General features: G+C 40.0%; 1 protein-coding gene across 6 annotated transcripts; it reads right to left on the bottom strand.

Moving 5' to 3' along the window:
* Positions 1-35,413: 35,413 nt before the first annotated feature.
* On the bottom strand, positions 35,414-70,899 carry BTBD3 (BTB domain containing 3). Of its 6 annotated transcripts, none has more exons than XM_053926772.1 (5): positions 70,758-70,899; positions 42,249-42,543; positions 41,667-41,757; positions 40,986-41,104; positions 35,414-37,428 (listed from the first exon to the last, which is right to left on the bottom strand). In XM_053926772.1, the coding sequence occupies exons 2-5, from the start codon at positions 42,389-42,391 to the stop codon at positions 36,396-36,398; spliced, it is 1,386 nt and encodes a 461-aa protein (XP_053782747.1). In that variant the 5' UTR covers positions 42,392-42,543; positions 70,758-70,899; the 3' UTR covers positions 35,414-36,395. The 6 variants fall into 6 exon arrangements, with proteins under 6 accessions (XP_053782747.1, XP_045050722.1, XP_045050725.1 ...); XM_045194787.3 differs by lacking the exon at positions 70,758-70,899 and adding an exon at positions 70,466-70,597; XM_045194790.3 differs by lacking the exon at positions 70,758-70,899 and adding an exon at positions 45,314-45,332.
* Between the last annotated feature and the right edge of the window lie 1,190 nt (positions 70,900-72,089).

Genomic DNA, 72,089 nt, shown 5'->3' with positions numbered 1-72,089 from the left:
AGGTGATACTCCAGAAACTGTAGTCAGCTATAGATGATGGCACCTTTCAAAGAATTGAGAAAAGAGAAATGGAAGGAGGAAATGGAGCCTTACATAAGCAGAAACCTAGCAAATGTTTTGCATCTTTGAACACACCTCTATCAACCCAGGTTCATTGTATAAAACACCCTGGTTTTATAAAGGCTTTTCCTTCCCAAGAGGGCATACATAGCCTTTTCTCATCTCTACATTGTTACATGTCGACTTTTTGGAAAACCAGGCTAACCCCCATATGGAGACATGGCAGGTGAAGGCCCACAATTCTCTGCAGAAGCTGACCACTGTAGCCTGAGATTTCTACCATTAGTATCACACCTCTGAATTAAGGCATCATAACCTGAAAGCCCTTATAAAAATGTGCATATTTTGCCTGTAAATGTTAGTACCATGCAAACTTAAATTAGAGTACACAAACTAAGGGGAAAACAAAAACCAAGATATTTAAAAAAGAATGGAAATGGGCTTGATGTAGTATGAGATGAGGTGGTGGGGACTGTGGCAAATTGAAGAGTATATTTCCCCCTTAAATGGGGATTCTGGTACTAATGTCAAGGCAATTGATGCCATTGACAATGACAGATGTTTTTATTTTACAAAAGAACACAAAACATCTAGATATTTGGGGGTAATTTTCCCTTTAAAACATTACCAGGAAAAAATAAAACTGACCTGTGGGCTAGAATTGATGTGTAAGAGGCCAGCCTGAAACCCTGTGCTTAGATCAATGTATCACTTCCTTAAAGCAGAGCTACTCCAAGTGAGGCCACTGCACCATGGCATCAACATCACCTGGGAGCTGGTTAGAAATGCAAGACCTTGGGCCCCACCACAGATGTCCTGAATCGAAATATCTTGGGAGTATGACCCCAGTTTCTGCATTTAACAAGCCTTTCAGGTAATTCTTTTACACAACAAGATATGAGTGGTCCAGAAGCAACAAGAATCAGATATGCATCTGGTACCTGCAAGGAGTCAAGGACAGGATGTGGGGCTGACAGGACAGAAAATCTCCAGTCCTTGGGGTCAGGAAGAGGAAAAAGAAGGGTGCTGAGGAGATTTGGGAAAGCATTCTGGGAACTCTGCAAATAGGACTGTCGCATGTGGAGCCCAAAGGGGCCTTGCACAGACTCTCTGTTGTTCCTATTCTGAAGCCAAGATACCAGACTTCTGAGCCTGGTAGCTCCGCCCCTCCAACTCCCAGGAAAGTGACACTGTGTTCTCATATTTACAGAGCATTGTCAGCACTAAATCTGTTCCTAAGCATGTTGCCAAAGTTGTCACTGTTCTCAACTAAGTAATCAAAGTCTTCTGCCTAGAGGCTCAGCACACTTTTCACGTTAATTTTTTTAATGCAAATGTGGTGATTCTGGGGAGCAGTGAAATCAAGAAGAGTGTTAGGTACCTCACTTCAGCCAAATTAGGATTCATCTTTAATGCACACACAATCTACAAAATCTCCACAAAGGTCATGCTGAACTAAACTTTTGTATTTGAACTCTTCTGGAGCTTAAAAATAACTTTAATTAAAGTCATTGGAGATATGCAAGATTATATATATATAATCTTTTATATATATATATATATAAACTATTGTTATATATATTGTCAATAGTTATTGTCAATAGTTTATATGTGTATATAAACTATTGACCTAACCTCACTACTGAATCTTAACTGCATAAGGAAGCTGGTCACCAAGCCAATCATCAAAGCACAGTTCAATTAATTTCTTCTTCCTTCTTCTTTTACTCCCTTTAATTTTTGGCTTAGCCATGTAATTTTATTTTCTTTAATTCTTTATATTATTTTATGCCCTCTTTTTAAAGAAGCTGAGTTATCTTTCAAGAACAAATTCCATTGTAGCAGTGACCTCAAGGATGATAAGACAGCAGATTAAAAGCCAGTAGTACCACGAAATGCCAAGGATGATTTGAAAGAAAGGGTCAGTTGTCTAGTATTAATTCAGTAATAACTAGAGAAACACTATTCTTGCCATCTTCTTCCAGACAGATCTCTCTGGTGTCTCATGAAGTTCAGTGCCACTACAAGGAAAAGTAAAATAAAAATTGGATAAAAATCAGTTCTGATTCCAATACTCACACCACATTCATATTCTACCTACAGGCGCTTGTTGGATAGCAATTAGCTGAGGATTTAGATAATTTCCTTCCCCCTACATTAGATAGCTTTTGCTATATACAAACTATGCCAACACTCAGTGGTTTAAAACAACAACCATTTACTTAGCTAACTATTCCGTGGGCCTATCCCTTGGTTCAGCTGATTTGGGCTGGGTTTCATCATGTGACTCCATGCTGTGGCCCTCTGGTGGGTTGTCTAGGGACTCATGGGCCTAGTATGGCCTCATTTTCTGAGGACCATAGCTGCCTATACAGACCCTAGCTTGTGGGGAGACTCATACAGATTGTATAGAGACATCATTGGTGCCCTAACTAAATTCCAAGGCCCCCTTCTGCTGGTTGCTTGTGCCAGTCCCCCAGGTGAGCAGTACTTTGCTGCTAAGGAGTGGCCCCTGTGACTCTTTCCAGGAGGTTGCCCTAAGGCACCTGAAGCTTCCTCACCAGCAAGGAGAGATGGAAGGTGATGAGCATTATGTCCTCCTCAGTGGCCTCTAGCCAAGAATATAAAAACCAATCTCATTTACTTCAGTGGAGATAAGCTCTGGGACATCATTAACGTTCTAGAACATTCACAGGATCAGGCTGAAGCTAGGAATTTGCCTGAAAATGCACCTTTGCACCTTTGCTTGGCCTCTCCCCAATGCAGTTCTGCTTTCCTAACACCTTCCTGGGAGCACTTTCTGAAGAGATCATTGGCCCATGACCCTCCTCTCAGTGTCTGTTTCCAGATATCCAAACCTAAGCAGCCTTGTGCCTCTGTTGGGTAGGTTTCTTCATAAAAGTTCACATGAAGATAGAATTTCCTGGCCCAAATGAGTTAAAAAAAAATTACCACCTTCTATAGCCCAGCCTTTTCCTATAGGTAAAAAGACAAATACACAAAAAGATAAAGCAACTCACCAGAAATCACATAGTCCCAGAGGACAGAACAAAGTCAGGGCCCCTTCCATCTGGGTCACATTCAATTCTGGCCCTTCCTTCTCTTCCACCTTTCCTCCTCCTCCCTCCCCCCTCCTCTCTCCCTCTTCATCTTCCTTCTCTTTCTTTTGCACTCCTCTCTTTCACTCAGCCCCCCTCCTCCTCCCCATCCTCCTCTTCCTTCCCCTTCTCTCCAGACCATCATCTTCATTGTCATCATTGTGATTATCACTATCTTCTCCAAGGTCCCTTCCTGCTGAAGAATTTCCCTTCTACTAATTTCTGTTTAATTTTCTTGTAAAGACTTGTGAGTCATCGATATGGCCCAACACACAAATCTGCACTGACAGTTGTGGGGTAGCTGCTCCAAGGCATTGCCATCAGCAGGGATGCCATCTCATAGATTCACAGGAACTGGAAATGCCGAAGCGGCAGCCTTTCTCCACCAGAGGATTTTTATTAATGTTGCAGTTCACAGATCTGCAAGGCCTGATTTATCAAATGGGAGATCAATGGGAAAATACTGTCAAGCCTCGGGAACTAGGAAGATATTTAGATCACTCCACTCACGTACATCATATTTATGAAAGGAAAAGGAAGTGGGTGGATTATAAATTAGAAAATCCTGTAATAAAAAACTCCATCCTTTCCAAAATTGACCTTTTATAAATTTCTTTCCAAAAGGCTGAGCTCAACTGTAAATACCTTTGTTGAGTATGCCTTAATTGCTGGCTTCTAAACAGCCCTTTGTCAAAGGGGCAGCTTTCTGGAATTCCACATGCTTCTCCAGATCTGCTCTCACCCATGTTTCTGCCCCTTCCCGGGACCCCACCTAAGGGCAACCATGAAGTTCAACACTTACATGAAGTGAGAGCTGGAAGATATCAGAGAAATCATTGTGTCTCTCCATCTTTTTGTAGATAAAAATGAGAGGTAACGAGGGTTATACAGAGAACTCAAGAAATATACTAAGGGCCACCCCCTGATCTGAGAGTTGTTTACTAAAATTTGCTTTTGTGACCTCAGGCCATCACTGTACCCTTTGGGCATCAGTGTGGTTGATTATAAAAATGGTCACAATTGCCCTGGCTGGTGTGGCTCATTGGATTGAGCTCTGGTCTACGTACTGAAGGGTCACCAGTTCGATTCCTGGTCAGGGAATATGCCTCGGTTGCAGGCCAGGTCCCTGGTTGGGGGTGTGGGAGAGGCAACCACACACTGATGTTTCTCTCCCACTCCTTCTCCCTCCCTACCCCTCTCTCTAAAAATAAATAAATAAAATCTTTTTTAAAAGATTATTTCCCAAAAAAAGGTCACGATTATTCTTGCTTCCCCATATTTACATTCTTTGCATGTGACTCTGCTGCAGCTCCCACCAAGACCAGGAGTCTATTTCCAGGCTCCCTAATCTGGGCTGGCCTGGGATTTGCTTTGGCCAATAGAGTGCAGCAGAAGTGACAGTGAGCCAGTTCTGAGATTGAACCTCAGGAGCCTTGCACACTATAGCTCTCTTTCTTGGAACCCTGTCCAGCCACCATGTGCAAAAAGCTCAGGGGAGGATTTGAGAGAATGAAGGGCCACATAGAGCTGAGATGAGCCCTCCCAGCTGACAGCATCCTAGACCAGCCAGTTCCCAGATGAGGGGAAGCTGCCCGCAAAAGCACAAATTTAGCACAAGAGACAATAAAAACTGTCCAGCTATGCCCATGCCAAATTTGTGATGCATGGGATCATGAGCTAAATAAATGATGTTATTTCAAGCCACTATCTGGGGGTGGCTTGTTATGCTGCAAAATCTAACTGACTCACTTGGTTTTTTCATCAGCACAAAAAGGGTTGGGACATAAAGATCTCATTTTTATATGCTTTTTGAAATACCAAGTCCACAAAAGTTTGAGGCCTAATCTGTCCAATCCAATAGCCACAATTTCAACTTTATGAATTGAAATTAAGTAAGAGTAAAACTTCAGCTCCTTAGTTACACTAACCATATTTCAAGTGCTTAACAGTCATATGTGGCTGTTGGCCACTGTAGAGGAGAGCACAAATACAGAACATTTCTGTAGTCACAGTGGATGGGGAAAGTCAAAGCTGAACCTGCAAGGACAGCCAGACCTCCTGATTCACCACGTCTGCTCCACAGTGACTACCCTCAATCCCCTTGAAATTTTCAAATCTACATTTTAATACTTTTGCTTTCCCTAAAATATTTAAATCATCAAGGAGTCTTTGAATTGACTGCAAACAAGCTCAGCATTTCAGTAAGATAGTGGGCAGGGGGGCTCTTAACAAGGTAGGAGAAAGTCTTCAGATAGATGGAAGCTTTCCCTCCTTCTGGGGACTGCCCCAGTTTTCATTTTAAGTATCTTTTTTCCATGTTGATAAGGTTGATAGCTGACTTTATCTGCATTCAACTCTTAAAGAGGATTGACGATTGATTTTTTTCCTCCCATATATGTACGTAAGAGGCTTCCTCCTAATTCTTTTCCCACTTTCTTCCCCTCTCCGATGCCCAGGGCTTTCACTGACTTCAAAGAACTAGAAAAGACTCAGAGGAAAATAGATATCTGACCTAATTAAGCATATAGATTGAGATTTTTCTCTGTTGGTTGATAAAAAATTCCCTTTTCTTCACAAGCCTCATTTTGATTTCCTAGATAAAGGAGACTTAGAAAACCACCCTCTTACTGCCCTTGAAGAAGAATTGCCCCTGCAAGGACACCAAGGCAGGGGGATCACGAGGATCCCAAAGGACAGCTGAGGCAAGAAGTGACCATTGCAGTGAAATCTGGAGACTGTACTGCCTGGGATTGAATCCCAGTTTAGCCACCTCCTGACTCTGGTGGATCCTTGGTCTAATTACTTAATCTTCCTATGCCTCAAGTATCACATTCATAAAGTTAGGGTGCCAACTGTCCTTACCTTGTATTTATTTGATGAATAAATACAAAGGAAGCCCTGAGAATAGTACCTGTGTTTGGCATGGAACAAGAGCTCATGGTAAGCAAAGGGACTTTTCAGTGCCCTGTCTCTGTCCTCTGAGACTCAGGGTACTATTTGTGGCCACCCAACCACCAGGTCCTGTGTGCTTTGCTGCTAACAGCTTGCGCCTGTAACCTTCTCCAGGGGCCTGTCCCTGGACTACTGAAGCCACTTTACCTGCACAGGCAGGGAGCTCACCTCCCAGATGTCATCCCAAGCAGACAGTTTTGGGTCAGCAGTCATAAAGCCGGCTCCCTTGCCTTCGGGCTGATGACACTGAGTGTAACTCACACTCCAGAGCTGCCCTCGGGATCAGGCTGAGGCTGGGGCTTTGCCTGTAATCGCAGCCTTGCTTAGCTTCTTCTCTTCTGTCCTGCTTCCTCTGATCCCATGTTCCTCCTGAGAACACATCCTCAATAAACCTCTCTCACTCAAATCCTTATCTCAGGCTCTGCTTCTACAGAACCAGACCCAAGATAGTAACTATTATAACTACAATAATTATTATTATCATAACTACTTGTATTATTGCAGTCATGCCACAAAAAATAATTTTGATTCCTAAATGAGATGATGATCATATTTCCCAAGTTTATAGAACTCAGCACTTTTCAAAGCATTTTCCCTTTACCAGCTCATTGTTATGACTAGATACTACTCCTGGAAATGAGATTAAATACAAAATCCAGTCCAACTTCTCTTGCCTCCCCTGGCTCCTTCCTTTTGGCACAGCCAGGGCCTCCTATACAATTGTAAAGACACATCAGTCCATACAACTAAGCTTGATCCTCCCCTAACACTCTTCCAATAAGCCATCTTCCAGGTTCCAGGCTGTATACATTGGCATGTATGGTCTACCCTTAGCAGGAGAACCCCTGGAAAAGGACCCTATAGACCCTGGGAAGCAGTGGTCCTCAATCTGAAGCCTACTTCAGAATCGTTGAAAGGCTTGTTAAAACACTGATACCTGGGCCTCATTCCCAGGGGTTCTGAGTCAGTAGATCTAGGGTGGGACTCATGACTTGGCACACCTAACAAACACCTAGGTGGTGCTACCACTAGAGCAGTGTGCACTTGGAAGACCCCTGGCTCTATGAGGAGGAGCATGGCTGGAGGCAGGCCAGAGAATGACTGTTCCTGAGGTGCAGGTGGTTGCCTAGCTCTTGGGTGGTAATGGTCTTGGCCACGCAAGAACATCCACAGTATCTCAGGGACTTAGGAAAGGCAGAGTTTGCAATGTAGCAAGAACGTGGTATATCAGTTTACTATTGCTGCTATTACAAATTACCACAAACTTTGTTTGCAGCTTAAAGCAACACAAATTTATGTTATACCTGAAGGTTCCAAGTCTGAAATGGGTCTTATGGAGCTAACATCAAAGGCTGTGCTCCTTCTAGAGGCTCAAGGGGAGAATCCACTCCTTGCCTTTTCCAGATTCTAGAGGCTGCCTATAGTCCTTGGTTTCTGAGCACGTCAGCCCAGTCTCTGCTTGCATCATCACATCTCCTTCTCTGACTCTGACCTTCCTACCTCCTTCCTGCCTCTAAGTATAGGCTTCAGACTTCGTGCAGCAACCATGTAAATAAGCCTGGGCTAGCCTGCTGGAGGATGAGACACCATGTGGAGCAGAGATGAGCCATCCAGCTGAGGTCATCCTAGACCACTTGGCCCCCAGATGACCTTCCCGATGTTTACAAAGGAACTTGTGTGAGCCTAGCCAGACTTATGGGAAATAATAAATACCTGTTGTATTAGGCCACTACATTTTTTTTTTTTTTTGGTGGCTTGTTAGATACAAGAGGTGACAGACACTGACCCTGAGTGGAGGGACTTTCAGGCAGCTTGTTCACCTTACACCAGGCCTAGCCTATAAGTGTTTCTGATATGGCTACCACACAATACCTTAAAAATCAGGAAAAAATTACTTTAAATTTCAGAATTCTAGCTTATTTTGAAATAAGAGAAGATATGATTAGAAGGGAGCATTAAGAAGCCTTCTGGGATACTGAGATGGTCTCTTTCTTTCCTGGGTGCTGCTTGTATCACATGTGTATAATTTGTAAAAATTCATCAAACCGTGCACTTACAATTTTACTCTGTTGCCTAGATATGTTATACTCTAATTGAGAGTCGAAACAAGACGAAAAGTTAAAATGGGGCTCATTCAGTCTGGACCTATGACATGAATGAAGGAGTTTGATGAATTGAACTAACTCTCTGCTCCAGAGCCTGTGATAGAGAGTTAAGCACTCACCACTTGGCCACAGTTCCCCCTTTACCCCTCTGCCTGCATTTGACTCATTATGCTAGCTGCCTATTTCCTATAGGCAACTGAGTTTGCTAATTGTTAAGTGAGGCCTCTTGTTAAAGAACATTATAGAAGTAACTACTCTTCAAATTGTCATCTCTTCACCTATCTCTAATTTTCTGCCTCCTTTTTTAAAAAAACTATTTTTGCAGTAACAATTAGCTCCCTCTTTCCTAGTGTATAGTTGAAAAGCAGATGCCTAATAAGGGATATTATCTCCCAGCCTTCCTGGCCATCTAACCAGGTGTCTCCAGTGGCATGTGAGCAGAAATGTTGAGTGTCCCTACTATTGCAGGCCTGGGGTTAAGAAGCAGTTGGGTCTGATCTACAGACACCAAGTCCCAAGTTATATCAGCTGGGTAGAGCCTGGATCCATAAATCAACATGTGGTGGAAAGCCATCTGATGATTGGAACACCAATTGATCTCTTTGGTGAGTAAGCAATAACATTCAATTCTGATAACCCACTGAAATATATTTGTTTCTGCCACTCAAGTTACCCTGATTAATATGCTATTAGATCCCATGGCTGTTCATGCATTCACTCATTCAATAAATATTCATAAAATCTTCTCATATGCAAGGCTCTGTGCCAGCTTTCTGTCTTCAAGGATCTTATACGCTAGCTTAAAAATAAGGACAGACTACTAATGTTTGTTTGCTTTGCTCTGTGGCAGACCATGTATAAGTTCCTTTATAGACATTGTAACATGTGTTCTACTTATTGTGTTATTCCACAATAAGTAGATAGTCACTAGCTTATAAATAAGGAACCTGGGGCTTACAAAGGCTGGGAAACAGAACTTTCGGACTTAAACACCCGTGTTTTCCTCAGAACATTATACTGCTTGACAGGAGGGAGAAAAGAGGCACACATGAGAACTGTTAGGCATGTTCTTGAGGATTAAATGGCACAAGAGAGAATGCTGAAATGCTGGGGATATTCAGAGATCACTATCTTGATAGTCACACTTGCCCCAAAAGATGCTGCCCACTGATTCATCTTCTGTCTGTGCTCTGGCTGGGCACCATCTTTAACTCCTCTGATAGCAATACTTCTGGGGCCAGAAAGGTCCAGAAAGGTCCATATAGTCACCAAAGTGCAATATGGCAAAAAAGCACCATGAGTAAGGACTCAGTAATTTGGCAACTGCTGTGTCTCTGCGGTGCTGAGTAACGTGTTGTCTCTGCTGTTCTCATGTTGCTTTTATAAACTCCCTTTCTGCCTCTACGAAATTGTCATGGTAAAGCCTGGATGGATGAGACTGTCTTTGAAATCCATAAAACCATAGAAAGCATAAAGCAACCTTATGAGTTATTCGCATTCATTCTTTGATCAAATAATAATTCAACATGTCCTCTGGTCCTGGTGATAGGCACCTATTTTCTCCATATCATAATTAATTTGAGGCACATCCTGCTCAAGAACATTCTCGGCATTCTAACTTGGCCGTAAAATCAGAGGATTTGCATTGCCTTAGATGTAAATACCAGGGGGACAAAACTGCGTGCAGTTAACAGCCCACAAAAGTATTCAGATCTGACACCTTCCTCGTGATTGGACTGGGATCTATGGAAGTGGACAAACCATAGACTTCAAGGCTTCCCTGTTTTCATTTAAAGAGATACATACAAATTGCTTCCCCAGTGCATCTTCTCAGGGGGGCAGCCCAGATAAAATGCTGAGATTGCACAAATGTATCTCCAAGCAGAAACCTGAGGCTGATGCCATTATTTTTTCATGTCATTTTAATGGGCTTGCTTTTAAAAAAATAGCAGCATGTTTGTGCCAAGCTCCTTGGTATTTTAAATTGGTTTCTGTAATGACTTTTCATGAGGGCAGAGTAAGCCAAGTGAGGACAAAATGTTACTTAGACATTTAACAAGACTTCCCTTTTGCATAGTCACCCTTATCTTCTGATGCACGTCTTTGCTTTTTGCCCCGTTCAGGATGATCTCTGTTTCCTCCATTCAAGAGTCAACAAATATTTCCTGAGCACCTGTTTTGTGCCAGGCTCTGAGTGGAGCTCTGGGGATATGGTGGTGTGCAGACAGCTGCCACTGCCCTGCCTTTGAAGGGAAGGTGCCTCTGAGACCATGTTCTGCTAATGATGCTTCCCCATCCTCTAATTTGTGCATGCCCCCTCCCAGACAATGAATCCTTGAGGACTGCCTGAGTCTTCTCTACCTCAGTGTCCGGAGTAAGAAGTACAGTGCCTGGCTTATGGGGTGAGCACAGCCCATATCACCGAATAAATAATTGAATGTTTGACAGGATAGTTTGCCTGGATATTAGAAAAGGAACAGTCTACTTTATATTTCACACGAACAGCCTCGGTTTTATTGCCAAGGGCCTGGAGATGAAGAATAAGAATATTGAAATACTCTCTCAGAAACTCTTATTTCTATTCTACAAGGGAAAAGACATTTGTTCATTCCTTCATTCAACAAGCATTTATTGACTGCCTGCTATGTGCCAACACTGTTCTAGGTCTAAGACAGACAAGTCCATGCACTAGCAGAGCTAACCTACATTTGAGTAGGGATGATAGGCTATCAATAAATCAATCAATAAGTAAACAATGTGGTTTGTGACAGTGATGAGTAGTACTACGAAAAACATTATAAACAAGGCGTTCCAATTGCTATCACATCATAATAAACTAACCCAAAAGCTAATGGAATTAAACAAACCATTTAACGATGCTCATGGACTCAGTAGTTTGGGAATTTGACAGGGCACAGTGGAGACAGATTGCCTCTGTGATGATTTCTAGAGCCTCATCTGGGAAGATTATAAGACTGGAGCACTTGATGGCCATGGGTTAAAATCACCAGGAAGTGTCCCATATGATGATTTCTAGAGCCTCATCTGGGAAGATTATAAGACTGGGGCACTTGATGGCCATGGGTTAAAATCACCAGGAAGTGTCCCATGTGCACGTCTGGTGTCTGATGGGCTGTGAATACTGACTGGAACACCTGCATGTGGCCCTTCTATGTGGCTTGGGCTCCCTCCCAGCTTGGCACCCTCAGGGTAGCTGGCTTTCATACTCACTGGCTCAGGATTCCGAAAGCAAGTTCCCAGCAAGCAATGTGGAAACTATCACTTTTAATAACTTTACCTCAAACATTATATGACTTAGGCAGTCACTTCTGGTGTGTTTTGTTAGTTTTAACAGTGTTCAAGTTTGGCCCAGATTCAAGGAGTGGGAACTTAGGCCCTATGTCAGGATGAAAGGAGTGCCAAAGAGTTTGTAGACATGTTTTAAAACTGCCACACAGGGTAAGATGATAATGACCAAAAAGTTGGAGAAGACCACTCTCAGAAGGTCAAGTGTGAGCTAAGATGTACAGGACAAAAAAGCCATCCATAAAACAATGTGAAGGAAATGCTCTCCAGAAACAGGAAGTGCTCATTAAGAGCAGCAAGTCTCTTGTTCAGTCCTCTGAGTAGGTAGCCTACCCAGTGCATCCCACCATGCCCATGTGATTAAGTCTGCCCAAGTTTGAGGCTCAGTATTCAGGACCCCACTTTCTCACAGATATATGCCACATTGTCCCATATCAACTCTATTTTTAAAACTCCACCTTCATTAACAATTTTTAAAATCTCAGTTGGTTCAAAACTTGGGGTGGGGAGGAGGGATATACTTTGTTGCCCCCACCCCCAGAAGAACTGTAGTAATTGGTCCAGGAACCTACAGGAATGTCAAGGGAGTGTGACTGGTGGGTCACAGTAACAAATGGAGAAGCTTGGGATGGGTCTGTGACATAGGCATGGGCTTGTGAACACAGCAAGTTACACATATCTAAGTTGGCCATGGGCCTTGGTTTTATCATTTGGCAGTTGAGTTCTTAAGTGCTATGATCCAGACCGGTGGCTTTAAGGCTATGGTGTCAGCTTCACAAGGCTTTCCCCTTGGTTGAGGATTTGTCTGCAGGTAAACAGATGTATTCATGGAGGCAAGGTTGTGTGCAAAAGTGAATACCTCAGCAAAGATTTTGAAATTTGCTCTGAGGCAAAACCTTAATGTAGGCTGGGTGGACAGTATCACCCAATGGTTAGGGGCTGGAGAAGCAAATGCTATCCTGGAATAAGCAAAGGGAAGCCTCAGTGAAGGTATGGGCTGTATGGGTGGCCTCAGGTGAATGTTGAAGGCACAGCTTGTTTCCATAAAATATCTGCGTACAATGGCTACTTGGGGAAGATACTTCAATACAGATAGTCCCTTTCAACCCATGATAACTGCATCAGTTATCTGTTGCTAGATAACCTACCTGAAAAACCTGTGGATTAAAATAGATATTTATTACTTTTCATGAGTTTATGGGTGGTTCTGTCAATTAGGGCTCAGCTGATCTCAGCATAGCTTCCTCATGTGCCCACAGTCTTCTGGGAGGCTCTATGGTGGCCTCAGCTATGATGACTTGCCTCTGTCCCATGTGTTTCTCAGATGTCTTCAGCAGGGTATCCTGGGTTTGTTCTCTGAGCAATAGTACGGATTGAACAGAGGAGTAGAAATTTACACATGCTTTTCAAGTCTCTGCTGGGATCCCATTTGCTATAGTTCCATTGGCTAAAGCAGATTGCATGGCCGAGTGCAGAGGCAGTGTGAGTATTTACTGGAATCAAATCTATCTCTGTCACCAACCTGCCCTCCAAGGTTGGACCTATGGGCGGCAAGTTGGGACTTACAGTGAGTAATTTAACACAACTCAAGAGAGACTGAGAACTTTCACCAATAGCCCCTCACTCTACCCTTTTTCTTACAACAGACTCTCTTTTAAATCAATACTGACCCAATATTTAAAGAATATCATGTTGAAGGAAAGACATTATGATGTTGCCCTTGCTGCCCATGGGTCTTGGTTGAGTTGGTTCTCCTCTCTTCCCAGGCCAAGACAGAGTCATGAAATCCCCAGTGAAAAGACTGAGAGCAAAGGCTTTGGAGACAACAATTCCTGGATCCTGTGCCAGTTATGACCTAACCAAATTAGTGTCTTCAACTATAATTCTGTCATAATTGGGAGCACTGCATAAGTGCTCAGTAAATTAAAGCATTTTCCATTATTGTTGTTATTATTATCTGGGAGGACAACCTAAGTGTTCTTAAGAGTGGGTAGAATGAAAAGAGTGGGGCAAAGAAACTATACAGCAGTGACAGGTATTAGTGGAATTAATCAATTGATAGTGGGGAAGGCTATATAAATATTTAAACAGTCTTTACTGAAATGAAGAAACATTGATCTCAGGAAGAAGAGGAGTTGCATGCATTTGGCTTATGACAACCCAAGAAAAGAATGGCTGATTGGTTGATTTGAGATGCATGCAGACCCTCCTCTTTTCAAGCTCTCTATTGTTGTGCCTCCTGGGAAAGACTTGATAAAAAAGATCTTAGGTATTTGTCCTTACATTTGGAGCAACTAAGGGTAATGATGTTTCAGGTCCACTTTTCCCTTAATATGGAAAAGCTTTTGCTGGAAGACTGAACAGCCAAGGTAAGTAGAAGCACTTCTGAAACTGGATGGGACTTGTGTCAACCCAATTAACAAATGACAGAAGGGACTTGAGAGGAAGGATGCTGCACATAGGTATATTGTGCATCTATAAGGTATAATAAGGGAGCCATTCACATTACAGACTGTATACACAGTACTCTGTGTGATGTGGAGTGTACAAACTGTACAGCTGTACATGGCTGCCCTTCTCAGGTGGACATTTCTTAATTATTACACTAAAGTGAAAAGTCTCTGACTTCCCTTGCGTTAGTTTTTTGTATTTGAAACATTGACAACATTCTCTAGAATAGGTCTAACACATTTGATGGAAAATTTGGGGTGGTTTTTCTATCACACTAATTTCTCCTCCTGAAAATTAGGGTAGGCCTGAGGCTGTGTATGATATCCCATGCTCTTTTAAGTGTTTCCGTCCATGTTTGATTTCCCATCACAACAGAGTGAAAATGGCACCCAGTGTCTTCAGAGTTGTATCACACAACTTTACTGCTGCTGTTGATGTTAATGTTGTACTGTAAACTCCTTGAATCTTGAATTCAAATCAATCGAAGTGCTTCTTCTGACTTTTTACTTGAAATTGCTGAGGTCTGTGAATAAATTAAGGTGATAAGTGATTCTGATATTTAACAAGAAAACTGTCCCAGGGAGCCCTTATGTGACTTGCTTAATGCTTCACAGCCATTCAGTAGCACAACTAGTTTTAGAAGCTATGTATCTGGGCTTCTTCCCAGGGTTGTTTCCACTGAAACCTCAAACTATTAATACAGTACTTGGCCCAAAGTGATTACATTAAGTTTTATATATCCATTTATTGAATAAATGAGTGGTGAATACAGTAGACACTCCACATATGGGGAAGACATGTTCCAAGGTCTGTTATGAGTCCACTGATTTTAAAATATTATTAAAGCTATAATCTTCACATTGGATGAGAAGGGTATGAGTTCAGTGTCCCCTTGAAATTTTTGTTGGAATCATGAAGGATTATATATAATTTAAGTAAAGCATATTCAACATACCAGTAGTATTTTTAATATAAACCATAGAACACGAAGGTCAACAGAATCTTCACTAGTGGGAATAAAGAAAAACTAAATTGAGAATTTCAAAAGACATAATTTAAAAAAAATATAGCTTGAGGAACTGTCTACTGAAACATGTAATTTTTTTCTGTGAGAGACAGTAAATTATAACTGAAAATTTTAAGTGACCCTTTCAGACTCTTGAATATTCCATAAATATAGGATTAGAGTCACAGATGTGAATTTCTGTTGAATAAGATATTTCACTCTTTAATTTGTATGAAAATCTGACTTTCTTCTAAGAAAGGCTGTAACCAACCTTTGCGTTATTTTCACTTCCATAGAATTTCTTAGGGGAGAGGCAATTTTAAAGGAGAAGAAAAGGATATTTTTTTGTTGAATTGCAATATCATTTAGGTGTCTTTTTTGTTTCAAAGAGAAAACTCCAATCACACAGGCTGGAATGATATCAGAATTTACTGGCATAAGTATTTATAAGTCCAGGGGAAGTCCTGGCATGATCCAGATGTCCACATGATCAGGAGGGCTGTGTCACTTTTCTTCTCTGATTCTTGTGATTCTGTTTTCCCCTGTAGGTAGTCCTTGTCCTCAGGCTGGCTTCCCTCATTAAGGCTGCCAGCAGCTCTGAGGATTTCCATCTACTTCCTTGCTCATATCCAGAAGTGAGACAGATGGAGTCAATCTTGATCTTGACATCTCACTCTGACTCTGGTAGATGGATTGTAAAATTGGCCCTGATTATCCACCTGTCCCCGAAACCATGCCCTTTGCAATGTGAACTTGTAGTTCCTCTCATCATGCAGTGGAGTATGTATCTCCACCCCTTGGATTTGGGCTTGCATCATGACTTAAGTTTGCCAATAGAGTACAGGGGAAGTGACAAAGTGCTAGTTCTGAACCAAGGCCTCAAGAGGATCATACATTTTACTCTCACTTGAAATCCTATCTCCACAGTAAGAACAAACTTTGACTCCCCTAATAGGCAATGAGAAATCACAGAGAGAAAGACAAGCCATCCCAGTGGAGCCCAACCTAGAACCTTGGTTCTGCCCAAGCTGCAGCCAACCAACCAGCATAAACATGAGAGAATCTAACCTGGAGCAGCAGAACCACTTCCTGGCCTGCAGCTAAGCATAGACACATAGGTGAGCCCAGCTGAGATCAGAAGAACCACACAGCTGACTTGTAGAGTTAAAACAAATGCTTATTGTTTAAAGAACTGAATTTTGGGTGGTTCATTATATAACAATAGCTAAGTAATATACAGATCTTCTAAGGTTGCCTTGATTAAATTGTTTAAAATCATTGGGCACCCATAAACTAATCACTATGGTTGGATCTAATTCAATCCACCTTGAGCTGTAGTGGGGAAGTAGAAGTGGAAATCTAAAACAACATCAAGGATTATTAGGGAGGGGAATAGGAGAAAGTTGGGTAGTGGGGCTGGATGCAACCATTGTGGGCAAACAACCTACCTACTACCATGATGGCAAAAGAGGTCCCAGATGAGTGATGATGGAATGAGATGAGGATGATGAGGTGACCCCACTGGGTTGAGTGACTCTTACCAAGAAGTCAGCTCCACGGTACATTCAGATTCAATTTCCTCTCAACAAAATTACAAATTCCTAATAGTTCTGAAGTTTCAGGTTGCTTGAAGATTCTTAAAACTACAAAGTCAAATCCACCAGTGTCAATGTTTTAAATACTAACGGATTTTCACACTCTACATAAAAATTATTGAGACCAAATCCCAAGCCTTCAAGCTGGGAAAGCCTTCAAAGAAGAGAGCCGACTGCACTAAGTAGGGCACATTTTCCATAAGCATCCAATGTAGACTTTCAAGGCCTGTAGCTCACAGTGTTTTCTCCAGGTGGTTCTGTAACAAGGGTTTCCTCCCGAATACTATCAGTGTGATGAAACCATGTTGTAACTGTGGTCGCAGTTAAAACACCATCAAGTTTTGATTAAATACACTTTTTAAATTTTGTGTTCTAAGTTTTTTTAAGTGCAACTGTAAAGGAATAAAAATCATCCATAAAATAAAAGAAAGGAAAAGAAATCATATGTAACATAAAGCATGATAACCCAACAGATATTAGTGCTGCAAAGGAATTCAGTGCAGAAATTGGTGACGGCAGTTGGACTTCAAAGGACAAAGGGTTATTTACCATTAACGGAAGGGAAGAGTAGAGTATTTCTTTCCCATTGGGGGAAGAGATAATCTTGGGGTTTCTGATAGCAAATATTCTGCATTTTCATTTTTGAATCTTTCTTCTGCTTTTAGAAGAACATGAGCTAAGGAACGTGTGTGCTGGGAGAAGTAATCTGAAGTCCTAAGAAAATAACCTAATGCTATTTTTAAAATAGTATTTTTAAGCAGTCAAGCTTTTATTAGCAGACAGCATATCAAAGCTTAGGAGCCTCTGGCAACTGATGAAAGAAGGTAACTCTAAGGGAATTTAGTGAGAAAACTGCCTAAATAGATTTCAGAGGATTTAACATGAAAAATTCTGTGTACACTTAAGGAATCACTCATTAAAACTTAAGGAAAATTGCATTAGATTAAACAGTGGTGGAAAACGGGGACATGTGAATATGAGATTTGTCATCCTGAACATTTTTCTATAACTTGATATATTTAAAACAACCTCAGTAGGTTGTTGTGGTACATTAACTGTATTAATAACCCTGATTTATCACAACCACCCATCTCCATGATGCTCAGTATTAACCATCCAGATGATTCTGTGCTTGGACATGTGATTCTCTCTCACCAACGGGGCAGTAGCATAGTTGACAAAAGTGGAGGCTTAAAAGGTGCTTGTGTGTTTTATCTCCCTCTCTCTTGGGTTTCTGTCACCCTCATGTTTACAAGCCCAAGCTACCCTGCTGGAGTCTCTTAGAGCACCATGAGTCCTCTCTCGGGCTAGGGGAGTTTGAACCCCTGAAAATTCTGAATCTATAGAATCCGTGAGAAGACATATTTTGAAAATCTTTAAAGGATATTTTGCCTGACCTTATTTCTGGTGCCAAAATCTGTATGAGTTTTCTCTTGGTACATAAAAATTACCCTAAAATTCTGCTTAATAAACAATTATTATTATAACATTTATTATTCCATGCATTTTTTGTGGGTCAGAAACTGGGTGCAGCTTCACAGGGTGGTTCTGGTTTAGAGTCTCTCTAGTGAGGTTGAAGTTAAGACATGAGGCTGCAGTTAGTGGAAGGCTTGAATGGAGCTGGAAGACTGGCTTCCAATAAGGATCACTCACATAGCTGGTACTGGATGCCTCACTCCTCACCACTTGGACCTGTCCATGGGATGGCTTGCCTGTCCTCACCTTATGGCTACTGGCTTCCCCTGGAGTGAGTGGCCCCAAAAAGCAGCTCAGAAGCTATGATGTCTTGTATGACCTAGCTGCTAAAATCAGACCTTTATTTGTGTGATATCCTACTGGTTTCACAGATGAGCTCATTCTACATTTGTGGAACCCCAGACATGGGGATCATTGGAGGCTATTTTGAAGGTTGATTGCTACACATGATTTTATAGATTTAGATTTCCAAGTTAGTGCTCAGAAAACTGTGTGTTTTATTCCAGGTCAGTCTGTTGTGTTACCTGAGTATCTTCTTGGCCTTACCAGCTTGCCACTCTGAGGTGATACTACAAAATTTGTCATTAAGTACACAAAATCGTTATCTACCATAGCCAACTGGCAGGATCGCAGCCCACCTCTTCCTCCTATCTCTCTAGCTGTACCAGACTTGGCAGAGGCTAGTTCTTTCTAATCTCTGCTTCTGTCACTTGCAGTTTCCCCTCTTACCTCACTGGTCCATGCAGCTGTTTCTGCACAGACCTGTCCTGGGCATCTGCTCTCTCTGATGTTACTGCTGTTGCTGTCACTGCCACCTGTACCTCTACCCAGCCATGCCTGGTGTTGAACAGGCTTCTAGTGGTTCATGTTCTCAGAGAACCAGCCACTTTTTGAACTCTGGTACTCACCTCTCTGGTTGAATGAAAGGAACTCCCTTTCTGTTGATGTGCATGCGTGCATGACTGCATGTGTGTAGAAGATGTTGCATGGTCCCTTAGTGAAATGTATTTACCCACTTTAGCCTACACCTCCCTCCTAAATGTGGTGCAGAGGATCCCCACCAGTTGGAGCTTTCACACTAAACCTAACATTTCTGCTCCCCTCTCTCAGCCCAGTTACTGAAAATGACCAGTAACACTTTTTTTTAACTATGATCATTTTACTTTCCCTTCTTGACCCCAGAGACAATTTTTGCAATCTGACTTCAACGTTCCCACCCTTCAAGTCTGTCTATTATATCTCTACCCATCCGAGACTTGATTGTGATTCATAAATTCTTGCTTGCTTTCCAGTGCAAATAACATAAATCTGTTTGACTGATAGATTCTAATAATACTGAAAGTCTTTGTTGGAATATTTTATAAACCTAATTGCTTAAAACAACTGTGTTTGGGTGTGATTTGTTACATAGCAATAGCTAACTGATACATAGATCTTCTAAGAGTGAATTTACATTCTGATTTTTTATTATCTTTTTTAGCATTAAATTATTTCATGTATATGGGACTTTCAGTTTGCAGGCTTATTTTAAAGGAGAGATCCTTTCCGAATGCACACCAGCTTACTTTTGTGTGTGCCTTTCCTTATCTAATACTTTTACAGTTGCCTTCACCTGGACCTCCTTTCCCCAAATTCAGAAATAGATCTCAGATGGCTGTACAAACTGATTTGGGGCTTGGTTCAGCTCTTGGTCTCAGGCTGTATGTGTTCCATCCATTTCCCCATGCCTGCAAATTCCAGGAGCTATAATGAAAGCAGTAGCAGCATTGTTTTTTTCTACCTCCTTTGTGAGTTTTGGAAACCACTCCCAGCCTATGACTTCAAGCAGAAGGCTCTGCAGAAGAACTCTCTCATGGAGCACTTATATCTTTCCAAGACCTACTGCTTGTTTCGAGACGTGAAGGCAGCAACGTTGGAACTGCTGTTGCACTCACCATGTATGTGTGTGTGTGGTGTTTCATTCAATTTCCTTTTCTTGGACATGATTATTCTATAGTTAATCCTAAATTTGTCTTTTCAGTTTTTCACTTCTAATATATAACCTTCATTGCTATTTGTTTAGAGAATTGGAGGAGTGGGGTGAAGCACTGAAGTGATCACACATGGCACCATCCTGACCTGAAATCCTGATTTATGTTTTTGCAAAATTTCCCTGGCTGCTGTTTAAAAAACAGACTAGAATAGCGAGGTTCAATGCAAAGAATGTGTTGGAGGCTGTTTCAGGTAAGAGACAATGGTGGTTAGGACTAACATTCAGGTAGTGGAGTTGAGGAGAAATGGAAATATTAGAGAATACTTTCAAAGTCAAAAGAGTAGGATTTGCTAATGGATTAGGTATGGAAATGATGGAAAAAGAAGCCAGGATGACACTGTCTTACATTGGAAGGTGTGACTTTGACTAAGATTAGGAAGATGAACAAGTTGGTTGTTTTTTTGTTTTGTTGTTGCTGTTGTTGTTGTTGGGGAGTGTGTTGGTAATCAAGATCTTCATTTTGGAAGTGGGTGTTTGAGATGTCCACTTAGACATCCAAATGGAATTGTGAAAAGTCAGTTGAATTTACAAACCTGGAGCTCAGGTCTGTGCTGGAGACATAAATATAGTAGTCAGTATACCTCTTTCCTGAAAACATAGTGAACAATAATCATTTTACTCTGTTCACAGATTTTGTGGATCACTATTGGAAAAGGCACAGTGAGCACCAACTGTCTCTGTTCCCTGATGTCTGGGGCTTTGGCTGGGAATGATGTAAACTACTGGGGCTGGGGCAGCAATTTCCAAGATGGCTTCTCACTCTCAGCCTGGGTGAAAGGACTCAGCTGGGAATGTCGACCAGACTGCCAACATGTGGCCTCTACAACATGGTGTCTTGGGACAGTCTATTTCTTACAGGAGTATGTAGGGCTCTAGGAGAGAGCATTTCCAGTGACCAAGTTCATGGCTTTTGATGACCTAGCCTTAGGAAGTCATACAGCATCACTTCCACTGGGCTCTGTGGACCACCCAAGTTCAAGGGAGTAGACGTCCAAACCCTACCTTGGCTTGGAAGGAGTATCAAAGAATTTAGGATCATGCTTAAAACTGACACATTTTGTCATCAGTCTTCCCACTTGAAAGTACACTCTCTAACATAGGAATTTTGTCTTCTGTTTTGTCCACTCCTGCATCACTAGTACCTAGAAATATGATTATTTGTTTAATGAATGAATGAGGCATATAAACCATTGAACCAGATGAGATCACTGAGGAAAATAGTACTAAAGGAATGAATTCAGGGCTCAATTCCTAGACCTGGATGATACTCCAACATTTAGGGCCTAATAGAGAAGGTGATAAAGTTCTTTCCCATGGGTCCCCTTCAGCCCTTTCACATCAGTCAAGGAGATGTGCCTACCTAGAATTCATGCTTCAATCTCCACATCATGTAGTACCTGGGATGCTGGAATTCTCTGTCCCCATGGCCTCAAGCCCACTTCCTCCTGAGGACAGGCTATATCACTAGTGTGTGCACCCTTAGGTCCCAGGGGTGGTCAGGACAAGAGGTAGATCTTTGGTGTGGCATTGGGATGGAGAGAGTTGAATGCATGGGCTAAGGAGCCATAAAATCATGGATTATAAGAGAAAGGGTATGAGCTATGGGAAGGGGCCCAGTGGCCAGGCACTACCTCTCCTCTACCCCCACAGTACCTGGTACAGAATCCTGAGGGGCTGAGAATTTGAAATTTGAACCAGGCCTTCCAGGTTGCTATGAAGTCATGTTTATCAAGGTAGAATGCTAGAACATATTTCATTTAGCAGTTTATTAGCTTGATTTATAACTTTTAATGCATATACATATATTATGTAGGTAGCCATTAGTATGATTGCTCTGGGCCCTGTAGCTGTTAGGGTAGGGCATGGCTAAATGGAGGGTCTGAGGTGGAGTGGATGGTGGTGCTACTTCCAGAAGCCAGAATATCTCAGATTCATCTCCAGTCCCCACAAACCACCACTACACTTGCAATTAAAATTTGCTAAAATTAGATTATGTTGCCACCAGGGGAACTGTAAGAATGCCCTAATGAAATCATGATCTAAACATCCAGGCTTCTCCCAGATATAATTAACAAAGATCAAGAATTTAGAGTGCTTTTCCCATTTAATTAGGAATTTTATGAAGTAGGAGTCTTCATTTAAGCAGCTGAGCATAAATGGCAATCCCTGCTTTTAGGAGGATGCATAATGTAAGGTTTAAAACGCCAAAGTCTAGCATTTGTGAACACCTTAGTTCTACTATGATGCCAGAGGTGGCCTGTCTCAGAGAACCCTTTGTCCACATGTGCATCTAAAACAGGCCAGTTTCACTTTCACACACGCTTTCTGCTGTAAATTATTAGAATAGGCCCGGCTTGTACTGCAAATTAAATTTAGGGGAAAATTGGTCTCTGCCTAGGAACTACATGACATGTATAAGCTCTGATTAAGTTCCTACCACAATTTAAAATAATATTTTATTATGGAAATTTTCAAACATACACAAACATAGTTTGTACAATGAGACTTGCATATCCCTCACCCAATCCAACAATTATCAATATTCCCTTCAATTGTGTGTTTGCTGGTAATTCTACAAGAGTCTCACATCAAAACCACTTCCTGACTGAAGGCAGTGGTTTTCTCCTTGATTTGGGCTTGCTCTTATTTTCTTTATTTGTCTTGCTACCTGAATGAGATTCATTCTTCTTCTCTGTGTCATCCTGAAGGATGAGGACCTGCTGACAAATGAATGCCTTCATCCCAGTTATGAGCTTTCACAGCATTCATGTTTGGCCACTCTTTTCCCCCGATTATTGTGCAAATGTCTCCATTGTTACCTAGAAAGGAAAATGCTTCTGGGATGAAATTGGAAAGATGACATCAATTTAACTCTGCCTTTTCGGGTTAGCACAAAATGACAGGACAGCGGGGAGCAGTTACAAAGCTTCCCCTGACAAGAGAAACTAAATGATTCTGAGAGCTGCTCCCAATCAGGCATGGTATTGACAAGAGACTCACTCTGATAACGACCTAGGAAAGATTGCATTCTGGCCACACATGGTAATTTGTTTTTCTAACCAGAATGTCTTAGTGGGAGTTTGGGAAGCCTGCACGATTCCTGTGTAAATGGCAGTCACATGGCGCAGCCTGACTGCTGGCTTATGTTATTTATTTAGGCTTAGGAAGCCACTTGCCTTCTCTTTCCTTGTCTATGCATCAGAGGTGAGGTTTCTGTCCACATTCACCAATTTGTTCCCACCCATCTGCATCACTGTGACAAGGAAGTGTTCACCAGCTCTTCCCCTTGCTTTGTCCCTCCCTATTCACCCACCTGTTGTGAAGTGGTCTTTTAGTTGTAAGGTGGATGCAACTCTGCAAGAGAAACGCTTCTTCACTTTTAAGATCTTTGCTAATGAATGTTGTGATGGGGGTGGTGTGAGAAATGAATGGACTGCCCCAGTTCAAGGGCTATAGCTGGAGGCCACTGAGCAGCAGTAGGATGACCTCATTAAGATAAGCAGGGTAGAAAAGGAATAAGGGATGTGTGCAAGCCAGGAGGACCTCTGGCTCTCCATGTGAGATTGACTTCACCTAATCTGAGGGGTGGGCAGAGCAGAACAGTAATGAAACTTAGACATAATCCTCTGGATTCCAGGTATGTCTGAGGATGCCAAGAACAAGACTTGGTTCTTTCCAGCAAAGGGCAAAGAACTGTTCATCTTTTCAGCTGCTATAAGGCCTAAGGGCAAAACTACATGCAGAGAAGTCTAGGATGGCCTGGTTTCCTACCGCATTCTCAAGCGTGAATGCCTGGTGGGTCTGGCCTGCACTCTGGGGTCTACTGGGAGGCTCAGAACCTGAAAAGCTCCCAAGGAACAGACTTGAGAAGGCCATTCATTGGACTCTAGTAAAAGGCTAAACAAACCTTTGTAGGCTCCTTTCAGGGTACAGGTGGCAGATCAGGGAGGTCTAACAGACCCACCTTCCCCACCCCGGTAGCTTGTTACCACTGAACATCACTTTCTCACCCAAAGGAAGTTCCACTCCTTTCCTTCACCCTTCTTCCAAAGGCTTTGCATCTCAGATCAAATGGTGAGGGAGGCTCTCTCTCTCTCCCTTTTCCATTCCTTTCCTTTCCTGATTTATTCTGCCTGCACTATCCTATTGCTAGTTACCTCCATGGTCATTTCTGAAGCTTTCTTGAGTTAGAGTTGGAAGTCAAGGTGACTTGCATATTTGGAAATTTGGTTTTATCAATCTGTTATGGGAGAAACTCCCAGAAACTTGGTTCTTCTTGCCAACACAGTGAAGAATTATAGAACAGCAAATCTATTAGTATGCAAGCAGGTTTTATTGGTGATCCATTCTCATGGAAGAGAATGGGCCTAGCTAGGGTTGGGGGATGGGGGTGGCAGCGATGAAAGGCATAGGCAAAGCAGGGTAAGGGCAGCCAAAGCTGGGGTGGCAAGTACCCCAGTTCCTTTGTTCTGAGGGCTTACATAGTTGGTGGGATGGGGTTGAAGAAATTACAAATTGATTGATGGGTAAAGGTGGTGCCAGCTTTCCCAGAGGGATGTGACTACCATAACTTAGGTGTATGTGGGGGTCTGTTAGCCCGAATGCTAATCTTGCTCCAGACCTCATTTGTTCATCTTGTTGTAAAATAGATGTGTGACAGGAGAAAGTTAATTAAAGTTGAGGCATTTACCCAAAGTTACTCATGGGCTCTTCCTATAAGCATTAGGGTTCCCCTTGTAAAACAGATAGTGACCAGAGGTAGGTATTTAACCAAAGTTGTTTTATGGGCACTGTGGACCCTCTCTCACCTTTCAGGACTTCGGATGAAAGCACAGTTTCAAGGCTTTCTTTCCCAGATAGTGGAGACCATACATAGAATTTCAAGGCCTGTCCTCCTCCCGTGTTAGCGTGGTGTTTCCCGTGATGTTGGAACACCTGGTATATTATTGGACCAGGCTCAGGACTGCTGAGTTAGTGGGTGGGACACGTCTCCCTCCTCCTCCCTGCCTTGGTTTGTTATCTATCCTAACAAATCTAGTAAATGAACACGAAAACCTGGGTGTTTCTTTGCTATTATAAGGAATAACCCAGTTCATTTCCTTCCTGACTTCTAAACTCTGAAGAAATGTAATATTAAAGAATGGCAATAAAACCTACCACAAATATCTACAAACACCCTCAAATAGAGTTTTCTCACACATACATTCAGTCCGTACACTGGATTATAAATGGATGCTGTTCACTCTGCTTGCTTATGGTGTCCCGGGGAGCTGCCCATATAGGGCCAGGCCTTCCTCCTCCTGCAGTGGGAGGTGGGAAGGAAGGAGGGTGAGAAACTTTAACATTCTGTGCCTGGGAGAAGGACTGGCCTGGGAGATGCTCTCATTCAGCCCCAGTTTCCTGATTTGGATGGATGACAGAGCCAATATCTGGGAAGCCACCATGTCACATGGTTCCCATTCACACTGAATGTTACCTCCAACCCAAACTATATTCACAATCATGGAATTTTTTTAAGGATACTAATTGGTGAACAAGAAAATGTTTAAAGTATATCACAACTGTTCTATTTTTGGCATTTTTTCTTTATTTGAGGAAAATAAGTGTTGGAAGCTGAAAGAAATGAAACGGCTTGAGCTGCTTTTCTCTTGATTTCTGATAAAAAACATGTGGCAAATGAGTCAGAGATTTGGGGGAGTGGAGTGATTAAGCAGCAGTTTCAGCAGTCGGGATTCCGATTGGTTACCAACAGTAAGCAAGTTGTGATTCCTCAGTAAGGAGTTCAGGACCTGGGACACGCTGGCAGTAAAACTTTCTGTACTGTGGGAGAAAAGGAGGATCAAGGGCACCGCCATATTACTCCCATGACAGAGCTGACGCATGATGCACATATGAGGTAACAAGGCAGTGTTGGAAAGGTCTCATAGGAAACCTGATCTGTTGATGAGGCCTTGGGGGTACAGTTGCAAAATACAGTCCTCATCAAACAGACCTTAGGAGTTGAGCTGACGTGTTCAAGCCACCAGCTGGTAGACTCACCCTACACTTGTCCATCTGCTGAGCTTCCTTAGGTCAGACACTGTGGGTCCATGCCAGGTCAGGGATTCCTGGAGAGATGAGGAATTGGGACAGAAGCTCCCAGCATGAGGCCTTCTCCTTACCCAAGACCCCATCATTTCTCCCCGCTTCAGCCAACCCTCTTTCTTCAGTTTCCCTGGGCCCCGAGGGTTGGCTGAGCTCTTACACCAAAGTCCACCTCCCTCTTCCTTTCCAAACCTATTGAAAGCCAACACAGTCTCTTCCTACCTTCCTGTACCTGGAAGAAGCTTGTGGACCATCTAAGGTTTCCTAGGGGTATTGCCCTTAATAATGATGAAGAAACACAGGGTGGGGAGGTCCCTTTCTACCCGGTTCCACCATCTTCTCCTGCTTTACTAGGGCCTGCTTTTCTAAGTAAAAGTGTATAAGCATGCTAACAGACATGTATGTGACAGAGCAGTGATGTAAATGACAAGACAAAAGTATCACACTCACGATATTTACAACCTGCAGGTTGAGGGCTCCAGTTTGAGGAGCTGGAGCTAAGGGGTGAAATGTGTTCTGATGAGAAGATACAGCTGTGCCTGTGGGTTTGGGGCCAAGAAGAAATGCCTGTCAGCAGAACAAACTAGTTACATGGCAACGGGACCTGCTTAAAGGATATTTGGGGAGTTTATGCTACATGATTCTTCCTTCTCTCCCCTATAAACTCTTCAGTGAAGTTCTCATGTTCCCTAATACTTTGGGGCAAGTAGATCCTCTGTGAGTCACTTTAAGTGGCACTGACTGTGGTGTCCAGGTTCATAAGCAGCACAGTATCTACATGTAGGTGCTTCCAACACTCAGGCGAAATCCTGTTGAATACGACACCCCTCTTTATCCTCAGCCCTTGACACATGGCTTTGCTGTGCTTCTCAGTAAAGACGTCCAGTCTCATTCCCCAGCCCTTGCATCCAGGAGGCCTGTGACTTGTTTTGGCCAACAGAAAACAGCATAGGTGATGGCATGCAAGTTCTGAGCCTTTCAGGTTTCTTGCTGTTGCAGGTGATTTTCTTGTGCCTTGGCCATCGCCATGAGACCATGCCTAGTCTGAGAGACAATAAGAGCAAAGTCACCCCAACCAGCCGGCCAACTCCCACACCTGAGTGAGCCCAGTCAAGTCTGCAGGGAGGTCAAGACAATTTACAGCTGTTCCTACATGTGGGTGCTTAAACATATTGCTGTGTGCTACTGAGGTTTTATGTGTTTGTTACAAGTCATTTGGGCAACAGAGAGCTGTCATCAATGTATTTTGAGCATGCCATTTTGGGGTGAGGTTGGAGGTAAGAACAGGGGATGGGGGTTACAGAACAGGCTGGGCAAGGGGGCTCCATCAAGACCAAGGGGCAAAAATATCAGCCTGGATTTGGAGGCCAAAAGAAGAGACCCCGAAGGCCTGTTGGACATGGTCAGCACACATCTGAAGGAAGTAGAGTGGTTAGGGATAGGGCTCAGAACCAGAGTCCTAAACATGGGCAGGCCCTGAGACGAGCTTGAACGTGGTCAACTGGACTAGAGATGGGAAGAGAACACTGCTCTGTAAGGACTGGATTTATTGGCTTCTGAGATGCAGATGGAAGGCGGGGGTACAGGGAGAATGACAAAACCAAGATCAACAAGCACATGTCAGGGTCAAGATGTTAGGGAGTGTCAGAGGCTGGGTCTTTCAGATACCCATGGTTTATTTCATCCACCAAAGCAGACTGTGATTTTGCCTGGGGTTCACTCCAGGCATCATGGATTCAGGACATAAGCGCCAGACTGATGTGTACGGGTGTGTGTTGCGAGGGTCCCCATCAGGGAACAAGGAGCTGAAGCTAGGTGTCCCTGTGGGTGTGAGTAAAGGTTCCAGGTTTGCCTACACCACGGTTTCTCAGCCTTTTATGTGCCTCAGAATCCCCACATACGCACTCTGAGCTTCATATAAAAGCTACTGTCTCCTGAATGAGAATCTCTGGGGGGTGAGGCTCCTGAAAGCTTATTTTGCAAAGTAGAGCATCCAGAACAAGGGACTAGGACATTAATTTCCAGGAAATCAGGACCTTTGTCAAATGAGGCCCCAGTGCTGGCTCAGGACAAGGTGAGCCTGGAGATGAAGGACACTTGTGAGGAGGGCAGCAGAAGGAAGGTAAAGTGCCAACTGTGGGGGCACAGGAACTCAGAGCTGCCAGTACTTCCAGCACAGTTGTGTCTACTTGAATAAAACAACTAGCCATTAAATATTCACAACACTCATAACAAAGTTCAAACCTGCTTTTCATCCCCAAACTGATTTTATTACCAACATAGTTCGAGAAGGGGTTATATACAAAATTGTACAGGACCATAGGCCAAGAAAAAAGAGCCTATTCTGAGTCTAGCAGAACTAGAACTAGTAAAGGGGCTATTCTACTTGCAGTATAGTCTCTTCTTGAAAAATGTCTTCAAAGGTCTCTCAAACCCTTGTTATGCGCTTTCATGGTCAGCTTTTACAGAAAATATTCTGAGAAAATTTCACTAACATCCTAGCACAGAAGGCATCTGATATGTTAGAATCCACCTATATCATATGTCTATTAACATGGCAGCATTGAAATACTTCCTAGGAATTCAGTTAAAATATGAGAATTCCCCCAACAGAGCTCTTTGTAGCTTTATATGTTTCCTATTGACTATACTGATTTAAACAACAGCAACAAAATTATTTTTTGTCTACATTGACAATTTGTTGTGTGTGCAAACTAAGAGTATACTGGTTTTCTTTTTCTAATTTTATTTTTTCCATTATTATTTATCCCCGCTACCTTTCTCCATCTCCACCCACCCTCCTCCCCACTGTAGAGGAGTCTGTCGTCTGTGTCTATGAGTTCTCTCTTTTTTTTTTTTTGCCCAATACCTTCACCCTCTCCAAACCTCCCCCACCCCCCGAGCTGTCAGCCTGCTCTCTGAATCTATTTTGCTTGTTAGTTCAGTTTGTTCATTAGATTCCACATGAATGAAATCATATTGTAATTGTTTCACTGACTGGTTTATTTCATGTAACTTAATGTTCTCAGGTCCATCCATGCTGTTGTAACAGGTAAAATTTTCTTCTTTTTTACAGCTGAGTAGTACCCCATTGTGTAAAAGTACCACAGCTGTTTTATCCACTCATCTACTGACAGACACTTGAGGTGTTTCCAAATCTTAGCTGTTCTAAATATTGCTGCATGAACATAGGGGTGCTTATATTCTTTCAAATTAGTGTTTTGGGTTTCTTCAGATATATCCCCAGAAGTGAAACTGCTGAGTCAAAAGGACAAGTAAACTGGTCTTCACTAGGACATACATGAGGAAAGTGCATGGGTTTATTTTGTGGCCTTTTGTACTGTTTCACTTAACACTTACCTGACACTTCCTGTCTGCCAGGTATTGTTACAAGCACTTTAGATACATTTATTTAACTGTCATAATAATCCTGCGAGAAAGGCACTACTTATGACTGTTGCCTTTCTTGAGAGAACCAAGGTCCAGAGAGATTAAGTAACTTGCTAAACTTCAAGTCCAGGTAGTCTTGTTCATCTGCTATTAACCAGTACACTATGCCAACTTGCTTGTTTTTCCTTCTTCCTAAAAGAATCTTAAATCAAGGTTGGGTACCTATAAGCCAATTACCTACAGATAATGGAAGAGTAAAAACAGATCCTTTCCCTTTCATAAATGTAAGGCAAGAGGTTTCACTCCAGCTTTAGCAAGCCCCCTTGCAACTGGATGTTACAGCTGCTGCACCCTGGGTATTTTCCCCCCTCATTTCTAGAATCTTCATTCTTCTCTCCTCTCCATTCCCTGGTCCCTTTGGACTTTGTGTCACTCACAGCCCTAACCTTTCCTCCTGCTTCCAGACTCATCCAGTCTGTTCTCAGAGTTCAAGAAAAATACTTCTAAAACATGAAACTCTTTTCACATCTACCTCAAATCTCTTCAATGTCACTGCTTTATTTTGTGGATGAAAAGCCAGATAATTCAGCCTAAGAGATGAAGCACTTCATGTTTCTGCCCAGTTCATTATCTTGCTCCATACTTGCACACAGTAGGTGGCCGTCTTCTACCACATGTACCCTTTATTTGAGCCATATTGAGCTGAGCTGTTTGCCATTCTAACCCACCTGCCATTTCCCTTTGGCAACTCCCTTCCCCCCACCTCCTCCCTTGAACTGGCATCACCAGTCTTCACTAGATAATTCTAACGCAGCCTTCAAAACCCAGCTCAAGCATCACTTTTTCTTTGACCCAAGACTGATCCAAAGGCCCCTTTTCCGTGCTTGTGTAGTAGCAAAGGCATTTCTGTACTAAGCCCTTAGCAATACAGATTTCTGTACAGGCTCCATCCCCACATAGCACCCAGACAGCAGGGCTCCTCACTGTGGTGTGCAGATGGCGGCATCAGCATCATGTGGATGCTCCTTCATTATGCAATTTCTCAGGCCCCACCCAAAGCAGCATTTCTGAGAGTGGAGGCCAGCAATCCGTGATCCTGTGTACTATGAGCAGAGCAGCACTGTACTCGGCCATAAGCTTCTAAAAGCACACACTACATCTTTCTTGCTGGTCTCTGGCTCCCTAGCATAGTCTTACTGCCTGGAGTGAAGCAAAGGGTCAATACAACATTGGGTTAACCTTCTGAATGATTCAGATCATATGCCCCTCCCCTCCCAGTCCTGTCCCCTAGAGCTAAATTATCCAGGAAACGCTAAATATTCTTCAGTTCATTAAAGACTCCAAATATTCTCAGAATTGGAATTTTCCTTTAATTTAGAATTGGCTAAGACTCAAGCATACCGTTTGTTTCATCACTATAATAAGCAGTACTGCAATAACTTAGAATTTAGCGGTGGTTAAGACAAGCACAAAATGAAAATTTCGTAAGATGCATAGAATGTCTCTCAAAAGTACATTTTTATGTATTCTGCTACATAGTAGAAACTGATGTCCTCTGCTTCAGGCTTTGAAAGATTATTTGCAGTTTCTTTAAATAGTAATTTTCTTTGAATGTATTTTGAACATAGTAGTTTAGGGAGGAAAATGCAAATTGCACAGCCACAGTAAAGACTGCTATATATCAAAATATTATCTCATAGACTTTTCGGGTTTTCACAAAAAAAATCTTTATGCTATATGCTGCTCATAAATATTGTTTGCAACACTTCAAGTTAGAATTAACAAGACCACTAGTATGACTTATTTTAGAAATATTTCAGGTTAACTTAATGACTTAATTTAGAAAAAAATTCACTCTTCTCAAACAAATTGATATAAGAGATAGACTATTAAGTATAAACTATTCACCGGTCTTAGAGACAAAAAGCATGCCTTAATTTTGAAATAATTTTATGCACTGTTGTTACTTGAAGCAAAAAACGACATCGTTCTTGAAGTCTTAACACAATTTGTCCTCCACAGCACTTAGGCTGGTTACTACCAAGAACAGCTTAAACAAGAGGTCAGTAGGAATAAACTAATGTTTAAGTACTAGTAGTTTATCAGGAAACTTTAATTATTTCCTGAACACAGATTTATTTAAAGTACAGATCTGACAAAATAAAGAGTGGATGTTTTAACTATGTATCTTGAGTTTAGGGATTTTTTTAGATGGTAGAATATAAAATGGCAGCATCTGCTATGAAAACTGCTATCCAATGGATATTTAAATAAATAGTCACATAGAAAACGACTATAAAGACAGCTAGGATCTGACTAAATAGCAATTAAACCTTCCCCATGCCCTCCCTCAAAAAAAAGGTTCAGAAGAGGAAACAAGAGGCGAGATGCTCAAGTTGGGGAAATGCACCCGAAGATTCTTCAGAGTTGGACCTACAGCCTCTGGTGTCTTACACTGGGGGGTGTGTGTATGTGTGTGTGTGTGTGTGTGTGTGTGTGGCGGTCAAACTTTCGTTATCTTCATCTCTTCCTCACAGATATTCTCATCTCATTTACCTGCCAATATCTTGGTTGAGAATCTCTCTTCACTAGGGCTTTTGTTGGTTATAGTTAAATAAATGAGAAAATTCTATTTTTGAAAATTTGCCCCAGTTTCTGTTTTGTGAGATGACATATTCTAAAAAGTGCAGGGCGACAGGAAATGTTGAGCAAAAGGAGTAGCTGGTCAATAAACATAAACAGCTCAGAAGAAAAGGGCTGATGTATGGATTAGAAATCAAAAGTGCAGTCATCTTATACTGAAGACTCTTAAAGGCAGGTAAGCCCTACTCTAACACTGGAGATAACCACTGGTTTTCAGGACCACTTGCTCTTGTTTTGGTCTCTAAGTTTAATACTATTTAGTTTGCCAGGAATGCTTTTCTCCCCATCCCCCCAAGTTTAAGTCCATGATTTTTGTAGGTTTGCCATTGAGTCAACTGGGGAGAAAGTGTTATTTCAATGACATGTTGGTCCTGAGTACCAATAAAGGAGGAAGTTAATTTCCAACTGTCTTGGGATTTTGAAAACAAACATATATGGATTAAGTTTAAATAGCAACAAAGAGATAATGGCTAAGATTTTCCTGGATTAAAGACCTTTGCAATTTTCAGGTTGTATCTGTAATTAAGCTGATGAGAATGTATACTTCCAGATCCCTTATTCTTTGAGATAATTCCAAAAATACTTTGAGCAGATATGTTATAGAAACTTAAGTAGTAAAGTGATTAAGCAACTACACAAGATTTCACAATAAATTCTACTATGAAAGCAACAGAATGCTACAGAGAAATAATATATGTACATGTGTATATAATTAGGTATAAATATGTGTATATTAATGTACTTGACGTGGGGAAATATAAAACTAGTTGAGCACATAAAAATTGTATTCAAAATTCTCATATAACATTTTTTTTTTTAATTCCTAGACTTAAGCTATTATAAACTGGCAGGAGCAAGCAGCACTAGTTATATCTAAAGTTAGGTGTAATTCAGTATCACCCCTTCATACAGCCAGATTCACAGACATCTGGGCAACTACAGCATCAGAAAGCCAACCACAAATTCCGTAAGGGGAATATAAACACATCCACTGACTCCTTCTCATTAACTTAAGAGTCAGCCTTTGAACAGTGCAATTGACTACCATATTCATTGTTCTCTTATGCTTTTGCCTCAAATTTTACTTCTTTAGGGATCAGAGATATCTGAATACTTAGAAACAAATGCTCCTGCAAAACCATCTCTGTAAAATGTAGTGGCACCAAAAATGGCAGAACGAAATTTGTTACTATGTCAAGAGACCTACAAAAATGCTAAGAAAAACAAATATATGAATCAGTTTTATTTTTATTTGCATTTAACATGATTATACACATTCATGTGTCTAACAAGATCTGCACTGTTACATTAAAAATACAGTACAATAACATTCAACATGAGGTACTTCATATTTATATATTTTCCTTCATAAATAATGCTGTAAGCTACTAAATTCAAGCACTCTGATGCACAAGTGGCTAGTGTCTTGAATTAGCCAAGCTTATTTCAACACCTTAAAAAACAAAAAAGACAGTTCAGTGCAATAATTATGTAGAAATGAGACAATTTACTTAAATACTATATTAAGATATGCTTAAGGAATGTTACATTAGAACTGCTAGCCTAGTTCCCCTTTATCCCCAGTATGAACGACGACAAAGACTGCCAGAAACACTGGGAAAAGCATCTACCGAGTATTTTGTTTAATAGAATTGTGTTTATATACTAGAGTTGCCTGCCTTGTCAGAACAATAGTTTCTACTTTTAAAAGTTACAAAATTTAAGATTACAAAAAATAAAAAATAAAATAAATAAAGCAAGCACATTAGCTTTCATTCCATGTTGTTGAAATGCAGAAGGGGAGAATAGGATTTAAAACACAGATTTCAAATTTAACCCACAGCTCTCAGCACCAGCCAATCAGGTGATAAAAATGTATCTCTTTTCTTTAATAGTAATTAACATAAAATTAGGTTCTTCTATACCCAGCGTACAGGATCTCACGTGGCTTTCACCCAGCAGGTCCCCAGCCATGTGGAGGGCAGCTAGCTAACAGGAGCATGGACAGTGAGTGTTACTGAGTGAACCATCTCCACTCTAAGGTTATCACACCCACCTCACTCCCTGATATGAAGCTAGTGCTAAATAAAGTTTCTTCTCCTCTGGCTTAAAAATGAGTGCCTTCCAATCAGGTACACAGCCTACCAATTTGCATGGTAGCTATGAATTCCTGAAATGTTTAATCATAATTTAAAAACAAAATCATTTGTAGAAATATTTTTTAAACTGAAAATGTACCATTTCATAGATACATTGCCAAACTATCTGTCATCTTCTAATATGAATAATTGTTAGATAATTTTGGAAAGTTGTCATGGGAGTACTTATTTATAGTCACCAGTAACAGCTTTTGATCATCTATGCTCTAAGAGACAGAGGTAATGGCAAAGATGATTAAAACATTTCCCATAATCCAGTGTTCTCCTCCAACAGGGAAGCTGGCCAAAAGCAACAAGCCCTTGTCCACAGGGGAAGTAGTGGCCCAGAAACACAGTGAAAGGAAGGGCAGTCACTCACTGAGGCCTTGCTGGGGCCAGCAGGGGGAACATTTCTGTCCCACCTCTGGCTGGCCAGGCAGGGGGAGGAGACAATTCCTGAGTTGGCAAACATACTGGCATGCACATGGGGTGCCCACGCACACACATCCACCCCAGGACTAACCCCTGGCTCCAGACAAGCCAGCTTCAGGCTTACAGAGCAGGAGAAGGAGGCGGCCAGGGACCACACTCTGGGTGGTGAGGGAAGCCATCTCAGGATCACACTGAGCAGAAAAGCTGCCCAGGAACACACGGATACTTCAACTGGAAGTAAACACACTGGACACTACCAGGGTCACCAGCACTCCACCATCACAAGCCATCACTGAAGGAGAATTTTTTGATAAGCTTTTCCCTCCTTTGTTTATATTATCCATGGGCAAGTAAGGAGCTGGATGTGATGCTGATGCAGTGAGTATTAGGTATAATCAGGTGTACTGCTCCAGGTCACTTTTTAAAAAACCCTGCAAGTATATATGGCCAGAGGCCAGATTCTAGCAGTCCAGGAACAAGACAGAAATATAATTAACTAAGAAGACAGTATGTGACCAAAGTAGAATAGGTATATTTATTTTTAAAAAATCAATGAATAAAGGTATCTTATTATATAACATGTAGTACTACAAAACTAATTGTTTTTCCATTCATCTAAAGCATTGTTTGGTCCTCTTTTCATTAAAAAAAAAAAAAAAAAAGGAATAGAATTCTATACAGTATGATTTATGAAAACAAGCAAATGGTGGGGATCAGAAGCTAACTGGGGAGAAATGAGTTTGACTTTTTCAAACTGCATTTTATTGTGCCATCAATTAATCCATTTATTGGATTGGACTTTTTTAGGTTTCGTTTATGAACTGTTTTAAAGTTTAAAATAATAAGCCTGAATTTTTTTCTAATAACAACTAACTTTTATATTTTAGTTACTTCTAAAAAAAGTGTCTGTACTGCAATATTTTGTCTTCTAATCTAAAGAATATAAATCTGCTGTAGCAGAAGTCACGGCCTAAACAAACATCCAATTTCTTATTTTCCCACTTTGTACCAGCATTTTGCAGTGTTTAATATTTAACAATCTTATGAATTTAGGATTTAAGAAAATGCCATGTCCAGAAGTAAACTATTTAAAAGGAAATAGAGTTAAACACAACTACTGTCTCCTCTCTAAATTATTACTTAGTAGAAAGCAAAACTTCTTTCAAAATTATACACTAGGTTTATCTGTTTTTTTTTTTTTTTTGAGGGGAGGGGTTCTGTTTAAAAATAACTCTTGTCATTATTATTTTAGTCTATTTCTATTTGTCAAAATAAAGCCCTAAAGGAAATTTGAGGTGATCCAAAAAAATCTTTAAGAGGGACGGATCTGGGAGGTCAATGGGGCAGTCAGAAAAGAGCACAAATTCTCCCCAGCTGTAGAGACGGACGCAATTCTAAAACCACAGAGCCCTAATAAGAACTTGGCTCTTTTAAGCATATAGTTAAAAGCTGAATGCTGCATTTTTGCCCGTACATAATTAAAAGGTTGAAAGAAATTAGAAAACTGCCTACAGCTTCATTCATTACAAATTACCTGCGCTGATCACATATCTGCAGATGAGCTAAGCATCAAGCAAGTAGGAACCAGATGTGCACTTCAGAGCTCACACTGCTTCGGGAAGTGTTTTCAAGCATAGAATATAAGTTCGGGAATCTGCCCTCCCTGTACCCCAGTGCCATTGGTGCTATCTGAGGAACACTGAAACTGGACGGTCACTTTGCCACACTGAACCTCTGTCATGCCTTCCTGTCCGAAGTAGCTGAGTTCATTGCCGTCCAGTATCACGCTGGCTGTGTAGAAAGTATCTGGCTCTATCTGCACCGGATACTCAAACCACACGGGGAAAGTATTGCTGGAGCCATCTGAGAAGTACTTGCTCAAGTTCTGCCCCAGGACAACGCCCTGACGCTTGAGTTCAATCTTGGCGCTATACTCCGCAGAGCCACAGCTGGAGCCATACAGCCCAAAGCCAGCGATGAACACTCTCTTATCCACTGCAAACTGAATGCTGTCACAGCGGCCCCGATAGCGCCACTGGTTGCTCCGATAGGCACATGACTGGAAACGGTGACAGCGCTGGGGGACAAGGCCCTTGCGGGCTTTACTGACAAACTGCAGCTCGGGCTTTTTGGCCGCAGTGTACCAGAGGAAGATGTCATTGGTTTCATTGAGAGTTAGAACTCCAGACTGTGCAGCACCATTTGCAAAATCATCCAGGGCCATTGTAGGTATGCGGATCAAGTAAAGTGCCTTTCCAAGGACCTTGCGTTTATTTTCTATGCTCAGAGCTAGATCTTGCCTCTGGCATTCTACTTCAGCCCAGTTGAGAGCTGCCTCAAAAACAACGATTTCTTTGGCATTCAGTGTTTCCCTGCGGAGGATACTTTCTAGTGTCTGAAAGTCGATATCGCAGAATCCCTCAGACTTAAGAGCTAACTCAGCCTGGGCGTCAATCACCTCCCAGCAACGCTGGGTCAGGTCTGGCTCCTCGAACAAGCAGCTCTGGGATAGGAGCACACAGGCGTTCTTGGCACTCAGGCTGGTCTCCAGGAAATTAACGCAGGCTCTGGCGAGGTGAGGAACAATGTACTTTTTGGCAGCATAAAGAGTAGCCAGCACTGTGTCAGCAGCCAAGTCAATTTCATCACAATAGATATATCTGAAAGAAAATGCACAGCATATAAATGGAATTTTCACAAAATGAGTGTATCTAGCAAGAAAAGATGCAACTACTTTCAAGCTAGTTCCAAAAAAAGAAAAAGAAAAAATCATGTTGGGTGACAACTGTTACAAAAATAACAGGGATTAAAAAACATTCAAAAATACTCATAAATTAATGTTTCAACTCAGTAGTTAAGTTTGTATAACTAAAGACATTAACTTTGTGTTGTTATTCTAGCCTCTATGTTATAAACTGAATTTAATGTCATTTCAAAAGAATAAAAGATACTAGAATGACATATCAGAGATGGTTAATATTAAGGAAAAAAACTCAAAATTCTAGTACATGTACTATTTTATATTTAATGAAAAAAATAACTCCCCTATGTTTTAGAATATATATACATTTTACTTCAAAATTTTTCTGTAGATTCAGATAGAATCAATTTTTTTTAATACTATAGTGTAAGCAATGATTACATCTTGATACTTTTAACTAAGTGTGACTTGGATTTCTCCTAAACACAAAATAAAACCTGAGATTAAATAAGATATTGTTCAAGTAGTTCCAGGTTCAGTGGGTTATCAAATATGGACTTCAACACTATCTTTCAGTTACCTTTATATAGAATCCAATACAGGCTTTGTAGTTGGCTTAAAAAAAAAACCAACTTATTTTTTCTTTCCCCCCTATACATCCCTTCCACCTTCAGAATTAAAGAATGTATTGTTTCCAGATATATTTAATTAAAAGACAAAAATATGAAAGCCTCAATATGCACTATTTCTGTGATTCTGTAAAGCACCCCTACATCAAGAGATAAAACACTTCTTGGTGTCTGGGGGGACAGTGCAGGTTCTCAGGATGATACGGAAGGGTGGAAATCATCTGCTTCTTTTAGAGTGCTATGGTTCACCAAGGAAGTCAGTGAGAACTACATATGGGTAAAAAATACATGTTGATAATGCTTAATTTTTAAATCTTTCCAGTGAAGGGGTTTAGCTACTTGCCCATGAAGTTTTCCTTTAGTTAGTATATTTCAATTTAGTGAAATACACGTAACAAGAAATTAGCAGTGGCTTCTGTAAGAAAGTAAAACACATACACAAACACAAAATGACTGCAGTAAGAACATGCCCACGATCACAAATGGAACTGGCATTTTTGCTCCCCGGAAGATCTTTATCTTCTCAAACTGGCAAGACCTCTTAACAAAACAGGCTGCAGCTTAGAGATGCTCTAACCAGAGATCCAGGACATTGGGGAGAATTCTGAAGAGAGGGTGCTTCTCTTACCCTGGAACTATCAACTGAGCAGTCTTATCTTTTTCTTGACAACCCCTATCCAGGAATACTGGCTACTCACCGACCATGCAGGGGTGAGGTGAGGAAAACCTGGCCTCCACTATCCTTGGGACAGTGCGGCACCGACCAACTATGGCACAACAGTAAATGGCACCTTACCATTTCTCTGACTTTTACCTCTTTATGTGGATGACATGTCTAATTTTAAAGAGCTGTATTGACACATATTCTAAGTAGTACATTTATGAGAAAAGATGCTTGTCAAATGATCAAATGACTTAGGTGAAATGTATTAATAACTCCGTGATTCTTACATTTCCTAGTCACGTATATATCTGGAACGGCACAACACTCTACTCAACTGCAGTGAAGTCAAAATGCTGAACTAGTGTTAGCATTCCCCTCTGCAAAAGATAATGTCAGATATACAAAGCTGGCATGAACAGGGAAAAATATAAAAAAAGTCTTACAGGTAAAACTGGTTCTTATATTTGTATCTCTAAAAGATTACAAAGGTCATGAAGTATTGGTTGGTTAAAAAGTGGTAGATTAGTTTACATTTTATACTTCACACATTATCTTGCCTTTAATTTCCCTACCTTCCACTGTAAAAGTTTAGTCAGCAGCAGTTAGATTTCAAAACTATAATACAAATAAATAATTAGCTCTAGAACTGTAACAGGGAAATGCTTGGCCTCCCTGACTCCATCTTGTTCAGGCATGCTTTATTCCCATGGCCTTTAGGTTAATAGCTTCTGCTCAGTCTTGCATACAGACATGCCAACCATTAGAGGAATTCTGCTGGTGGCCTGAGTTTTACAAAAACAGTCCTTTGCCAGACACTGACTCTCCTGAGGAGATAAAGGAGGTATATACAAAAATAATGTTTACCACAGATTTGAAGGAACCTATTTTCATGACTGGACTCACACCAACTAAAGTCAACAGACTAAGAACAAAGAAGTTTCACAATCTTTCTCAAACCCCTGCCGGTGCCCAGATGTCTACAGTCATCAATCACCTCTTGCCTCTCCTGTTTCCCTCTGCCCTAGACATAAAAGAAGCCCTAATTCTGCACCTTCTTAAAATGGTTCTTTAGGACACTAGTCTGTAATCTTCTTGGCTTTCTGAATAAAGTTGCTTTTCTTGCCCCAACTCCTTGTCACTCAACTCACTGGCTGTCATGCAGTGAGCTTGGATTTGGTTATAGAACTAACTATACTCCTTAATTCTTCAGTAGGCAGCAGATGATATATAGTAACATTTTAACCATTTATGGGATTACTATCCAACTTGACCCACCAAATAATTTTTTTTCAACAAAGATTATATTTATTCTAGTGAACCGAAATCCCTACAGCAGGTGATAACCTTGAACTCTGATATAACTAAGTGTGCTAGAGTAAGTATTTAACAAAAATTATATAAATATGGTTTAGAATAGTCATTGGATTTTAATAACATGGTAGATTATTCTTGCCTAGCACCAGTACATGTAATAAAGTGGATCCTATTTACCTCATTAATATGTACTGGATTCTGAAAGACCCATGAGATATAAAACTGTTTTTTTTTAAAATATGTACCTTATAGCTTTATATTGCTATGTCACTAATTGAAGTTATCTGTACACATACATATAAACCTATAGAAAACAACTCACATTTCTCAAAAATTTCTCTACTATCAAATACAAATGCTTCTTATCCTTGAGAAAGGGCATCTAATTTTATGTAAGAGTATGTATATGGGGGTGTGTGTGTGTGCAAAGACCAGATTATTTCAACAGATAATAAGTTTTATATTTGCTGGTAGGAAACAATAACTCCTAAAAAACTTAGAAATCTCTTAACTGGTGGTATTTAAACAAGGTATATATTTCCAGAACTGTGAAACAAAACTATAATTTGTCTTTAAAGAGTTTTTCACACATGATGCTTTCAGAGAGGATATCCTCTATTAGATAATGCCTATGACAGAAAGTTATTTTTCTTTAATTCTAAGTTTTCTAAAAATCAAATCAGAAGCCACTTGCCCCCAAATCCCATGCCAAGGTGTCATTACAAATGACTGCATCACTCCACACGCTTTCCTCTGAATGATACAGTTTTCTCCAAAAGAGGTAAGCAGCACCCTCCTTCTTCATCAGTCTCCCTTTTCTGTTACACAGGACTTCTATTTAACTGTGAAGCCAGCAGCGTACAAATACAGCTGAAACAAACTCTTTTCAAACACACAAATGATGCTTACTTCAGCATAGCGAGAAAAGCAGCAGGTTCGACATCTGGTATACGGATTTCATCTTTGTCCTCAGCAAGTTCTCCGTAAAACATAGCATGGAACACGGAGCTCCCAACAGCTAAAACATACTGTGGAGAAAGGGAATCACACTCTAAATCGAAGCATTTTCAGCAAATCAATCTAGAAAAACAACTCTAAGCGATGATGTGTAGTGGACACAGAGCACCTAAACCTGTTCTTTTGTCACAGCCAAGGTATAGTGTATCTTGCTGTGATAGTATAAGATAAATGTTCATGCAAATCAGTCTCTATGCTGCTAATTATCTAAAGGCTTTAACAGATTAATGCATAAGTTTTCTCATTACAAAATAAATGAAGAAAAGAAAAGCTTATTTAACTGATTTCTAGGGAAAGAGTGAACATATGACTTTCCTAACCTGTCACAACAAGTCCCCATGACTGGAGAGTTAAAAGGGCATGTTTTTGTGTGGGATATAAAGCTGGATAAAAGGAACAAAGAAAAAAATTAAGCGTGGCCAAAGCCCTTTGGAGAGGCTCAGCTTTCACAGGGACTAGGTAAAACATGCACTGCCTGACATCAGCAAGCTGCCCACCCCGAATTCCAGGCTTACGGAGAAGGTCCCTCTCTGTAAATCTCAGAACTAAACCGGTAATGCGGCTGTTGCTTACTTTGTGTCCTGGCAACCGCTGAGTCCCACCTGGTGGCCCAACCACAAAATGTACATCTGCCATCAAATCATTATTGAACATCACCGCATTTCTATAAACAGAGGCAATTCATTAATTCACAGCAGCCAGCGTTTTAAATGCCCCCTCCCCACTATACAGAGCCCACAAAAGATTTTTAAGCTAGGCAACAGTTTCATAAGTTCAAGGTAAAACTACAAATAAAGGTTCCAACTGAAAAACTGTGTTTGTAATCAGTACAAGCACATGGGGAGTAACTAAAGTTAAAAAAAAAAAGTTATCCAAACTTTTCATCAGACTAAGGATAAATAAAAGCTTTCTATCTTCTATGGCCCCTGGACATAACCCTGTCACTTAAACGTTACAGCTTGCAAAAACATTTCTATCTGAGAGGAAAACAGCTGTGCTGTTTTGGAAAAGGCACAAGGCAGTTTTCCATTACCAATAAAGCTGCTGGGAAAAGAGGAAACAGAGATTTATGTTAAAATACAGTATGGGTTGTGCAAAAGCAGAAACTTTAACACAGGAAAACTTTTAAAGTAAACATGCTGGCCTGGCACTTACCTTTCTCTGATGGTAGGATAAAGACCCTGCCAATTCGGGGCTGGAATCAGGTTATTGTTACTGAGATTCTGCTGGTGGTACTGCTGGACAGTGGTGCTGCTGGAGTTTGCTGGTTTTTTGCGGGGAAATATGTCAGCAGCCATCTTTTTCTTCTTTTTAGTCTTTAAGGTAATTATTTCATAACAAACTGGAGGCAACTTGCTGATGCTGCTGCTGTTGCTGCTGCTGCTGCTGCTGCTGCTACTGCTGGTATTTGTTTTCTTCGAGCTTTTCTTGGATCTGTTCTTTACCGTCTCTGGAAGCATCAAGAAGAAGGTGAGACATTTCATGTTCTTTTCCTTGTCATCTACCATGAGTACAGTATGTCTCTCTTTAGAGCTAGATATCCCAAGTTGGTACGAACATCAAGGAAAAGAGGCTGGCACGAGCTGATATGTTAACAGAAACCAACAAGCTGGTATTTTGCTTCTTTTCTCAGTCAGGCAAGGTGACCTTTTCACTATGTTGAATAGTAACTGGCTTTAAGTTTTATCCAGTACTGGGTCTGTTAAATACATGCCCACCATGATTCCTGTTTCTCTTACTTCCTCATGAAAGTAACCCAGCTTCCAGGATCACCTGAAAATGCTACAGAGAGCAAAGATGACAGGCAGAGAGCTGTAGCACTTGTTTTCTGAATTACGTTAGCAAGATGTGCTGGAGCCGTGCGAGTGTGTTCAGCCGGCTGAAGTTGTGTGGTGAATGGATCAGAGAGTAGGTATTACAGCCCTGCAGATGGAGTCAGACAGCCAGTGCTTGGAGCCAATAGCTGAAGTCACCAATCATGATTGGACCAAGCAAAACAGTGACACCTATTGTAACATGCACAGTTCTGATATTAAAGGAACAGCAAGCAGTTGAATTCTCTTGTCTACTGTATTATTGTATATTTAAATAAGATAAACCACCTATGAAATACATTTGAAAACAGGAAGAGTTTTTGCTCACAGATTTCTCTTCAGTAAACGTACATTTTTATTCCTTAGTTAAATAGGGAGAATCAATTAACAAAGGGTAGGAACTGATGTCTACTTTATATTACTAGTAAAATCTTTATCCCAGCAGCATTTAGTTTCAAATACTTCAAACAATATCCTCCATTCACCAGCTAAGAGGAACTATTAATAACAAAACCATCCTAAACACATTTATCACAGCTTAATGGAAAAAAAAGTTATTTTCTTTTTTCAGTTTCTTTGAATCTAAGTTATAATCTAGTGCAAAATAAGAGATGAGATCATATATTTATTTTACCTCCCAGTGTTTTCTAGCCCCTATAATGATTTTTGACAGGAGTCCCAGATCACAAAATACTGTTAAGTAGACTAAGATTATACCAGTACGCTTAACTGAACTGAAGCACAAATTTTAGATGTAAAAATAAGATTTAAATGATACAAATGTAAATCTGGTGATCAGTGTTTAAAGGTTGTAATTCACTAAAAATATGTCAAATGTGGCCTTGTTCAGGATTTCAAATACAATAAAAATATTATGGCTACATTTAGCCTTGTAATAATTTTAAAGAATATAATCCACAATTTCTAACGCAAAACCAGTAACAAGGTTATTCAATTGATAAATGTCCTGATGCTGCCTAGTTAAAATGCAAACAGGTTCTCTCTGCTTTGAATCAGAAGACTATAAACTACCATGTAGTTTTTATAGACAAGAATCCTCCAACAACTTCTAACTTTAGTGAGTTAACAAAAAACAAAAACACCTGCTGTAGCTTCCACACATGCTTATTATTTCCTAAGGAGGGGCTAACGAGGAGATGTAATCTCCTCGCTCCCCAACTGCTCCCAGTGGAGCAGCCATCTCTACCCTTCCTGACCACAGCCCTGCTTGTTGCACAACATGCATCTGAATAAGGAGTTCCTGACCAGCGAGGGCTCGACAAATGGGAGCTTCAATTGTTATTATAACTGATAATCTAACAAAGGTAACATACCAGAAATCAAACTTTAGATTCCTAGGACTGTAAGTCATTAATTGATCCAAGGAACATCCTCTTTATTGTCATTGTTATTTTTAAAACTGTTTGCTAAGCCACTGCAACACAGACTGTATGCAAAAGAACCACGGTCTTTAGCAGGTTATCCATCCCCATTTTACATGGACCCTAAAAAGCTGCTTATTTATTACAATTATCATATTTTCAATCGCAGGGCTACGTACCACACAGATACATATACGCACACTTCCAAGTTACCTTTATACACATTTTAACACACAAGCTGTGTGTGTGTGTGTGTGTGTGCGAGACAGAGAAACCAAAAACTAGTTTTTAAAAGCACATGGTAAAAAGCATGAAAAAGAAACCATTAAGTTTCTAATTGAGCTAAATGTTCAGGATATGATTGAAAAAACAAAAAATATCAAAGGATTCCTCTCCTGCTCAACTGCTGCTAAACTTTTTGACCACCACCCTCCTAGGAAAGCCAGCACGACAGGGAAGACCTTCGGACAGGTCAGACAGTAATCAACTAAAACAGAATGGGAAGTGAGATGCTTTGAGATAGACATACTACCAATCGTCCATACAAAATAGAAAAAGCATAAAAAGCAGACACAAGAATTTAGAAGCCTGTGTTTTTATTCATTTTGCATTTAGTTTAACACTCTTTACTAGGAAAGCCTCCAACAAATGCTGCTCTTACACAAGTAAAATAAAGACAAATGCGCATGTAACCAGTTAAGGAAGAAAATTACATATTTCAAAAAATGTTCTTTCTGAAATTAAAGGTTTCAGTTATTTGGAAAATTAAGTTTTGTGGAAAAGCTCAAATCTATGAGTTCAGGAAGTAGTGCTAGATCTGAATCACCTAGAACAGTGATGCAAAAAGAGGCATATTACTCATGGATGTGGGAACTGGTGAGCATGGCTGTTTATAAAGATTTGTTCTTGACTACAAAATGTAATCCAATTAAAAAATAAGGATGGCATTGAAATTTTCATAGCCAATTTGAGAAGCATGAAAATACTAATGAAATCGAGACAATGGAAAACTTATGGAAGCTACCTTTTCTCACCAAGGTCCTTGCTGCTGAAAGTATGGCCCAAGGAGCAGGCAGCAGGAGCACACTGTCTTGTGAACCTGTTAGAAACCCAGAAGAATCTCAGGCAGACTGTGGGTCACAATCTGCATTGTAACAAGACCCTCTATGCAATCTGTATGACATTCAAGTTTGAGAAAACCTTATATAGATAACTAAGGAACGTTGCAGGGTCTACCCAATTATTCAGTATCAACCTCTAGCATCACATTATGCATTCAATTATCAAGCAAATGGAGAAATAATTCAAAATGATTTAATTTGGTTTGAACATGAAACTTGACAACCTTTACGTCTTGTAAAATTCTTCTGATTAAGCTCCAAATGTCAAAAACCAGGTGTGTAAACAGCCAACTGAGAGGCCCCTGAATATTTTTCAATTTTCTAGGAAAAATAAAGGATTAAAAAAAATGCTAAGTGTGAAACAGATGAACTATTTAATATTTTTAAACAATCTACTTCACATTTTTAAAAAAAGATTTTATGTATTTATTTTTATACAGAGGGAAAGGAAGAAAAAAGACATGGAGAAAAACATCAATGTGTGGTTGCCTCTCGCACGCCCCCTACTGGGGACTTAGCCTGCAACCCAGGCATGTGCTCTGACTGGAAAGCAAACAAATGACCTTTGGTGTGCTGGCCCTCACTCAATCCACTGAGCTACACCAGCCAGGGCTACTTCACAATTTTATTTCAAAAAATTATTACTGTGGCCTAGCAAAACTGGCAATCAAATAATCTGGTTCAGCCCTGACTCGGCCACTGAAGTTTAAACTATGTATTGAGGGGTGGGAGTCCTGAACAAATCATTTGGCTTTTAAGTGCCTCAGTTTCCTCAGCTACTAAATGAATAGGTTCACTAAGAATAGATGAGTGTTTCTCAAACTTTACCCTCAATCCACAGCAAGAAATGCATTTTATATTCAGACTTGGTACTAAGGCAGAGACAAACAAATATACAAATGGAAAGACAGTTCGCAAAATTAACTGAACATGTTATACACTCTGATATTTTCTATTCTATTCTTTTTCCTTTTCTTATTAATGTTGGTCTTGGTTCATTCCACTGATTTCCTGGGCACAGTACAGCCTAACAATGGTCTACATTATTTCTAAAGGTTTTTAAGGTTTAACATTTCAGGGTCTTTTCCTATCTGGAATTTGGACTGGGGGAACCAGATGAGGAGTAAGGCAAGACTGCATCAACTTAATGGAGCACATGAAACCCTTCAAACTGCAGGAAAAGTGCATTTATTTTTCTGGAAAGAAAAGCCATAGCTGACATCTGTCTTTCACAGTAATCCATGATCCAGAACACAATAAGATGTTATAAAAACATCTAAGATGGATTTGAATATACAAATAATCATGTCACTTTATTCTCTGCTTTCATATCTATAAGTCTATCTCATTAAACACAAATTACGGCTTCTTCTCCCTCCCCTTGAAATTAAATATAAATAGTTAAAATCCCATTTACTAAATTTGTAACCCAAAAACAACACCAACTGGATGGAGGGGTAATAAAGGATACTGGCCCCATATCTATTTTCAAATTTCACCTCTAAAATTTCTTTCCAACTAACATTGTTTCACTTATTTCTACACCTTCTTAATTTTAAAGCTGTTGAGAAACATGGTTAATCTGCTCCATCAATCTTTTATAAAAGTAGTCTCAAAATACAACATGCTGATCATGCTGAGTATTAGGTGTTGGGCACACAATGGTACACAAGATTAGGAACCAAGTTTAAAAGGTTTCAGCTATTAAAGTGTATCAGAGTATTTTTATAACTGTCAGGAAGTTCAATCACCTTTATCTCTTTTCATTCAATTCCCAATAATAACAAAATTATCAATTTAAGCTCACGGAATCATCCTCTTCACGGAGGTTTGACAGACATCCCACCTTTATTTAGTAGAGCCTTGTATGTTCAGTCTGGGGACTTGAATGAGGTTTGGAACTAAAAGGGACTCTAGAAATCATTTAATGCAACTCTGCCCCACAGATAAGGTGACTGGGTGTCCACACAATTAAAGAGACTTGTGAAAAGTCCACGGTTATGCAGTGGGGCGATGCCTGCACTAGAATGCAGATTTTCCCACTGCTTGCCCAATTTTGTCTGTTCCACTCACTCTAACATTCATTAGCCCACAGTAATTGTCCTACATCTTTATGTGATGCTTTATCTTCATATTTCTATTCTACTTTGAAATAAAAATATATGTGCAAAAATGTATAGACATGAAAATCATGAACATGCATACTCCGCACCCTGCAGCAGCACCCTGTGGGAAGAAAGCTAGAAAGACTCTTTCTGGAAAGAAATGGAGGGGAACAAGAAGGACCACGGAAGTATAATAGCCATGAGCAAGCTTCTCAAAAACAGAAGGGGCTCTCCAGATAAAACGAAAGTTTGAAAACCAGCCATTCACAGTTAACACCAGCAAATCCTATGCTGACAATGCTGGCAACTCTTGTTTAACCAGTTCTGACTCTGGACTCTGTCCGGACTTGAGTTTGGTTTACTACAAGACACTACAGCTACAGCAGTGAGGTTTACTGAGGTTTAAACAAGGTGGTATGGACTAAAGAAACGAGCTTTCACTCCCACAAATTATTAATAGAACATAAAAGAGGAGAGCAATTTAACCTAGTAAGTCATGATGAAATAGTGTTTTGTTTTTGCTTCTTCAGTGCTCTAATACTGCGTGAAAGTTATGCTTCTGATTTGGGAGGTAAAAAAGATAAGCGACAAAATGCTGGCAGTCCCTAAAGATAGCAGTAGCTGCTGGAAAACAAGACTATATGCTTTCTAAATTTGGAAATAAATATGGAGTCAAGCACTGGCAGCATGGAATAGTGAAAAAAGCAAGAACCAATATGAAGTTACTTCATTTTCTCATCTGTCAAATGGGGGTAATTACACCCAGTCCATCCCTCTCAGGCTTATTGTGGAGGCAAAATTACATGTCTGTGAAAGCACTTTGATAAAAGCTTAAATCACTCTGCAAAGGTAAGCTTTCACTATTAGCAACAACTGTACCCAAAGCAGGAAACATTTGTGATAAAATTTTCCAAAACACAAACACCCAAAGATTAATCTGGCTCTCAGCCTTGTAATCTTCCAGGCTTAACAGCTACTGACATTTCACCCCATTTGCAGGCTTGCTCCAGCCCCACCTAAGGGCCAAAGAGGTCCCAGGTAGCTCGGATTTGGCAGGTAAAGTTCAATAATCAAGATTCGTGTTGTACATTGGCAGATGCCCTGCTGTACCCACCTCCTCAGAGAGCCTGGATCTAGCCACCCTGCAATGTCTACGCTAGCAACTCATTTTGGCTTCTCTCAACAAGGACCCAGTTTGAATTCTAGCACCAAGGGTAGTGATAAGTAAGACAAGCATTTGGCCAAGGCATACCTCAGCACTGGCTGGAAGGTGGATGCTCAGGGATAGTTTCACTAAGTCATCTCCTTTTCACCACACAGGGCTGAAGTTAGCCTTGAACTGTACTTTAAATTTTGGAGAAAAACGCTCAAAGATAGAATGTGACAATTATTTAAAAGCAGGAATACTTTTTTAAAAATTTCATATAGTATTTAAGATGGTATTTTAAAAAATATTTCATTTATTTATTTTTAGAAAGAGGAGGAGTGGGGGAGGGAGTAATAGAAGGAGGGAAACATCAATTGTCTGCCTCCCACAGGCCCCCAAGTGGGGACCTACTTGCAAGCCAGGCATATGACCTGATTGGGAATTGAACCAGCAACCTTTAGGTTCACAGGCAGATGTTCAGTCCACTGAGCCACATCAGCCAGGGCTTAACATAATATTTTATTTTTATGGGTGTGTCTGTGTGTACCTTGTTTGGAATACTAAACAACTCATCGAAATCCCAAATCATTATCTATCACATGTTCAATGAGGTTATCCTAAAAGAGAATATATAAAATTTATCACCTGGGGCCCTTTAATGATAGATATTTAAAGGAATGCTACTATAAATTCTTTTGTAGAGTTTAAGATACTTTGATAAAACAAGGTCATCAATGGCAAATTTTTATATTCTCTAGAGGATCTCATATTAAGTTTCCTACTGTGTAAGTGTTGACTACATAATCTCTTATCTTTTCCAGTTCTAGATTTCTAGGATTGAAGAACCTGTACAATGTTCAGCAGAAGTAATTATTTATTTAAAGTAGTTTTCTTTACACTTATTTTATTTTATTTATTTATTTTTAGATAGAGGGAGAGAAACATCAATGTGTGGTTGCCTCTTATGTACCTCCTACCAGGGACCTGGCCCACAACCCAGGCATGTTCCCTGACAGGGAATGGAACCAGTGACCCTTTGGTTTGCAGGTAGGCACTCAATCCACTGAGCCACACCAGCCAGGGCTAAAATAGTTTTCTTTACATTTAAATACTGTGATTATGACCAATATCCAACTAAAATTCTATGTATATATATGTGCCATTTTTTAAACATAGGTGAAATTGGGTTGTCTCTTAAAGTCGATGGCATCTCATAAGTATAACTATTAGGCTTTTATCCTCTTTTGTTGGTATATAAAATAATGGCACGTCTCACAACTGATGGTACCTCACAATCAGTAAAGTCGATATAATTCAAGAGATAGAAAGGACTCTCTTCTTTAGGTTGGTTAATTACTCCTCAAACTAGGCAAGATGATGGCTCAGAATTCCAACAGAATTACATTAGAATAATTGAGGTTTCATCAAGTAGTCATTTGATAAAGTATATAATCACAATTCTCAATCGAGACTGCTATTATGACAACCAATGACATAGTAGAAAATCTAGATGAAAATTCCAAAACAAGAATTTCCTTTGCCAGGACTGGTAATAGTTTCAGCATTAGTACAATGCATTTCTATATTTTCTCATGGCACACAACTATACATGCACATAAAACTGATTAATGGAAGCCTATTAACTCTCTGGGTAATATTTGCTACAGATATTTTATCCATCAATCCATCAATTTATTAACTTATAACAACATTAAACATAGGTTAAACTTGGAACTAAATGACTCCTTAGAAATTATTGTTTTCAGCCAAATAGAATCTATATTAAAATGTTAGTTTAAGAGGGAGAAATCAATAATTTTTCTATGTATGACTTTCTCCTATGTACCTGAAAACAATTTAAAGTAAAATCAGGCTTCAGAAGGTCTCTTCTGAGAAAGTAGGAAGGGAGACTGTTCTGATCTAACAGGAGACATTAATCCAATTGGAAATGCTAGAACAGAACAACTTTGCCCAACATCTGCTGTGGCTTTCTCCAGGTGGTTTGTTGGCTTCAGTTGATAGAAGGAAATAATGTGTTTTAGTCAAAGAAATTTTTTTCATAGATTTTTTTTACTTTGGCTGGAAATATGTATTTTTTGGTGGTATTAGCAGTGTGATAACTAAAAACATTTCCACAATCAGATCATTAAAATCCAAAGCTCTTCTTCACTTACATACTTAACAATGTATTGCTTTATTTGAGGAAGTCCTCCCTTTCCAATGAGCATATGAAATGGGAAGAAAAAATCCAGACAGCCCTCAAACCACCAGATATTCTATATCAATCCTGATTATTAATGAGGTGTCACAGACCACTTTCCCCAACATACACAGTTCCTAGTGAAAAAGCTCTAGAAGATTAAAAAGAAAAGATTCCTAAGTACAAGTCATCTAAATGTGTCTTGTTTTCTTAGTCATGCCTTAGAAATGAATACTGCTCTCCTATCGTTTAATTCATTACTACACGCTCCCAAACACTTGAAGTTATAACATAAATTGTTTCAGATTTAAAATTTTTATCACTGTAGAACAAAATAGGTTGGAAAAAGACAAAGTCAGGAAGAAACCTTTCATTTCTTATATTAGCAAAACCACATAGAAAAAGATCAGTTATCAATTTTGCAATTTGACCATCATTATACATACATGCACAAAAGGACCTCAATTAATTACTATTTAATGAAATGCCTTCCTTAGTTTTTATAATGTAAGTGACTAGAATAGTTATTTTAAGCAAACAATATAAGATCTGCAAATAAGAGATCTGCTACAGTGAGGAAAACTGTGCTGTAGGAAAATACAAACACATGAAGTTACAAAGGCACCTATACACCCAATTTCTAACACCTTTTTCTGGAGAGCCACCAAATGAAAATAAAAAGGCACGTGAATTTATTTCTAAACCGAGTCACAGAAATATTGCCTAACAAAAAATTCAACTAGAATTAAAAGCCTGTAACAGAGGTTTATTATAGAAACCAACTTCTGGCAAAAACTCAAAGTAAAATCTGTTCTAAATCCAAATTTAAAAATATGTTTTATGCTACCTTTAATTAGCCTTAAAATATATAATTCCCCATGACTGTTGTGAAATACTCAATATAAAGGCACACTGTCCTATAAATGTTGGCATAACCATATCAACACCAAATAACATTCAGAGACTGGTTCCATTTGCTGCAGAAAATAATTTGGCACTGATAATATGCTCCCTTGTTGCTCCCATCTCCCATGCAGGTGTAATCAAAATAAAAGTTGAGGGGTTTCTATACTTAATTTCAATGCTTATGTCAGAACTAAGAAAATAAGGTATTTCAAACAAAAAATCAATTCTTTCTTTTAAGATTTTATTTATTTTTAGAGAAAGGGGAAGGAGGGAGGGAGACAGAGAGGGAGAGAAACATTGATGCGAGAGATGTGATTGGTTGCCTCTCGCAAGCCCTCAACTGGGGACCTGGCCTGCAACCTAGGCATGTGCCCTGACTGGAGTCAAACCTGGAGACCTTTTGGTTTGCAGGCAGGCACTCAATCCACTGAGCCACACCAGCCAGGGACCAATTCTAATAATGTATTCAGTAAATCTTTTATTTATTTTTTAATTAAGAGCTACTACGATATAAGTAGGTCAGGATTTGAACTGCCCAGATGTACAGAATAAAATAATTTAATTGCTCATAAAATAATGTTAAAATTAGTCTCAATTGGAAAATCAAGAATTCATGGAAATAAGTTCTTAAACTTGGGTTTGGGTTTCCCCAAACTCTGCATCACATAACAAGTAACAGATATACAGTATTTACATGTGTACATACATAACTCTAATGACAGTAAAAGCATTCAAGTCAAAATGTATCTTAAAAAAGTGGCAACTCAATTGTTAGTACTTTAAAAAAACACACACAGAGAAGCAACCATTTCACCACAGTCATGAGCTACATGGACTCATACAAGACCCACTGTAATAAGGATGGGTAGAACAAGGCAAGAATAGTCTCTGAAAATGGTGATCAAAATATGTTGGGAACCTCCCTGCCTGGTTTCAGAAACTGTAATCCCCCATGGCTAAGGCTGAGAGACCTTGGGACCATAAACCACTAAGGAGACAAAGTATATCTCCCTAGCAGGGGTGCTGCCTCTGCCCCCTTTCACTTTACCCTGCTTGGCCCCCAGTGCATGACCGTTAGTCAATGACTGGTAAGATTCCTCAAAGGAGGGACAACCTAAGACAGGCATGGTCATGAGGGGGCCCTCAGGGAAGGACTCGAGGGGCTATAGAAAAAGGGGGTGATAGACCCTTGCCCCTCAGCTTTGACACAGCCTGAGTCCTCATTCTGTCTGCAAGAAGTCTCCTAATCTCTTGGCTGCCTTACTTCCCCTGCCTGCCTTAAGCCTGAAACAATGCCGGAGGTGGGTGCAGCCCTGTGCTGGAAAGGGTGGGTTCCCTGGGGTGATCGGGCCTAAGAAAGAATGCATAGAATCCTGTGAAACCTACTTTACTAAAACCCTCAATTTAAATAAGGGTCCAAGCATGAAATGAGTTTGTTTCCCCAAAGTTTTACGGCCCTTTAGCTATCTGACCCTGACTCTAAATAAGCCCTCAGAGTTCTTTGAATGTTATCTATTTGATTATTACTCTCTGACAATGATTGATTAGCTTTCCATTTATGCCCTGTATTCCTATGCAAATAAACCCAATAAAAGCCCATTGAGGAACAGGCTTCTGGCCCTTCTCCTTTGAGAGATCGGCCACCTTTCCTCCCAAAGCAGATCCTGTCTTGGTAGACTTATTCTCATCCATGGAGGCTGGGGGTCCCTGTGGGTGGAGCCCCCCCACAAAAATATAAGCATTTTTAATATCCAGCAGTAAGGATGCTGTAATCCACTAAAAAGTTCATACAGAAGACCTGGTTGACGTCAGTATTTCTTAAGATAACATTCTCTCATAAAATTTAAAATATTACAACAAAAAAGGAAATGAAAAGTGGTATTTATTAAAGGGCATGTGGCCAAGTCTTAAGCAACTACTATTCTATACTGCTCTTCCTAAAGGGATTACCATGTTAAGTGAGGATGGGTCTCTCCTACTCCTTCCATTCTGTTAGAACCTAAGAGAAGCAAGCCAGGACTGCAGACCAAGCATCTACCCAGGAAGAGAAGAAATTCTGCTTCACCTTTCTCAGGGAGAAGACACATGGTTTGCAGTGCATTTTAGATCTCCATGATCTGGCTCCAAGCCCTTTGATTTTGTCTTCTTCATTCACTCAAAATGCAAACAAGACTTGAGTTTGACCCTTGAACAATACAGGTTTGAAAAATGTGGGTCTGCTTGTATGTGGATTTTTTTCAACAACTACTGTATATTACTCTCTCTTTCTCATGATTTTCTTAACATTATCTTTTCTCTAGCCTACTTTATTGTAAGAGTACAGTATAGACAGTATATTTAACATACACATATTAACTGTTATTGGTAAGGCTCCAAGTCAATAGTAGTTAAGGTTTGGGGGATTCAAAGGTGATATGCAGATTTTCAATTGTGCAGGGGGCTGGTGCCCAACCTCCTCCTTGTTCAAGGGTCAACTGTATTCCAGTACTGTGAAGGAGCCCATTGCTTCCTGCCATCCTCATTGCCCTTTCTTCCCTACAACCCTACCTATCAGACGTCTACGAATCCTTCCAAGGCTTCTAAGGACACCTTAAGGAAGGTTTCCCTGGATTTCCAGACTTCCTGCAGCACTTTCTCACATTTCATCAAGCCTTATGTTGTCTGATTAGACTGAGTTCTCTGAGGGCTGCATCTCCACATCTCCCAACGAGAGCTAAGAGCACCACACTCACATCTGGCTTTCAATCCATAAGTGACAGGAAGTATCAAATCCAATACTTCCAAGTCCATCTAGAACCCTAGATTATATTTGTAGAGTGCACCTGGTCCTGAGCTAAAATGGTCTGCAACTGAGGTCTATGATATTTCTAGCTATCTGAGATACAGGTCTATACAAGGTACTGTACAGTGGTAAAGAATCTAGACATTTATTAAATGTATCTCAAGGCTCTTCATGAACATGTCTAAACACAAATGTGGTTTTATAACATTATACTCAACTGGCAGCTAGGCCAACTGAAAAGACTAAAGCTAGACTTAGAGCAAGCCTCCACATGTCGTCAAAGCAAGGCTTTGCTTCATCAGAAGTCTAAATTTTAATACAATATGTTTACATATTCAAAGAGAAGTGTGGGTAAAACAGGAGCAAGACTCCATTACTAGGACCAAGCTGCCTTTATCAACTTGTCTCAATTCATGGCCTGCATATTTATTTATAGCACGAGTAGAGAATTTTAGTGATTTAATGAACTGAAAGGGATAATAAATGCTCAGCAAGTCACATAAAAAGAAGAAAGCAGTCATATGAATAATCTTTAAAAAATAGGTAATTAAAGAGACTTTAATATATGTCTTTGAAATGTGTTTCGTCTGTATATACACTGAATGGATGAATTTCCACTACATTAGACACACCCCATCTTCAAACAAAGTAATAAAACAGGCTTGTGTATACAGGGCTGAGTACATGAACAGTCTAGAAACTCACATCTACCCTGCAAACAAACCTCACTGCTAGGGATGGACGATGTCACCTTTAAGATTACTGTAAGAGCATGAGCACACGTAGAAAAGCACATGTCATGCTGTACCAAGAACCAGAGTGTGAAGTAATCAAGTGTTTTTCTCCCTAAAATAAGGAATTCTCAACTTCCATGTATATATTCTCTTACAATATTAGAGTAAGAATAAATGGAGATGATAATACCAATAGTGGGATATCTGAGTCCTGGCTCAGTTGATAGGAGCGTCATCCCATAGACAGAAAGGTTGCAGGTTCGATCCCCAATTGGGGTGCATACAAGAGCAACAAATTGATGTTTCTCTTTTCCCCCTCCCCCTCTCTCTAAAAGCAATGAAAAAATGTCTTCCGGTGAGGATTAAAACAAAAATTAAAAAAAAAAAAAGTGAGATAGCCGAATGTCCTAGCCATGACTGGGAAGTCTCTTGCTTGGTTGCTATGTTTATGAAAGAAAACTTTTACCAACAGCAATGATTTGAAAACATTTTACTGAGGCTGATAATGTAAACAAACTATTGTAAAGCAAAGGCTTGAATTATATGTCGGCAAAAAATAAGAGATAGCTTGAATTTCCAAGTAAGCTCAACTGGTTTTTATAAAAGTGTATGTTTTGGAAGGTGTGATGAAGTAAATACATCTGTTTTGTGCCTGATGTTTAAACTGTGAATGATTTTAATGTAATAAGCATTTTAAGCAGTTTGAATCGTAATGGTTAAGTAGGTATTTGAGGCTGGTACCAGTGACTGAAGCCCTCTGAAACCTCCCAGTGACATCTGGCAAAGCATAACCAAAAGCCCTCATGGGAAGAGCCCTTTCCTCCCACAGAGAAGAGAGGGAGTTTATTCAAGGGCTCCAAACTGTAAGAACTGGTCCATAGCCTGGCTCCCCGTTTTCTTTTTTTACTACTGATGCCACTAGTTCCAAAGGCACTTGAAGGTCACTCCAGTGGACCCTGAGCAACCAAAGGGAACAGGAACTGTCAAGTTGCCCTTTCTTCCCCATTCACATCTGGGGGATTTAGAAACAGTGGTGAAACAGCTTAGGTGAGTGGAGATTAGGTCTGTGCATTCCTCTGCCATAATCAATGTACTGTTTCATGAGGACTCTCTGGGACATAAGCTGTAAAAATTGCTGATTTCATCAAATCTTGATCCTTGAGTACACATCTACTCAATATTCTGTGTGATGAAATGGTAAGTAATTTTAAAGAATTTCTGGTGAAACTGTAGTAGAATTACTGCCTTGAGAAAAAACATATATGTGTGCAATTGTTTGTGTTAGATCTGAACCACCAACTTTTTTTCATGGAACACCACTGTATTTAAGTAAATATGCAAAATGTTTATTCACACTTAGGTATTTAGCAGCCATTTTCCCCAAAATGAATGAAGTGAGCCTGTCACTTAAACAACAAAAAACAAAAAACCCAAACTATTGCCAATGATAACATTAAAACCTTCAAGCAAAAACCAGAATTTTGAAAATATTCATTATGCCACCAGAAGCTTGATAGCTTCCCAATGGTTAAAGACTGTTTCTGATGAGACTGGTGATGACATTAAATAAATGTAACTTGTATGATATTGTAGAATGAAACATCAACATCTGAAAGAGTTGCATAACTCAGTGAACCAAGATTTTCTAGTAACAGTGCAATCACATTACAGAATCATGCATGGGTAAAAGGTCCACTCAGAGTATCAGACCAATGGATTCTAGTAAACAGGAGCAAAGTTAACTGATGGTTTTAGATGCCACGTGGCAATTAACATTGAAGAAACTACCATTCAACTTTTGATGAGGTATCAAATAATAAGTACAATTATCTAATAAGGCTATTAAAATACTCTGCCTTTTCCAGCTACATATTTGGGTGAGGATGGATTTTCTTCATATGTTTCAAGCAACATTTTTATTTTTAAACAAATAAGTAAATATTTAATTATTTTTGTTTCATTTCTACTCCAATAAATAGCAGCAGGTACAACAAAAGCTCTCTGGGCTACTCAAAATATTTAAGTATATGAGTCCCAACAACAAAAGGTATGAGGGCCACTGACATCATAGGTGTTTGGATTTTATTCTAAATATGATTGGTAATGAGCCACTACAGGTACTCAACAAAGATTCTTAAAAAAAAAAAGTATAAGTAATCAGCACCAGGTTTCTACACATACCTGCTTTTTGGTTTTACTCTTCTAGAAAACAGTAACTTATTCTCAAAGCATAATTCTCAACCATTCACTCCAAAAAAAGGTTTTTGTACATTAGGTAGACAGAATGAAGAAACCACACCAAGTAGACAACTGTCTCTAGAAACTTCACATAAACCAGCAAAAAAGAAGCAAGTATTTCTCCCTGATAATTTCTCTTCTCCTGTATCACATTTCCATAGCAACCTCTGCTGTTCCCTCAAGCATGGCTGCCAACATTTAAAGAATTTATTGTTCACTTTTCCCTCATTTAAGAGAGGCACATTAGGTAGAAACTGCCTTTTTCACGTACTATTTCTATATAGTACAGTGTCTGATATTATATAACATCAAAATCTCCCTATACATTAAATAGTAGAAAAGTTTGTTGGAAAACAGGACTTTGCAGAAGTCCAGACAAAGGAAATATTTAATCTACCAATAACTTTTCATTCTAAAATAGCCTTTTACCAAAGAGCTGGTGTTCAAACACATTTTCAGCTTCATTCTTAAAAACATTTTAGAGGTTGTGTATATCAGTAGGATTGTTATCCTCATAATTACTTCATACTCAATAATTATGTATTATTTTAGGAAGATGTAAAATCAAAATACAGGCTGTCCTGATCTTGAGTATCTGATTTTCCCATAACCCAATCCAAACACCATTAAATGTTGACATCCCTAACCCACATCCACCTAGTAGGAGTGTATCACTGCCTGGTGATGATTTTAAGTACATGTCAGGAGATGTATGCTAACCAAGAGTTCAGGGTCAATTTTGGCACTTTGAGGAATCTTTCACAGCACTGACAAGACAAAGTACAGTAACCCAGACTTCAGGTAAGCATGGCCTAAATCCTCTAGGTCCCACAGAAATGCTTGTTGAATAGCATTAAATTAACTAGAAAATCTACTAATTCATGTGAAGAATTTCTATAATACTTATGAAAATGTTCTGAAACCATCTGAGGGAGGGGTGGGAGGTCTGCCACGAGAGACTGTGTAGGCATGAGAAGTGACTGTGCTTGTGCACTCTTCCTCCACTGCTGCCGCCCGCTCTCCAGCCGACTGGGCACCAGCTTCTAGCACTTCTTGTCTCCTAAGGCCATAGGAGAGGGTGCCAGATAAAACCACAGGAAGGGAGGGAGAACTCTGGACACACCCTGCCAGAGTGGGTGTCTTACAGGGGGGATGGAGTGCAAGAACTGTGCAAGAAAAAGGGTGTGTGTGTAGTAGCTAGTAACAGCTGTTTGGAGCCTGAAACTGCATCTTGAGCAGAAGGTGCTACCGGGTAGCTTCTCACCATTTTTAATGCTGACAATAAGATTATTTTGGGAAGAGATAACTGCTGTAACCTTAGTTAAGAATTTTATCACTTTCTAGACTTTCTAGGAATGTAGATAATTCCCAAATAAGCCCCCCCAACACATTTAAATGTAGTTTGACTACACTCAACTTTGCACTCTACTTCCCATGAATAACAAGTATGGAAATAGGTGGTGGTCTATACATAATTAAATCCTAGTCTCTCTGGACACCTGATGTATAACAATAGTCCAAGGCCAAAGTTACTCTTTCACTACAGAGTAGGTATATTTACTGGTGCAGGGTAGACAAGATCACCACTTTCAAAAATCTAGATGAATATAAGGAAGGTGTCAATTTAAAAAATCTACATACAAAATAACTACTTACACAGATCCCCAAACCAGGTATAATACTATAAAACAAGGTGTGTATTTTAACTAGGCTTTGCATTAATAGCCTAAACTAAGGGCAGAAATGCAGGTCAGTGCTTTCCATTCAGCTTTGGCCAATAGGACTGACTGTTAAGGGTTCACAATAAAATAGACTGAAACAGTGATATTTGCAAAAGAATGAGTCTTCACAATAACAAAACCCAGAACAATGCTAATCAGTTTCAAACGCAAGGCAAATTCATAGTATAGATGCATTCGGAATAGTGGCACTGGTGAAATTTTACTTCTAATATGATGGCAATCATGACTAAAATGTTTATACCCTCTAACTGAATGTGGGACCACTCTTGCTCATATACAGGGTGGGGCAAAAGTAAGTTTACAGTTGTGAGTACGCCAGTTTATTCTTGTATTATTATTTTCCAAATACGAAATCTGTCCAGAAAGTATCTAGCCATGTAATATGAAAAATAGAGACATTTATTGAAGAAGATATGAAATACAAGACACATTGTACACAGGACAATGACGCCTCAGTCCCCTTCAAAGCTGGCATCTTGAGACCTAAAACAGTCTCCCATCGCCATCAGCTGCCCTGTTGTATTTTCCTTAATCTCGATGGTCTAAAATCTCTTCCCTTTCAAAGGTGATTTTAGTTTTGGAAAAAGCCAGAAGTCACAGGGTATCAAATCTGACCTGTAGCAGGGGCTGAGTCACCTGAGTGATTTGATGTTTTGCCAAAAATCTCTGCATGAGACGTAATGCATGAATGGGTGCATTATCGTGATGACGCTGCCAATCACCAATTGCCCATACCTTAGGCCTTCTGAATCATCAAAAGTTTCTGCAGAGGAATGTTAAAGCTTAACACAAAATTGGATGTAGATTCACTGCTCTACCCCTCAGTCATTTTGAACGCAACAGCCACACAGTATACATGCTCACTCAATAGAGTCCACCACCCCCACTAACTAGTACAGAGAAGTGACTGTTCATACATGGGCATTCCAGTCCATTCTCCTTGGCTGCCAGTTACATGGATGTCGCACAAACCATTCTCATTATATTAACAATGGCTGGACATTTTTCCATACACATTTTGTATTACAGGCAGAGGGAAAACCAAGCACAAAGACCAGAAAGTGGTGATGTGCCCACCTGTTCCAAGATGAACAAGGAGGTAAGGATGACTGAAAAGGAGAATATGAGAGGCACATAAGTGGGAAAGTGGTCTGAGTTAGTGGTAACCAGATTGTATTGGGCTTTGTGAATCTTTATGAGAAATCTTTGAGTTTTATTCTGAATGACACGGAAAGCCACTGGAGGATTTTAAGTGTAACTTGTCTTGTATTTGTTTTTAATCACTCTGGTTGTTAATGCTGATAAGAAATTAAAGGGAAGTCATAAAAGGAGAAAGAGGCCACTGCAGTAATCCAGGCAAGAGGTCTTGGAGACTTGGGTGAGAAAAGGGGTTGAACAACTGAATTTATTTGAAGACAAGATTTTGGATACATTTTGAAGATAAAGTAGCAGGATTCACTGACAGCCTGGATATATTATAGAATAGGAGAGGAAAAGAAGAATGACGATGATTCCGAAGTCTTTGGCTGAATAAACTGAAAAATGGAGCCAAGATAGAGCAGGTTGCAGGGAAAGCAGGTTTGCAGAGGATGATCAGAACTACTCAGTTTTAGTCCTGTTAAAATTGATGTAACTTTTACGTACTCAAGTGAAGAAGTCAAAAAAGGCATTAAGTATGTAGAAAAGAAGTTTAAGAGAGGTACTCCAACTGGAAATATACATTTGGGAGTCTTAAGCAGCTGCATACATTTTATGAAACTCTTACAACTGTGACAAGTGTCCTACAGGAACCGAGCCTTGAAACATTCCCAAATAATAGTTTAGTGAAAAAAGAAAACCCACACAATTTTTAAAAAACTGAAAAGAAAACAGTGGGCCAGTGGTATAGGAGGAAAAGCAGGCAAGTGTGGTGTCCTCAAAAGCAAATGAAGAAACCTTGTCAAAAGAGGGGAATGAACCATTATATCCAATGCTGCTAAAGGTTCAAATAGAGAACTGACGGTTGGATTTGTCTGCATAGGTAACTAGATAATAAAGCAAGGGAGCAAAGAGAATCAGACATTATTAACTCTGTAGAGGTTGCAGTCAAAAAAGTTGCAGTGCAGAAGAACATGTATATCTGAGATACATTCATTACTATTATGTGCTGAAATGTGAAAAAATTTAAAACACTGCAAATTTGCATTCATATTTATATAATACATATAAATATGATTTAATATAAATAAGATTTTTGTTTATTTTCAGTTGCAATCTATAAATTATTAAACAAGGAAATATAAAAACAAAGAATAAAACTTTTTTTTTCAAATAACAGAAACAAGGACATTTCTAAAAAACACAACCAAAAAATGTATTTAACATTAATCAATCAGACTCTTTAATAGTTGGATTTGCAAAACATTTGTAACATTGCAAACAATATCGCTATGCTCAAGGCATAAATACCCTCCACAATACTTGCAAAAATATTTTGATAAGTGACTTGTTTTGGATGCATAGCACCTAACACATCATTTTCTTTTTCTGCTTGTCAAGGAAGCTCTATCTATGTCATTGGTAGACTTTCCTTCAATTTGAATTTGAAACTGATGAAGTTTCAGGTGTAAAGGCTTAGGCACACCTGTGGAGGCTTATGCCTTTTTATTTGTTCTGACACTAACTGTGTTATAAGATTTCTAAAAAATATTCTGTGCCTTATTTTCACACTGCTCTTCAGCATATGAGTAGTCTGAACATTTATTTCTGCAATATTAAAAATTGTGTAAATATAACCATAGGCCATCTTTTGGTGCTCCTGGCCCCATTATGTGTTTCTATCATTTGGTCCACAGTGTCAACCACTGACTTCATTTGGTTGTAATATTTTATTATGTCAGGCTTTTGCAAATCTAAATTTATTCCATCATCAAAATGCATACTTGAAACTAATATTATGGCTTTTTTCCCTGTTAGGACAGACGAGATGTGAGTGTGCAATCTGCACCAAAAGCAAGTAAGTTGGATTTTTCGGGACTGTTTTTAGAAGACACAGATTCAGGGGGTAGTTGTGGTTTATTCTTACGAACAGTACCTATACATCCAAGACACTTCTTTTTCAAGTTGGAGATAAGATTTATATCCGTGAACCATTCATCTGCTGTAATATTACATCCTGATGAGTAAATGGGTTCTGCAAGTCACTTGATTACCTCTACAGGTTTATTACTAATCCAGTAAGGACCTTCGGGCTGCTTACTGGCATATTTCAAGATTTCCTGTGTAAAATACTTTTGAATTGACCATAGCAAAAATTTTTATATCATATTTACTGGGCCTGGATGGAATATATTGTCTAAACCCAGATTTGCCTCTAAATCCAGGTAACATTCTGTCTATTGTTACATTCTCTCCCATAGAGTAATATACTTTACAATTTTCTACAAATGATGAGAAAATATCTCTCTCAGCAGCTAATTTGTCCACTTTCAGGTATTCGAAGCAGGTAAGTTTGTCATCAAATGTGATACAATTATGAATAAATCTAAATCTCCATAAAGATATCATAAATCTAAAAAGTTCAATCCCACTACCATCTGTAGCCCATAAATCCTTCAAATTCAGCCAATTCTGCAATGCAAACCAGCTAGATTAAATATGAGGCCTAAAAATGCTTTCAATTCATTTTTGTCTTCATTTAGCATCTCTTTCTCGTGAAAACTGGCTCAAGATAGAATCAATTTATTTATTTGTATATAGTAAGATTAGATCTAAAATATCATTTCTTGATAAAGTTTCAAGTTCTGTCTTGGCATTTTTTTGCATTTGACTGAACTAACCGAAGTTGACACAAAACATTCTGCGGCTGTTTTCTAAATTTGTCGTCTTATTGGATTTTCCCTCCATTTGGATCCTTTATCCTTTCTCCTGAAATACTCTTCATTCATGTCTAATTCATCTTCAATTTCTCACCAGAAATATCTTGGTCAGTATCTGAATCTTCTGAATGAACTTTTACATAATCTTCATCTTCTAAATCACTTTCATTTTCACAATCAACTCTATCATTCTCATCATCGGACTTGAGCAACATTCACTGAAGTTCTTCAACATTTCTTGAATTATCGATTCGATATATTTTTCCAGCCATTTTCAATAGTAAATGCAAAAAAAAACCCCAAAACAAAAAAAGTCCACCAACACTGGCTTTTAAATTTGTGGAAACGAAACAAAACAACTACACCAACACCGACTTAAAAGAGTTCACCAGCATCTCTCAGATACAATTTACTATCAAATATCACACACGCTTGCAAAACACGTGTTATAACCAAACTGACAGCTTAAATGTTATGGCTTAACACTGGTCATGTACAAATGTTCAGCTAGTAATGACCTTGAATCTAGGTACAGATATATGTAGCAATATTTAAGAAAAGGGTTTGTTTGTAAATCCCAGATGGGCTGTGACCTCCGCAGGGTTAAGCATAATCAACTAGGTAGCATAAGTATGCTTTGCTATTAAGTTGTAGCATCCACAGGCATCCAAGCAGATCATGTTACTCCGCCAAGGAGATTAATATCCCTCAGCCCCCCATTAGGGATGAAGGATCACTTTTCAATCCCCAGGGTATAACCAGTACACTCACCCAGACTATGGGGAGAAAAAATAAACAATGAAGAAAAAAAATTCCTCTGCCGAGTGCATGCCCAATAGAAGTCAAGATGGCACAGGGGCAGGTCCTCCTACTATGAGGAAAGTGCAGTAGAAACTAAGAAGGTGACCACAAGGACAGAGTGTCTAACCTGGAAAGAGGGTCCATTAAATAAGGGACAGAGGACCCCTGAAGATCTAGGAAATGGATTGGTTAGGGGGAGGATCCAATGCAAGCCTGGAGAAGATTGGCAAGTTGATTGGTTAGTTTGAAGAGCCCACTCCTTCATTAACCCGAGATAGTATAACCCAGGCTAAACAAAGCTACACAGCCCACCACAAGTACATGGACTATAACTAAGGGCCTGGGCACGATACCAGCCAGAGCACAGCTGGGAACAGAAGCTAAGCTAGCCAGACAGAAACAAAGGCTGAACTAGCCTAAGCTTTCATATGGACTGAACCAATGGCACAAAATTTCTGGATGTTGGCCTTTCTACTGGGCTGGAAGACAAGAATGAATTTTCTGAGAGTAGGACAGATGAAGATGGGAATTGGAAAATGGGGTCAGCCTTTTATTTCCATCACAATAAATCTTACTGCAAGACCTCAATATCCCATCTCTAGGTCTCTGAAATTCCTTTTCTCATGACCCCATGAAAGGACACCATTTCCACAGGCAAAGATTTATCTGAAATATTTTCTTTTGAAAAATCCCAGTAACTATCCCACTCTACCCCAGAAGACATGACTATGTATTGAATGTGTTATCTTAATTTTCTCATGAATTGAATTTGTTTTTCTAAAGAATTATCCAAAGGAAAGGATTTACTCCAGTTAATATTTGGGACTCACATCAGCAGTTTGTTAGAAAATACCAGTGATGAACTTCAGATATTAACAACAATTTGCTAATATTCAATTCCTGACCCTTAATTAAAAATACCTCTAAGTAAATTGGAAATAAAAGGACAGGCTTCCACTGTCTTCATGAGGACATGATAAAACCAAAAGCCAATACTGTACCACTGTTTTTCCTGGTAAAATAAAGAAGTTTGTACATTACCACCATTACTATTTGATTATGTTACAAAATGCCAACAGCAGTGCAGTATGCCATAGACCCAAAATAAAAGGTATAATTATCAGAAAGAAGTAGACATGAGTGTCATTATCTGCAATTGATTATATAACTAGGAACCCAAGAGAATAAACTGCAAAGTTCTTAGAATAAGAGCCAGCTATAAAAAAAAAATTACAAAAATCAACAACCATCTTATACCAGCAACAGCCAATAGGAAGAACCCATCATAATAACAAAAACATAAATACCTAAGAACCCTAACAAGAAAAATCAGAACTTACATAAAAAGAAAGTTACATATACCTCTGCCAGGAGGATAGTTCTGAATAATGTTTTATGCCCCTGAAGACAAACACTGACATCTACATTATAGATGATAGTTCTTGCCAAAGAATAAAAATGCAACACATAATTGGTTATTTCTTAGTTCTAAGGATTCAATGGCAGGGTCTTCTAGATAAAGATGGCAGGTTTCACAAAATATTCAAGTACATCCTCTCCCTCTAAACTCCACTAAAATGGCACTAAAGAGATCCTTCTAGAAAACAGACCCAAGGACTTAAATAACTGGAGTGGAAACTACAACAAAATCATGGAAGTGGAAAGCCAAAGGACAAGTAGCAACTCAGCAGACTGGAAACAGTGAAATATGTACTACACTGTCAGTAATGAACGCTAAGGAGCACTCCACATTACTCAAAAACTGTTGGTGAAAGGGTGGCGGGCTAATAAAAGGTTAGTAAAAGCTATTTGAGAAGCCCTACATTACTAGATGCCCTTCCCACCTCCTCAATGGAGAGCCCTGGCTCTCAGTCCCAGAGCCCAGCAAGACTGAAGACTGATTCTTAGGAGAACATATAGAACAGGTTAAGTCTTTGAATGGTGAGAGCATGGGAACCTTCCCTAAAAGTGACTATACAAAGAGGCTGCTAACATTCCAGCAGATGTCTCCTGGTACACAGGCAGCTAGACCCCTTTCACAGCACAGGGTGCTGGAAGACCACTCTCGACCAGCCTAAGAGGAATGATCTTACAAATGGACCTAGTGAAACTCAGAACAAACCTTAAACAGTCAAAAGGCTGCCACTAGGGAAGGACACTAAAGGTGTTGCAATGAGAGGGGAGACAGAGAAAGTAGGGGACCACTTACTTTACAGTAAGCCTAAATCTTTGTCTATGGTCAGATGCATGTAATTATGATTTTTCTTTTTAAAAGAACAGTGTGGCTTGCTCTACTAGGTATTTCTATGTATTCTAAATCCACATTAAAAAGATCTGGCATTGATCAAGATTAAATGAGTAAGGCCTAAAACAGAATGAGACCCAAAACTTGTTAAGATCTTAAAATATAATAAAGAAAAGACTAACCAGTGAGGGAAGGATGGACTATTATATTGGGTTGGCTAAAAAAGTCTGTATGTTTTTTTTCCATAAAAAATAAGACACATTTTTCATTTTCACTAATAATTTAATTGATTTGGATATTTTGAGTATGTTGGCCAACTCCCACGTGGTATAACGTTGATTATTCTCAAGTAATGTCTTGGTTTGATTGCTATGAACTTCAATTGGTCTACCCGACCATGGAGCATCAACCAGCAAGAAATCTACAGCACGAAACTTTGCAAACCACTTTTGACATATTCCATCAGTCATACCACCTTCTCTATACACTGCACAAATCTTTTTCTGCGTTTCAATTGCATTTTTTACCATTCTTGAAATAATAAAGCATAATATGCCAAAAAATGTTGCATATTTTCCTCCATCTTCAATGTTAAAATGGCTACACAAAAATACACCAATTTTGATAAGTTTTTTAAATGCCTGATGATATGACAGCTGTCACAATACAACCTAACAAAACTGGAATGATGTTAAGGACAACCATGCACTACTAGAGCCATCTTATGGACAAAACCAAATGAACTTTTTGGTCAGCCCAATATTTAACAAAGCATGCCGGCAGAACTGGCTAGTTGGGGAGGAGAAAGTGGTATAAGACAATACATATTCATACACTAGTACACATTTAAATGTAAAAACCTAATATGTTTCCAAAATTTTGTTTCATTTTCCTCATCTCTGAATTTTCCAAACATAAATATTCACGAGGAAAAATCATAATGATATAAATCAAGATACAGAGGTATATAAAATGAAAATATAAAAATGAAAATACTTTGTTGCTTAAAAAACATCAAAAAGACAAATTATGTCTGGGTGGTGGGGGAGGATCCTACAAATATGCTAAAGGCACAATACTCTTTATGTAAAACACGTATTTAAAATCATTAGTAAAAATCTTACTAATGATTTTAAATACGTTTTACTAATGATTTTAAATACGTGTTTTTCATAAAGAGTATAATGGCTAAGGTACCTACATAAACTTCTTAAGAGGTAAATTAAAAAGCTAATTACTAAATTCACTAGCTACCAAAAAATATAAATTAAGACCACATTTTTACAGAAAACTAGGTTAAGATCTAACATTGGAATGCGGACATCATGGGAAGACCATTCTGTCCTTAAGGGAATCAGTTTGTCTAGGCAGAAGCAAATTGGCCACATACCTCAAGAGTCATAAAAAACTTCACCTCTGCCTAAGGAATTCTTCCCTTTAAATTTAACCCAAACTGAGACTTTTACACAAGGGCATTTATCCCAGCTCTGCCTGCATGTCCGTAACTCTCTGAGCCTACTTCCTTTGCCAGACTGTTGAGGACCCTCCTTTATTTGGTTCATTCCATCTCTCCAAAACTCTACCTTGGGGCAACCGTTATTACCCTCCTTGTTCTACACAATCATAAGGAAATTTGGGGGGGAGGGGGGATAGGTAATTAAGGTCATTTAGATTGGAAGTAGCCAAGATAGGATTTGTAATTAGTGTTTAATATTGTATCCCCAACTACTAAAAATGGAAATACGTGAAACAATAGAAAACAAGTTAAATTGGGCATATCTGGCATTAAAACTTTGTATTTTCAAGGAAAATTTAAGAGCATAGGAAATTTGTGATATCTGAAGTGAAAGGGCAATATTTAAAACTACAGATGAAATTAAAATGCCAATTTTATTTTAAAAATATGTGCAGACAAATAAAAATGGAAGAGCTTCATCTCATCAGCAGTTGTTTATAATGTAAGTTTTATTTTTTTAATCTTTTTTTGTAATTCTGAAAAATGTCTACAAGGATAATAGCTTTTTCAAAAAGTTTAAAAACCATAGAAACAGTAGAAATTCTTAACTGTAGCTGCTTAGAAGGCCTCAAGTTTTAAATAAGCAATGAAAACAGAAAAGATTAGGTGAGAGATTACTAACTTACCAACATGGCAGACTGTTGAACTACAAGGTCCATCAAATGAGAGAGTTCTCCATAATTATATTCTCAGAGTGAAATGGGAAAATTTACCTTATAGAACTTGCTTGATAGTCCAATTAACTGAAATTTAACTAGCACATAAAACAAGCGAGAGAAAAACTTCTTGAATACCCAATATATGCTCCAAATCACTGGACTACTAAAAGCATTTTGGAATTCACTGATTGAATTCACAGTAAAGTTAAAAATGTTTCAAAAAACAAAAAGCCTGAGACAAATAAGTGACATATTGCTATACTATTTTGTTCAGAACAGTTTTAACAATTCCTAGCAAGGCAAAAATGGAATTAAATTCCTACCAAATATGTTTTGAGCATAAAAGAATTAAAATTTTTAAAAAGTATCTTTGTTTGAATGTGTGTACTTGGGAAAGAGGAGTGGGCGAATCTGTAGACAAACTGTGCCTTTCCTTTGTTACTTTAAAGTGTAAAGTTACAAGTGGTTTAACATTTTGTAAAGAATCATGGCAAAGTACTTTCTAGGAACAAATAACTTAAAAGCTGATACTGACATTTCTTTTAGCCACAAATTATCAAATGTTTTTTGCATGGCTGTAGGATTATACTTTTTTTAAGGTTTTAGGACTTTAAAGAAAGATGAAACAATTGTGAGGTTTGTGTACCACAGAGAAAAACTTTTTTTTCCAATTGTTTCCACTTCATTTTGGAACTTTGTTAAACAAGTTTTCAGAGCAAAGACTGGGGGAAAAACGAATATTCAGGAAAGAATATAACCACCAGCAGTATCACCTCATACAAGAGAACTATTAAATAATTTTGTAAAAATTACTTAGAAAAAATGGAACTATATAGCTCACCCTTACCCGTGCTGAGCCCAAGAACTGAAAACGGTGATTCAAAAACCTTCAGAAAAGGTAGTCCTGTTCAGAAACCCTATGATACGGGCCCGCCCACTCTCCCTGGAGAACTGGTTGCTAGGGGAACCCGCAATAACCCTTTCGAGCCAGTGCTTGGGCGAGGAGGATCCTCTCAGACGCTGGGATGGTTAAAAGAGGAGAGTGGGAGGAAGGAGTAGGGAAGAGGGTGGAGAGAGCGAAGGTTAAAAGACGACGAAATCCTTTGGCTGTGGAAGGGGCCAGAGAAAGTGGGCTTAGTAATCCCAAGGAAAATTCAAAACACCAGTTAGAACAATGTTCTGGACGCTGTAGTCATATTGTAGTTAAGCTAAAGTTTGAAACAGACGCTTCCCTCCGTCCCCGGTGGGAAACAAACCACCCTTTGTGAGTTGTGTCTATGGAAAATGAAGCTGTAGAGTTTCGTCTCACCGGCTACAAACTAAACGGTACTTTTGTAAAACTAAAATTTTGACTTTCTTAGATTAAATCTGTGGTTTCCAAACTCTGCAGCATCCAGGAGTCACCTACGGGTCTTTAAAATATACACCGAGTTTTAATTGAACTGGAGTATGACTTGAGCATAGTTTTAAAACTCCCCAGTGATTCTCTAGTGCAGGCAATATTGGGAACTACTGTATTTCAGGATTTGGCGAAATGGCTGAGAGTATTTTTCAAAAGAAAAGAAAGCACAATTATCTCCCTTTGTCTTTTTAAGGCTAATAATAGAATTAGCTGGCTTTTGCCAAGCACACACAGGACAATAGGTTGCTTCACAAATAGGAATCCCCAGGGCGCCCTAACAATACTTTCTTTGAGATAAAAAGACCGGGCAGTTTAAGTCTTTTCTTCCCAAGAAAACGAACATCCTTCTAACTAAAACACCAAACTCGTATCTCTATTTTAACAGCGAAGGCGCGTTTTTTAGTGCCGCCAAGGACCTGGCAGACAAGCCCCAGGACCAGGACACTGAGCCCCACAGTGTTCCACCATCACTCGCGTGGGTCCTGTGACGACCAGGGCTGGGTGTCGGTCCCTGGAGCTCCCTCAATAAAGTTACTCGAGGGAAGTTTGCTCACATTTCCTCTCCCCGCGAGGGACCCTGCCCCCGCCACCTGCTCGGCGCCAAGGTTCCCAGCCGCGCCTCCTCGCTGGACCTCCGCCATCTCTGGGGGTCGCGCACTCTGCGGGCGCCCGTCGCGCCAGCTAGAGCCCGTGGGGTTCGCGCCTTCTCTCCCCTAGGTACCTGGGCTGCAGCTGGCCCAGTCCCTGGGGCTGGGGCCCCGCGTGGGTCCGGCCCCGTCCCGCCTGAAACCTCAAGGGAAGCACGCCTGCGCGGCCAGAACCTCTAAAGCACGGGCATCGCTTCCAGGCATCCATGCATCCCCGGTCCCAACACCCGCCCGCAGCAGCCACGTCCCGGTCCAACCGTGCAGTGCCCCTCCGACCCGCGGCCGGGAGCGCGCCCCTGCCCGGGCAGTCTGGAGCTGCGCACGCGCGGAGGCACTCGCCCGCTCGCTCTCTGTGGGCTGACTCACCGCTCGCTGTCTTGTTTCCCTCGGGGCACCGCCGTCGCGTGCGCTGAGCCCCGCTGGCCGATCCGGACCGGTGCCCACTCCTGATGCCCCGGTCCGGGCACTCGGGAATCCAGCGCCCGGCGGGCTTGGCGGGCACCCGCACGTAAAGCACGCTCCACGGGGTCGCGCTCGCGCGCGCTCCCGAGCGCTGGCAGGGGGCGGGACCAAGAGCGAGCCGTTCCCGAAGGCGGCTGTGGAGGAGGATGCGGGGCATGCGCACTGCCTGAGCCTTCTGGGGTCCTGTTGTAGAATGGGCGGTGACTCTGGGTCAGTTTAACGCAGTAAAACGAGAGAGCGGTGGGAGTCCGGCCTCACTGAAAGGCAAGTTTGCATTTGTCCCACCAACTGAAGTTTCCTACTCTGGTTCATTCATTAATAAATGTGTTAAACATTTATTGAACATGTACTTTAGCGGATCTCTGTGCAGGATACAGGGCATACTCTGATGATATTGGCGAACCGATTATATTTGGGTTGGGGATTCCATTTCCAGAAGTGATTGCAGCCTTCCCTTTGCACAGGTAAGGAGAGTGTATTGAGATCACCCCGTACCTAAAACTGCAAACCTAACTACACTCTTACGCAATTGAGGAAGGGGTGAATATAAAAACATTCTTGAGAAGTCTGGAAAAATAAAAGCTAGAGCCAGAAGCCAGAGGATTAGTTCACCTGGCAAGGAAGGTGAATACAAAGGCATACATTGTAGAAATAAAAATAAAATCAAATAATATGTGAGCTCATGAACCCGGTTGGGAACAAGTTTAACTTGAGTGTATCATTCATAGTAAATAGCACAAATGACGACTGGTAGGGTAGTTGAAGCTCATCTGTAAGTAATTTTTAATCTCAAAAGTTTTGCTTTTCTTCACCGGCTAATGGAGAAATACTAAATTTGGGTGGGGAGGGGCTGGTGGTGGTCTGATTAAATGCAGAATTTAGGAGTATAAAGACTAGAGACATGAAATACTGTAGTGCAGGGGTGTCGAACTCATTTTAACCCCAGGGCTACATCAGCCGGTTGCCTTCAAAGCGCCAAATGTAATGTAAACTCCTTAACAGTTAAGGAGTAGTTACATTTATACAGTCCTAGAATTGCATTTGGCCCTTTGAAGGCAACCGTGAGGCTGATGTGGCCCCCAGTGGAAATTAGTCGGACACCCCAGCTGTAGTGTATACTCAAGGTTTCAAAATGTAAGTGTTGGCACCAGGAATGGAAAGCATGGAAAAGTTTTCAGTGATTGTGAAGGACAGGAGGATCCTGTAGCTTTAAGACAAACACCTATTTCTTGGTCA

This window comes from Desmodus rotundus, chromosome 6, assembly GCF_022682495.2.
Source record: "Desmodus rotundus isolate HL8 chromosome 6, HLdesRot8A.1, whole genome shotgun sequence".
NCBI lineage: Eukaryota > Metazoa > Chordata > Mammalia > Chiroptera > Phyllostomidae > Desmodus > Desmodus rotundus.
Note: the sequence above shows the minus strand (reverse complement) of the source record. Positions and strands in the feature narration are given on the sequence as shown.

Excerpts from the sequence above, each read along its gene's own strand:
- BTBD3 (XM_024559744.4), bottom strand. The coding sequence starts at position 42,601 with ATGGTAGATGACAAGGAAAAGAACATGAAATGTCTCACCTTCTTCTTG. Across the intron at positions 41,758-42,248 it reads TATCCTACCATCAGAGAAAG|AAATGCGGTGATGTTCAATA; the intron begins GTAAGTGCCAGG and ends CTCTGTTTATAG. Across the intron at positions 37,429-40,985 it reads GCTTTTCTCGCTATGCTGAA|ATATATCTATTGTGATGAAA; the intron begins GTAAGCATCATT and ends ATTTTCTTTCAG.